The sequence below is a fragment of the Budorcas taxicolor genome, chromosome 7 (genome assembly GCF_023091745.1).
Source record: "Budorcas taxicolor isolate Tak-1 chromosome 7, Takin1.1, whole genome shotgun sequence".
NCBI lineage: Eukaryota > Metazoa > Chordata > Mammalia > Artiodactyla > Bovidae > Budorcas > Budorcas taxicolor.
Genome location: NC_068916.1, coordinates 42,834,767 through 42,894,677, shown reverse-complemented (window position 1 = coordinate 42,894,677; position 59,911 = coordinate 42,834,767). Strand labels below are relative to the sequence as shown.

The 59,911-nt window shown below is 57.9% G+C and overlaps 4 protein-coding genes across 5 annotated transcripts; 2 read left to right on the top strand and 2 right to left on the bottom strand.

Moving 5' to 3' along the window:
* Positions 1 to 2,955: 2,955 nt before the first annotated feature.
* Positions 2,956 to 11,081, top strand: RNF126 (ring finger protein 126). 2 transcript variants are annotated; one of them, XM_052643158.1, is made up of 9 exons: positions 2,956 to 3,093; positions 8,030 to 8,088; positions 8,234 to 8,300; positions 8,393 to 8,556; positions 9,340 to 9,408; positions 9,480 to 9,549; positions 9,997 to 10,090; positions 10,223 to 10,338; positions 10,426 to 11,081. In XM_052643158.1, the coding sequence occupies exons 1-9, from the start codon at positions 3,019 to 3,021 to the stop codon at positions 10,570 to 10,572; spliced, it is 861 nt and encodes a 286-aa protein (XP_052499118.1). In that variant the 5' UTR covers positions 2,956 to 3,018; the 3' UTR covers positions 10,573 to 11,081. The 2 variants fall into 2 exon arrangements, with proteins under 2 accessions (XP_052499118.1, XP_052499117.1); XM_052643157.1 differs by having other exon boundaries at positions 8,393 to 8,637.
* A 1,100-nt stretch (positions 11,082 to 12,181) lies between these two features.
* On the bottom strand, positions 12,182 to 14,808 carry FGF22 (fibroblast growth factor 22). The gene is made up of 3 exons (XM_052644342.1): positions 14,589 to 14,808; positions 12,470 to 12,573; positions 12,182 to 12,376 (listed from the first exon to the last, which is right to left on the bottom strand). The coding sequence occupies exons 1-3, from the start codon at positions 14,806 to 14,808 to the stop codon at positions 12,182 to 12,184; spliced, it is 519 nt and encodes a 172-aa protein (XP_052500302.1).
* Positions 14,809 to 24,780: 9,972 nt separating this feature from the next.
* POLRMT (RNA polymerase mitochondrial) lies at positions 24,781 to 38,168 on the top strand. Its single transcript, XM_052642580.1, has 21 exons — positions 24,781 to 24,889; positions 25,376 to 25,474; positions 27,739 to 28,334; positions 31,171 to 31,301; positions 31,385 to 31,577; positions 32,551 to 32,700; positions 32,881 to 33,045; positions 33,189 to 33,344; positions 33,588 to 33,812; positions 34,004 to 34,810; positions 35,167 to 35,289; positions 35,581 to 35,703; positions 35,906 to 36,085; positions 36,226 to 36,312; positions 36,389 to 36,502; positions 36,580 to 36,632; positions 36,740 to 36,838; positions 37,433 to 37,505; positions 37,643 to 37,734; positions 37,821 to 37,882; positions 37,967 to 38,168. The coding sequence occupies exons 1-21, from the start codon at positions 24,802 to 24,804 to the stop codon at positions 38,014 to 38,016; spliced, it is 3,666 nt and encodes a 1,221-aa protein (XP_052498540.1). The 5' UTR covers positions 24,781 to 24,801; the 3' UTR covers positions 38,017 to 38,168.
* HCN2 (hyperpolarization activated cyclic nucleotide gated potassium and sodium channel 2) lies at positions 38,148 to 58,387 on the bottom strand. The gene is made up of 8 exons (XM_052642581.1): positions 57,735 to 58,387; positions 48,072 to 48,495; positions 46,949 to 47,110; positions 45,514 to 45,732; positions 44,271 to 44,417; positions 40,921 to 41,161; positions 40,594 to 40,758; positions 38,148 to 39,454 (listed from the first exon to the last, which is right to left on the bottom strand). Exons 1-8 carry the CDS (start codon positions 58,385 to 58,387, stop codon positions 38,748 to 38,750), a joined length of 2,718 nt encoding a protein of 905 aa, XP_052498541.1. The 3' UTR covers positions 38,148 to 38,747.
* Positions 58,388 to 59,911: the final 1,524 nt, after the last annotated feature.

The window sequence follows — 59,911 nt, the reverse complement described above, 5'->3', positions numbered from 1 at the left end:
AGCAAGGCAGGAGCCCAGACCCAGAGGTCCAATGGTTGTGTCTGCTGTGTGACCGTGTTTGAGCCTCAGTCTGAGACTTGGGTTCGATCCGGGGTTGGGAAGATCCCCTGGAGAAGGGAAAGGCTAACCACTCCAGTATTCTGGCCTGGAGAATTCCATGGACCATATAGTTAATGGGCTTGCCAAAAGTCAAACAGGACTGAGTGACTTTCACTTTTACTTTCTCTTCTGTAAAACAGGAGTCTTCATTTCTCCCACATCCTGGGGCTTGTGTGAGGATTAAACATCTGGCTGGCACATCCTAAGAGCTTAGTTTTATGATACAAAACTCCATATTCTTGTTCCCATTGCATTCCCAGCACCCTACTCGGGCCTGGTACACAGCAGGCACTCACTAATTGTTCTTTTACTCAAGAATCTATTGAGCACCTACTATATTCTGGGTATTGGCTTCACATATTAGGAGATACCACTGATAACTCCTGGATCTGGGGGTGGCTGAGTTGGGGAGAGAGGGAAGAGGGCACTGGGCTCCCCCAGGACAGGATCAGAGCAGCCTTCTGAGAAGCAGCAAAAGAGAAAGGATGGTGGGAATGGGACTCCCAGCAGAGGGCATGACCAGGCAAAGGCCCTGAGGAGGGTTGCAGTTCGCCCACCCGTGGGGGCCAATGAGACTGCGCTGGGCTGGGGATAGGTGCCAGAAGGGTAGATGAACTCAGGGAGGCCGCATGGCCCACAGGTACCTCAAGCATAATCCAGTCTCAAACACCCAAGAGGAAGTTTCTGCCACCTGCCCAGAAGGGTTAAGTGAGTTGCCCAGGGCCACACATCCAGTGTGACTTGGTAGGATTTGAATGCTGTGAGCCCACTGACTCCAAGGCCTCTTGGGTGGTACTTCATAAACTTTTGCAGGATGGGGAATTCCCTGGCAGTTCAGTAGTTAGGACTAGGTGGTCTTACTGCTCTGGGCCCAGATTCAATCCCTGGTTGGGGAACTAAGATCCCCTAAGTCAAAAGGAAAAGAAAAACCAACCAAACAAACAAAAAAAAGAAACTTCTGTACAATGAATGAATCAATGAATGTATGTCTGGTGTGAAACAAGTCAGGAGCTAGGCAGTAAAGATCTGAAGCAAAGGGCCCCTCCCTGTACCCCTCAGGGGAGGGTGGGGTGGAGGCAGATTGCAGGGGGGAGGCAAGGGTGTCTTTTGCCCCAGCGACAGGGCTTGTTTCCCAGCAACAGGGCTGGGGCGCTCTCTAGTGGTCAGAGCAGGAATGCCTTGGAATCACCTCTGAGCTTTGAGGGGTGCAAGATGGTGGCTGGCAGACAAGTCCCTATTCCTTGCCTCTTGACATTCAAGATCCTTTATGCACAGGCTCCAATTTGTAATTCTTTGACACTCTGGCTCCAATACTTCCAACTCTCAGCAGGAATCCCACCTCCATCTAACTCCTATTCATTACTCGAAGTCCTGGCTCTAAGGTCCTCTCCCCTGGGAAGTTCTGTCCATCTCTCCAGGCAGAGCCAAGGATACCCTAGGGGCTCATCCCCTGGCTCAGTCTCGTGGGGCTGGAGGCGTCTGCAGCCTGTTCTGTGTCCTCCAGTCATGGAGTATTTCAGAAAACCACTTTCATTTCCTGTCCGTGGTTTCCTCTGCTGTGTCCTTGCACCCCAGCAGAGTCTGGCATGCAACAGGAGCTTCATGAATGTTTGTCTAGTGGGTAAGGAAATAAGTACATAATTGTCCTGGAACTAACTTCAGAAATGATCCTGGCCTGATTAATTTTGAGAGGAGGGGTAGGTTTTTTGCCCTCTCCTCACCCTGAGGCATCATGGAAACAAGGCCACACCTCACTCAGAGTCTCTTATGCCACGTGTCACACTGAAGCATGGGAGAGCAGGCCTCCTTGATCCAGGAATGGGTCTCCTGTCTGCATGCATTCAAAGACTGTTTATGTAAAGCTTGTGTGCCAGGCCCTGTTCTGAGTCCAGCTGGGAACAAGATACAAAAATCCCTTTTGTTGTGGAACTGACCCTACAGTTTATCATATGGACCTAAGCTCTGTTGCGGAACATGCCTCCGCATGTTGGACATTTGAGCAGACTTGAAAGGTGTGGGGGAAGAAAGCCATGCGGGTGTCTAGGCAACGGTGCACCAGGGCAAAGTTACAGCCCGTGCAAAGGCCGGGAGGTGAGAGCGCACCAGAGCATCCCAGGAGCAGTGAGGACAGAGAAGTGAGTAACAGGTCAGTCAGTCATTCGGTTCAGGCACTCAATCGTCCCTCAGTCGTGTCCGACTCTTTGCGACCCCACGGACTGCAGCACACCAGGCTTCCCTGTCCATCACCAACTCCCGAAGCCTGCTCAAACTCATGTCCATTGCGTCGTTGATGCCATCCAACCATCTCATCCTCTGTCATCCCCTTCTCCTCCAGCCTTCAATCTTTCCCAGCATCAAGGTCTTTTCCAATGAGTCAGCTCTTCGTATCAGGTGGCCAAAGTATTGGAGCTGCAGCTTCAGCATCAATCCTTCCAATGAATATTCAGGACTGATTTCCAAACAGGTGGGTCTTGGCAATAAGAGAAATAATGAGAAAACTAGGAGGATCGGGTGGGAGCTGGTAGCAGATTTGTAGAAGAGGAGGGGCTTGGCCCAGCCCCGCCCCAGCCCCGCCCTCGGCCTTCCCCTTAGCCTTCGAGCCTGGCCCGCCTCCAAACCCACCTCAGGCCCTGATCCAGGTTGCCAAGGCAGGCAACCGCCCAGCAAGGCCCCGCCCATGGCCCCGTCCCCGCCCAGCTCCGCCCCTAGTTTGCTCCTCGGCGGCCACCGTCACCCGAGCCACCGCCCGCCTCGCGCGCTGCCTGTCCCGTTTCCGCTGCCCTTCCCCTCCTCACGCCGTGCGTGCCGTGCGTGCCGTGCGTGAGCGTGCGCGGGCTCGTCGGCCGGCGAGGGAGCAGCAAACGGCCGGCGGCGGGCGCCGCGCGGGGGGCGGGCGGCGCGGAGGAGGCGGCGGTGGCCATGGCCGAAGCGTCGCCGCAGCCCGGACGGTACTTCTGCCACTGCTGCTCAGTCGAGATCGTGCCGCGCCTGCCGGTGAGGCCCAGGCCGGGCGGGCGGGGGCCACTGCCTTGGCCCGAGGCGAGTTGGCACGGACGGGGAAACTGAGGTCCCCGCGGAGGGCCCGGAAGCGGCGGCCCTGGTGGCGCAGCGAGGCCGATGACCGGGAGGGAGCGGAGTCGGCCCCGAGCGCGGTCAGCGCTAAGGACGCCTCGTGGGAGAGAGCCGTAGCTCTCCCGGGCCCGACGGCGGCCCGAGCCGGCGTTCTTGCGCCTTCCGGGGCCCGGGGTCTGGACCCAGGTGGGCCCTGTGCTCTCGTCCGGGTGGAGGCCGCGGGACAGCTGCTGGTGAAAGGCTCGGCTTCCAGGCCCCTCAGCCCGGAAGTTCCGAGTGGGTAGGTCCGGGATGGGGTCGGTGTCCCCCGCCTGGCCGACCCTCCCCCGCTGACTGGGACGAAGGCTAGAAGGCACGGCGCCCCTGGCCGGCCCCGCTCGTGGCATTTGCCGCTCGGCCAGCTCACGAGGAGCAGGAAGAGGGCGATGTGGGGGGCCAGGTAAAGGGGCTGTGGGTGGCGACGATTGATTGAGCACCAGCTCTCCTTGGTTATCTGGCTGATTTAAGAACCAGATTCCCATCCCCGCCTTTCTTGCTGTGGACTTCACTGGGGGAGCCAGCAGGAGTCGTGGGCATTATCCCAGCCACAGAGGAGAGTGAGCTAGAGTCAGGGTTTGGAATGGAGACGGGTGCCTGGACCCAGGAGGAGAGTGTAAGATAAGAGATGGGTGGTGTGGCTTCCAGAGGCAAGGGGATGGGGACCGGCAGATAAATGGAAACCTCGGTGTGCGAGCGGACTTGAGGGGCCGAGACTTGTCCGACTCCCCCCACCCTCCAGCCTCCAGGAAGACGTTCTGCTTCTGCCTCTTCCGGCTTCCTGTGCGCCCCAGCTCTGGGTCTGGTTTTCTCCACTGGCAGGAACGGTCGGGTTGGCGGGACAGCCCTCTAGCCTAGGTGAGCTGCAGGGAGCCCCTTGCAGCTGGTGTGAGCCCCGGACAGGCCCTGGGCCTTGGGCTTACCCCAGAGTGACCTATCCACAGCCATTGGCAGCCCGGGGCCAAGTAGTCTGTGTAGTTAGCTGTTCTGGCCTCCCTTCCCAGGGCCAGCACGCGGCCGGATCCTGGCCATGTAGTCTCGGACCGGAAGGATCCTGATCTCTGTGGACAGTCTGTGGACACTGAGCTGGCGAGGGCCTTTCTAGTCACAGGATCCAGTGGTGACAAGGTAGCCATGACCTTTGCTCTCAGAGTTTACAGGGAGCCAATGCTGAGCAAATGATTGGCAAATATTTGATTTGTTGGAATGTTGGTAAATTCTGTTAGGAGCAAATATTGGAGGCAAGGGGACTGATTTGTGGGTTTGGGAGGGGTTTGGCAGGGTCCTTTAGACAGGTGTCTGTCTATGAGTAGGGGTGCACTTGGTGTTGGTGAGGGTAGGGAGGTGGGCTCTTAACCTGGTGACAGTGGGAGGCTCCCGCCAGCAGCACCCCTCCCACCTCCCCCTGTGCCAGTGGGGCAGTTAGACTCGGGTGGCTTCAGGCCCTCTGCTCCCGGGGTTTCTCCCTGCAGCCATGAGACTCTGCCTCATTCTCCTCGCCCATCAGATGAGTTGGCAAGGGCACCCCTGGTCTCGAGAGTGCCGGCACAGGGGGGGCCAGGATACCCCGGAAGGGCGGGCGCCTGCCTGGAATGGGCGTGTGGGAGCAGGAACCGGGCAGGCCGGCCAGCTCAGAGGCCTCTGCTCGGGCGCACAGGCCCAGACTCGATCCCCCAGGAAACGGGAGCGCCAGGGATGAGGTGGATCTGGGACATCCACAGGCTAGGCTCCTGGTGGCCTGACTGGTAGCGGTCGTGGTTCTGTTTGCTGTCCTATGGACACCCCTGATTCCTCTCAGAAGTGTCCCTGAGCAGGGTCGGGGGGATGGGGACAAGCTCTGTTCCATTGAACAGGCCACCTCTGAGAGCCGTCAGGGTGAAGAGAGGTCCGTCCTCTGCACGGAGCCCCTGGGGCGTAGGCTGGTCCCCCTGCCTGCTCAGTGTTAAGGCCAGCATCTCTCTAGCTCCCACCTCAGTGTCCTCCGTTCCCTCATACTCACCTGACCAGGAACCTGGGGTCTGCATGTGGTATGAAGGGTGAAGCCTGTCTCCAAGGGCCTGCTGCAGGGAGCAAGTGCTGAATGAATGGAGTGCATGGTCTGTCCTATGGGCTGCTGTTGCCATGGTAATAATGAGGGAGTGTTCACCCTGGTCTCCTTAGGAGAGATGCTGTCAGCTGGGGATAGGTGCTCACAAGCTAGGGCCCTGCCAAGGTATATAGACTCTGCCCTGTGGGGGTGATCATTTCATCCCAGGGTGTCCCCCATTTCTGTCACGGTGAGGTAATTAAGTTTCTGGGACGTGCGGCCTCTGGAGGAGGGAGCATTGAAGACCCAGGTCTGGACCTTCTGCATGTGCAGCAGAGTCTGGGGCCTCCCTGAAACCAGGTCACTGTGGCTCAGGGGCCAATTCCAGATCCTGGGGTTGAGGCCACCCTCCATTTGCAGGTGGGGAAATGGAGGCTTGCAGCCGGGACCCAGCTTCCAAGAGGGGGCAAGCCAGGTAGATACCAGCTCAGGCTGCGGGGACCCAGGACGGGGAGAGGCCCAGGCCCTGAGATGGCTGGTCTGGGTTGTGCTGGGGCTCGGGGAACACAGGGACCCCTGAGGATGGCATGGCGATTGGCTCCCAGGCCCCAGGAGCAGCAGTGAGCCTCGGGGTGGAGGACAGGCACCCTATCTCCAGTGGGTGTGTTGCTCACCCCGCCCTGGCTCTCCCAGGCCTGCCCGGGGCAGGGTGTAGGCCTGGGGAAGGGTGCCCGGGAGAGAGAGTTTTCTCATGGGGGTTCCGCCAGGCTTCAGGGAGGTTCTGGGCCTTCCTGTTGACCCAGGCCAGAAGGTTCCCAGCTTCCTAACCTCAGTCAGCTCAGACTCAACTGCAGCCACGTTTGTCCCTGTCTATCGCCTCCCCCCTGCAGGCTCCTGGAGGGGGCAAGAACCTTGGCTACCAAGCACAGAGCCTCCAGTGACTGCGTTTCTTGGCCTATGAAATGTTGAAGTAAATGCCAGGCTGAGTGACAGCCCTGGAAACCCCATACCAGTGACAGCTATGGTGGGCACTCCCTGGGGGAGCCTCCCTGGGTGCCACGCCCCTGCTCAGGAGGGCAGAGGGCTGCTGTCCTGCTGTTCCTGGTTCACAGTTTCAGTGCCACATGTCCCATCCACTTAAAGCTCAGGTCTTGCAGCCGGCCATCACCGGTGTCCTCGTCCAGGACATTTGGTTACTCAAAAAGAAGCCCCGTCCCCATCAGCAGTCACCTTCATGGTCCCTGACAACCAGGATCCCACTCTGTGTCTGTGGATCTGCCTGTTCTGGATGTTTCCCATCAATGGAATCACACTCTGTGTGTCCTGTGTCTGCTTCTCTCAATGAGCATCGTGTTCTCAGGGTCCATCCACATGATAGCAAGTGTCAGGGCTCCCCTTTCCATGTCTGAGTGATGCTCCCGGGAGTGGAGGGACATGTGGTTGTGTTTGGCTGCTGTGCATGTGTGGGTTTCTGTGTGGACATATGTCTCCGTCACCTCTGGTGGGCGCCTGGTGGGGCGATTGCAGGGTCATGGGGTGACCATGACTGTTTTCTGAGGACACTGCCCCATTTCACAGTCCACCTGCCGTGCGGGGGTTCCAGTTTCTGCGCCACCTCCCACAGTGGTCCCTGTCAGCTCTGTGGGTCCAGCCATCTGGGTGGATGTGGAGTGTATCCTACTGGTTTTGGTTTGCGTTTCCCTGTTGGCAGACCATGTGTGCATCCCTTCTTGGCTCGTTGCCACCTATCTGTCTGTGGAGAAATGCTGTTCTGGTCCTCTGGCCGTTTTCTAACTGGGGCATTTGTCTTTTGTTGTTGAATTGTAAGAGTTCATTACACATCTGGACACAGGTTCCCAGGACATGTGCAGCTCTGGCCTACCCTCCCGCCTGGCTCAGGAGGTGTGTCCTTTGATTCCCTGGCCCCTTTGCTCTCTGCAGTGGAGCAGGTGGGGGTCCCACCTTCCAGACAGGTGCCTGGCCCCCAGCATCTGCAGGGCAGGCCACACCCCACACACCTCTATATTGTTCCCTACAGAGGGTGGCCCAGCCATCGGTGCCCCAGGCTCCTGGGAACTGGGACCGTGGGTGGCCTCAGTGGAAGCACCTCACGCTTGCAGCTTTAGAACACATGTGGACCTGGGCCAGTTCCAGGCCCAACTAGTGGATTTGGTGCTCGGGCTCCCTGTCCCTGAGGGGCAGGGCCACCTCTCTGCTGACTGGAGACATCACAGTCTGCCTGCTGGCTGTCCAGCCTAGGGTCACAGGCCATACCTCGGGCAGTCCAGAATGTTCTGCAGGCCGGTTGCTCTGCCTGGGTGTGCCTCCCACCCTCTGTGGCTGCCTTCCTGGGAGTTGGTCTCTGAGGCCCAGGTGGTCCTGGAGCCCCACTAGTCACTCTCCTAGCCCTCCTTTATATTTGTGTGGGTGTGGGGTTGTTAGGGAACATTCTCAGGTCCCCCGAGTGGGGAAGCTTCCCTGGACCCGCGTCAGCTGGCCCTTTGCTGCCGGCTTTGTCAGAGCCTTCATCAGGCCACGTGGCTGAGTGGAGGCCCCGAAACTGTGACTACTGTCACTGTGGGGAGCACAAGCTGATGGACTCAGGGACGTGGGAGGTTGGGGATGTAACTGCCAAGGTCACGGCCCACCATGTGGGCGAGGAAGTCAGTGCACCAGCCCTGCCTGGGGCCACCTGGTTGGAGCTGGCAGGTTCCCACCTGGGCCCTTGAGATGAGTCTCACACACACACACACGGCCTTGCCCTGAGATCATGCTTGCCTGCCCTCTCCTCCCCAGGATTACATCTGCCCAAGATGCGAGTCCGGGTTTATTGAGGAGCTTCCGGAAGAGACCAGGTAAGGCTGCCCCCATCATGGACCCTCAGCCCAAGGGTGCACTGCCTGGACCTGGGTCAGGGGTGGAGGGGGTCCGCCTTCGTCTGACCCTCTGGCCATCTGTCTGGGGTGGGGTGCTCCTGCTGCTAATGGTGCCTGTCCTCAGGAGTGCAGAGAATGGTTCAGCCCCCTCCACAGCCTCTGCGGACCAGAGCCGGCAGCAACCGTTTGAGGTGAGAGGCAGCCTCCCCGCTCCCTGTGAGGGCTGCCCACCTCCCGCCCAGCCCTGGCCCCTCTCCCATGATGATGGCCCTCCTCTCTGCAGAATGTGGACCAGCCCCTGTTCACGCTGCCGCAGGGCTATGGGCACTTTGCTTTCGGCATCTTTGACGACAGCTTCGAGATCCCCACGTTCCCCCCTGGGGCGCAGGCTGATGACAGCAGGGACCCCGAGAGCCGGCGGGAGCGAGAGCAGCACTCCCGGCACCGGTACGGCGCCCGGCAGCCCCGCGCCCGCCTCACCGCGCGGCGGGCCACCGGCCGGCATGAAGGCGTCCCCACGCTGGAAGGGTGAGGGGGCCTGGGGGCGGCCGCGGGCGGGGGGCTGGGGGCATCCAGCCCACCCCTCCCGCTCAGGCAGAGCAACCAGCTGTCCTTTCAGGAGGTGCTGTGGGCACAAGGCGTGGGTGCTGGCTCGGGCCGTCCTCCAGGCAGGGCGGGTCCCCTGTGGGTCCAGGTTGGCTGAGGGGCCGTGTGCCCACGGTATGCCCCTCAGCATCCTTCAGAGAGAGGCCTCCGCCCCGGGCACAGGTCCAGGAACGGCAGTATCCGGTGTCCTCGCCCCTCCTGTGTGCAGGGTCCTGAGGACAGAATGGGAAGACCTAGAAGGCCCGTCCCAGCCCCACGGGACACGGGGCTGAGCGCCCTGTGGGTCTTTGTAGATGGAGCTTGATTGCAGGCAGGCTGAGGCTGGTCCAGCTCAGGACATGGCCTGGCTCACGGTGACCTCGGCTGGCATGTTTCAGGGCCACTGTCAGGAACAGGGCTGACTGCAGGACTCCTGGGACCCCCCTAGGCCCCCCACGGTACTTCCTCTGGGTTGCAAAATGGGGTGGACGCAACTATGTCAACCGGCACTGTCCAGGCCTCGAGGAGACCTCTATCCCAGCACCCTTGTGTTTGGGCTTTTTCTCACCAGTTGAGAGTCCAGGCCCCCTATGCTGGCCCCTCCTCATAAAGGCACTAACCACGGGCCTGGCCACTCTGTTCCAGGATCATCCAGCAGCTGGTCAACGGCATCATCACCCCAGCCACCATCCCCAACCTGGGCCTGGGCCCCTGGTGAGTAGGGGAGGGGCCCCCTGAGCCCGGCCCACCCCTCTGCCACTTGAACCCCAGCCTTCTCTGCCCAGGGGCGTCCTGCATTCAAACCCGATGGACTACGCCTGGGGGGCCAATGGCCTGGACGCCATCATCACGCAGGTACAAGGGCCTTGCTCAGCTGGTGTGGGGACCACAACCCTACAGGCTGGGCCCAGGAGGACAGAGTGTCTCCCGTGTCTGTGTCTTGGGTGGCACTTATGAGGCGGGGCTGTAACCACCTTGGGGCTTTCTGCTGCATATTCTGTCACCGGTGCCTGCCCCCTGGTTGTAGCAACGTGAGGATTTGGGAGCCACCCTGGCCATAGGAGGGAGCCGTGGTGTCCCTGGGGTGGCTACCAGCCCTGGCTACAAGGTGGTGATGATCAGAAGAGTGGGCAGAAGCCCAGGGCTGGGCCTCCTGGGGCAGCTGACCTCTGACCTCTCAGGGTCAGGCCAGGACAAACGGGGCCTCGGTGCTTTTGCAGGTAACCCCACCTTGCATTTCATAGCCCCGTGGGGTGAGGGGCCCCACCAGCCCACCTGTTCTCTGGCCTCTTTATCTTTCAGCTCCTCAATCAGTTTGAAAACACGGGTCCCCCACCCGCAGACAAAGAGAAAATCCAGGCCCTCCCCACCGTGCCTGTGACTGAGGAGCACGTTGGTACGAGCCCCAGGGGCCAGTGGGGGAGTGGGGGGGCAGGGGGTGGGCTTGGGCCAGTGACCCCTCCTCCCTGGGACACCTTGGGCAGGGCTGCAGGGGAGCTACCCTGAGAGATGCACTCCTGCCCTGCAGGCTCGGGGCTGGAGTGCCCCGTGTGCAAGGATGACTATGGGTTGGGTGAGCATGTGAGGCAGCTGCCCTGCAACCACCTCTTCCACGACGGCTGCATCGTGCCCTGGCTGGAGCAGGTGAGCAGTGGGCCGGCCGGGACACTCCCCCTAACCCTTTGCCCCCGCTGCCTCTGAACTGTTCGCTTTCCTCTCTGTCCTGCAAAGCACGACAGTTGCCCCGTCTGCCGAAAAAGCCTCACAGGACAGAACACAGCCACCGACCCCCCGGGCCTCGCTGGGGTGAGCTTCTCCTCCTCGTCATCGTCGTCCTCCAGCTCACCTGGCAATGAGAACCCGGCCAGCAGCTCCTGAGCACACCTGCCGGCCAGCCCCCAGGGCAACAGCAGACAGCCCACGCGCCCACGGACTGCAGCGCCACAGGGCCCGCCGCGGAGGAGGCTCGGAGGACCCACCCTTCCAGGCTGCGGAGGGAGCTCGGCCTCCCCAGGGACAACCCGGCTGGGCCGGGCGCCCGCACACACTGCCCGGGCGTCCCACCTTCCCTCCCCTTTGTCTCTGACCTCACCCTCTACATGTTCAACGGCGGAAAGGTTTTTATAATTTTAAATTATTACTGCTTTGAAATAAATGGACGTTTGAGCTCACTTGCGGCCCTGCATGATCTGTGGAGAGACTGGGTGGAGCCACTCGGCTGGGGTCCTGGCTGCGTGGACAGGCCCTGCTCCCCACCCTGAGCACTGGGGCCTGGGACACCAGGATAACCAGCGAAACAAGGACAAGACTGCTCTGACAGACGTTTTTTAAAGGAGAAAATATGTGTATCTTGAAAGCTATTTAAAAATACACCTACTTAGAAAGAAGCCGGTGGTCGGTTTATTCCTTGTGTGCGTCGGTGCAGCCTGGGGCCCAGTCTGTCCACAGCAGGATCACTCTGCTCCCTCTGTGGGTGAGTGCCCAGTCTGTGCCCCATGGGAGTGCCCCCCAAATTGGTCTTTTAAGTGGAAATGGCCACTGGGAGGGGTGGGAGCCTCCCCCCACCTCCTGGCTCCACCCCTGCCCCCCCCAGGGGAGCTCAGCCCCCAGGAAGCTGACCTGGGATCCCCCTCGGCCTGCACACCCCAGGGGGCTGCACACCTTATAAGGGGCTCTGAGGCCAGTGTGTGTGGGTTTGCAAGGATGGCTGTGACAAATCACCAAACTTGATGGCTTCAAACAGCATGTTTATCAACTTCAGTCTTGGGGTCACAGTCTGGGTCTTAGAAGGCTAAATCCAGGCATGGGCAGGGCTAGTCCCTCCTGAGGCTCCAGGGGAGTACCGACTCCCCACTTTTCCAGTTTCTAGAGGTGCCACATCACTGGCTCACAGCCCCTCCCTCCATCCTCACAGCCAGCAGCGCAGCATCTCCTGTCTCTCTGCCTCTGACCCTCCCACTTCTCTCTTACAAGGACCCTGTGATGACACTCAGCCCCCCGAAGGATCCAGGGTTGTCCGCATCTCAGGGGCCTTAATCCCACCTGTAAAGTCCCCTATGCCCCATAAGGTGAAATGTCCATGGGCCCTGGGACCAGTTGCTGCCAGTCCATGGCATCAGTGTACCCCAGCCCCCAGCTTCCCCACCTCCTTGCTGCCTCAAACACCCCAGTAGGTTCCCACCCCGGCATGTTTGCCTCCCCATCTCCAGCCTGGCCGGTGCCTTTGTTGAAGCCTCCCTGGCCCCCAGCTTGTGGCTGAATTCCTTACGCCCCTGCTCAGCTCACTGTCTACCACCCCTCCAACTCAGTCTCTCTGAGCGCGGGGCCACATCTGTGGGGTCTGGTGGTGTCCCCAGTGCCCAGCAGAGCAGGTGCTCAATGCGGGTGAAACCAGTGAGTAACTGGACACGGGCTCGCCCCAAACCCCGCCTTCCCCAGCTTTAAGCGTCTCCCGGAATCTTGGACCAGGCGTCACTGACCCTGGGACTCAGGAGACCAGGACGGGCAGGAAGAGCGTGGACGGGTGGTGTCGCTGTGTGCGGCCCCCGAGCCTCGGGGCTCCCCGACCATCCAGAGCCAGGAACATAGGCCGGCCTTGGTGGCGCCAGCGGACTGACGCGTAGGTGTTGTAGCCATTCTCCTCGATGCGCTCCCGGAACCTGCAGTGCGCAGCGCAGAACCGCTGCGGGGTGGACGGTGAGCGGCCCTGGACACGCCCCAGGCACGCCCCCACACACTTCACGCACCCCCGACCGCCCTGTGCATTTTCACTCACCGACCCATAGAGTCTGCCAATGCGGTTCATGGCCACGTAGAAGCCACTGTGCACCGCCTTGAGCGCCACGACGCCCACACGGATGGATCGGATCTCCAGGACGCCTGCAGAGAGGGGCTCTGTCAGGGCCCGCCCACTCCCCACTCCCCTACTGCCCCCCGACCCGTTCTCTCTGTTCATTCATTCAGGCGGGAAACATTCCCCATTGGAAACATTTCCCAAGTACCTCCTGTGTGCCTGGCCCTGTGCTGGGTGTGGGGACGCACCAGGAGCCATGCAGGTCCTGAAGCTGTGGGACTGACCGGTGGGGGAAAGAGTACTCCAGGCCGGGGGGCGGGGCAGGGGGGGTGGTAGGAGTGGGAATCAGTGGGGAAGGAGTAAGGCCTTTCTCTGGAGGCCAGTGGAGATCATCCCCAAGCTTTGCAGTAGCGGGGAGCCTGTTAGTCAGGGGTGAGAAAACCAAGTCAGAGGAGGTGAGTGCCTCTGTGATAGATAGAGATCCCTGGCAGTGAGCACAGGCCCCACAGTGCTGTTACCATATCTGACGCTGACAGCTCGGCTAGCCAGGGCCGAGCTTTACACAGGAGACACCACCCAGCCAACAGCCTGGGCGTGGGGCACAAGGTGTTCAGATCAACACTACCTGCTAACACTGCTTGAGTGCCAACTGTATGCCAGGCATTGTATCCCACCAAACCCACACACAGCTCCAGGAGACAGGTGCTAACTGTGCCCACTTCTCAGGTGGGGAAACGGAGGCCTGAGAAGTGGCAGAGCCAGTTTCTCAGGCCCTGTTGCTGGATGGGTGACCCTAGGGCAGCCCTGCCCCATCTGAGCTGATGTTTCCTGTCCAGTGGAGCAGGGTTGGGGGACAAGCCCCAGCTCACACTCTGAGCCCCACCCAGTGACGGGGGCCTAATCTGGAATCAAAGCCCTGCCCTCTGGTGTTCAACCTGGACTTGGATGTCTTTGTTGATGGGGCACTCACCCCATGTCCCACAGGACATTTGCACCTACTGTTTTTTGGTGAGACATCCAGTTCCAGGTGGGGAAACCAAGGCTCAGAGAGAAGCAGTGATTGTCCTAAGCCATCCAGCAGAGCCAGACTTCACCCCCAGCCCAGGGCCACCCTGCCTGGCCATGCCCACCACTGAGCGACCGGCCCAGCCAGTGCCCCTGTCCTTGCCCTCGTCTGGTGAGACTAATGAGGGCCTTGAGAGCCCCAGATGAAAGCAGCTGGGAAGGGCAAGGTGATTATCTGCCCTAATGGTGGTGATTCAGGCAGTGGCCAGCACTGCCTCGGCTCCCCCCCTCCCACTCTGCAGGGAGGCTGAGACAGGCCTGGGGTCATTGACCGCCCTAGCCTCCCTTTTATTGCCAATCTCCTCCTTCTTTATTTGCCCCTTCATCTTCTCTTACCTTATATATTCCACAAACACTTATTGAGTGCCTACTGTTTCCTGGTCAGGGCAGCAGGGATGTGACACCAACTCATTGAGGTTCTGGGCACTGTAGAGCCCCAGCTCCATGCCCCCACCTCCCACCCCAGGTAGGTCATTTGCCCTCTCTGTGCCTTAGTTTCCTCATCTGCCAAGTGGGTGTCCAGGAAGACATACAGGGGACCCCAACTCAGATGGGTCCTGAGTTTGGTTTTGCAGGGTGGGGAGTTCAGAGTTCAGACTCAACTCTGCCCTCACCTCATTATGTGCTGGGCCCATGGAGGCTCTTCCCGCAGTCCCAGCTTCCCCTCCCCTTCCCCTCTGGAGCCCCCGTGGTCCCAACCTCAACTATCTCTCTGAGACCCTTTTGCTGCTGAGCCAGGCCTGGAGGTGGGAGCTTCCCCCATGACCTTGACCTCAACTGTTCAACCCTCCTTCCAAGTGGGTTGAGCCCATTTTATAGTTGAGGAAACTGAGGCCCCAGATGGGAAATGACTTGGCCGCCACCCCGCAGCCGGAGGAGCCTCCAGAACTTCCCTCAAGTGAGAGAAGGAACGAGAACAGTGCACAGAACCTGAGTTGGTGCAACATCCCTGCTGCCCTGCCCTGCCTTTGCTATTTGCCTTTGTCCGCCTATCTTACCTGTCCCCCGCCCCCGGGCAGCGGCCCCGGCCACTCACTGTCAGGGTTGTCGCGCCAGCGGGTGCCTTGCACGCGGCCGCTGGGGCCCACGAGCAGGAAGAAGTGGGTGGAAGAGAAGAGACGCCGCCAACGCACGTCGCCCTCCAGGTGCGGGTAGCTGCGTGGTCTCCGCGGAGTGTTTGGTGTCCCCGCGGCCCCGGGCGCCCGTGCCAGCAATAGCCACACCAGGCCCAGCCATAGGCGGCCACGCATGGCCATGCGCCCAACTCGCCGCGGGTTCTCGCCTCCCCGCGAGCATCCGCGGCTCTGCCATTGCGAGATCAGCGAGCAGAGCAACCGACCCGGCCGCCCCACGCAGGCCAATTGGAAGCCTCGGGGGCGGGGCCAGTGCCAAAGGGGCGGGGCCAGCGCCAGATGGGGCGGGTCAGGATGCGGGGCGGGGCTGTGGTCCGGGGGCCGACCAATGCGGCTCCTCAGGGGCGGGGCCAGAGCCGCAGACGGCGGAACAACTACGCCTCTGGAGCCGGGAGGGTGGGCGGCCCCAGAAGATTGAGGAGAACTCTGCGGTCACTGCGCGTGTTTGTCTTGGGGGCGGGGAAAGCGGTGCTTCTCCTTGAGTCACCAGATTGGTCTGAACGGACTGCGGGCGTGTGAGTGTTAAAGAGGTGGACTGCAGAGACCCACAGGGAGTCAGAGACAGAGAGACATAAAGACAAAGCCAAGGTGTAGGGAACTACGTTCATTATCTGGTACTAATAATAACCTACCCACTCCAGTATTCTTGGACTTCCCTGGTGGCTCAGACGGTGAAGAATCCGCCTGCAATGAGGGAGACCTGGGTTCGGAAGATGCCCTGGAGGAGGGCATGGCAACCCATCTAGTATTCTTGCCTGAAGAATCCCTATGAACAGAGGAGCCTGGAGGGCGCCATGTGTCCATGGGGTCGCAAAGAGTTGAACACAGCGACTAAGCAGGAGCAGCATAAAGGAAAACATGTGAAACTAACACAACGTTGTAAAAAAAATTATATATTTCTTTTTGGCTGTGCTGGGTCTTTGTTGCTGCACACAGACTTTCTCTAGCTGCAGCGAGTGAGGGCTGCTCTGGAGCTGCGGTGAGGTGCATGGGCTTAGTTGCCCCATGGCATGTGGATTCTTCCCCTACCAGGGATTGAACCGGTGTCCTCTCTTAACTAGGGAAGTCCACAACATTGTAAATTAACTACACTTCAATTTGTTTAAAAAAAAAAAGGTTAAAAAAGAGAGAGAGTGAGCCAGAAACAGAGAGAGACAGACAGAGAGACAGTCAGAGACAAGAGACTGAAAGGGAGAGACAGACAAGAGATAAAGCTACAAGGAGAGACAGAGTCAGTTGGGATAAAGATGGGCAAAACAGAAACAGACAGTATGAGAGAGACAGAGATATGGAAAAATTGGACAGAAAAACAGGAGACAGAGAGCTGCCTGGGGGCTGGAGGTTGGGATGGAAGTTCTGGCCCAAATGTCTGTCCATGTTACCCAGACCCCTGGACTGGGTGGGCATGCCCAGGAGTATAGGGGGGTCAGTCTACCCTTCCAACTGGAGCTTTCTGAGAGCCAGGCTGGTGGCTGCAGTTCCACTGAAGGGTTGGCCCAGGGAAATGTGGTAGAGGAGCAGGTGAACTATTTGAAGGATACTGTGAGCAGAGGTGTTTGGGCGGGAAGGTGGCTGACGGGAGGATGGAGAGGTAGGCATGTCTGAGGCCAGCCAATGGGAACAAGGATGCTGACCAAGGCCAGCACCCATCCCTAGCATCTGGCTTTGCCCGTCCAAGGGGGTAGGAATGGGGCTACCTCAATTACACCCACACCTGCTTGTCATGTACAGACACACCTGGAGCTCTGGGCCCCACGAGGTGAGTGCAGTAAAGCTTCACAGACTCAGCCAAGCAGCAACATTGCTAAGCAGGGAAACTGAGGCCCAAGCAGGGCAGAGCCTTCCCCCAAGCCCCACACAGGACACATGCCTGATCTCAGAGCCCTGCCTTTCAGCTTCCGGTGCCTCAGTCCTACGGCCACGGCTACAGAAGGCACATTTAAGTAGCACTGGGGTGAGGAAACAGTGACAAGCCTGCTCTAATGGACTTCTGCGGGGGGGTAACCAGTCCAGCCAGATGCATGGCCAACATGCCTCCCTGGTGGCTCTGGGGCTCCCCCACTCTTCTTCCTGCCTAGTAGGGTCATGCGGGGGTGTGACAGACACCCAGGACTGAGATGGGGGTCCCGCCCAGCCTGTGTCCTCACACTCAGAGGGATTTGCCCACAGGCATCACCCTCCCAAGTCTTGGCTCCTCCTCTGGAAGATAGGGCAGGAGAGGCAGGCCAGAAGGATGGATGAGATAGTCCATGACCTTGCTGGTCCTCAGAATGACACCTTCAGTCCCCACCCACCAGGAGCTTGGTCTTCCCTTCCTAGACTGTCCCAACCCCAGCTGCCAGAAGGACAAGATCCAGGACTCTGTGTGACCAGGGTTGGGGGGAGCATGCCTTGAAAGATAGCTGTGCTCCAGGTGTTTCTAACAACAGCATCACTGAGATAGAGTTCACACATCACACAGTTCACCCAGGAAACTGCAATTAGTGCTTTTAGCACAGAGTTGTCGATGCTTAGCTCTAATTCCAGAACATTCCATCTCCCAAAGAGAAGCCCTGTCCTCATCAGCAGCACTGCCACCCCCTCCCGCAGCCCCTGACAACCAAATTTCTTTGTCTGTGGATCTACCTGTTCCAGACGTTTCCCATCAGTGGAATCACACCTTTCGTGTCCTTCTGTGTCTGCTTCTCTCACTGGGCATCGTGTTCTCAAAGTCCATCCATGTGGTAGTGAGTGTCAGGGCTTCTCTTCTTTTCATGACCAAGTGATGCTCCCTGTGTGAAGGGACCATATTCTATCAATCATCTATGGATGGATTTGAGGTTGTTTCCACATTTTGGCTGTTGTGAATTGTGCTGCTGTGGACGTTCATATACAGCTTTATGTGTGAACGTAAGTCTCCATTTCTCTCGTGCAGGTACCCAGGAGTGGAGCTGCTGGGTCATATGGTGATTCTGTGGTTGGCTTCTTTTTATAAAATTAAATAATTAATTTATTTGCCTGCCTAGGGTCTTAGTTGTGGCAGGCAGGCTTCTCTAGTGGTGGCACACAGGCCTTAGTTGCCCTGCAGCATGTGGGGTCTTAGTTCCCTAAGCAGGGATCAAACCCATATCCCCTGCATTGGAAGGCAGATTCTCAACCACTGGACCACCAAGAAAGTCCCTGGTTGGCTTTCTGAGGGCCTTATTCCACAGCAGCTGCCCCATCTTACATTCCCACCAGCTGTGCACAAGGGCTCCAGTGTCCCCACCTCTTCACTGGCAGCTGTTATGGGCCATGGTTTTGACTGCAGCCATCCCAGCAGGGTACAGCGGTGTGTTGCTGTGGTTTTCTGGAAGATGTTAAGCCTATGAACAAGTTACGAGAGCAGCACAATGAACGCCCTGTTCTGGGAGTTCTCAATTCTTCATATTATTTATTTCCATCAGCTGGAGGATGGGTATATACACTGCAGCAAAATTACACTATGCAGCCATGAAAAAAGAGTAACGCTCTGAACACACAACAACATGGATGACTTTCAGAACAAGAAGCAGTTGGACACAGCAGAGATCTATGGGACAGTCTGGAAAACCAACCCACCCACCGTGAGAACTGTCCAAAGGGTGTCATCCTTGAGGGCAGTGATGGGGAGCGTGAGAGGGTTTCACAGGTTGGGTCTTCTCTGGAACACTCTGTGTTCTGGAAGATTAATTGAACTGTATTTTTGATGTGTGCAGTGTTCCATGTTCTACCAAATACACACCTGTGGTCTGTTTATGTACATGGCTATTTGAGAGGCAGCCTCTGACATTCAGCTGCTTCACCCTTAAGTCTGTTGGTTCAATTGTTTTGCTGTTTTTTTTTTTTCCTTTTGGTCAGGCTGCACAGCTTGTGAGATTTTAGTTCTCTGGGCCCTCTGCAATGAAAGAGCCAAGTCCTAACCACTAGACCACCAGGGAATTCCTAAACGAGCCTTGAACCCTGAGGTCCTCCACAGAAGCCAGGCTGCAACGTCATCCCTCATCCACACTCCAGTGTCCCCTCTTGTCACTGTGACATCCTCCAACACCCTTTTTTCTCATCCCAAATCCAGGTGGGGCACATGTAGGGCCCTCCCTTCCCCGTTGTCTCTGTGACTGAATGAATAAAGATCCACAAAGACGCATCTACATTCTAACCCCCGGAACCTGTGGATTTGACCTTATTTGGAAAGAGTCTTGGCAGCTGCCATTAAATTAAGGTTTTCAGACAAGGAGATCATCCTCAGGGGCCCTAAATGCAGCTGCAGGTATCCTTATGAGAGACACAGACTCAGAGCAGAGGCCACGTGACAATGAAGGCAGAGGCTGGAGGGGGGCTGCCACCAGCTCAGGATGCCTGGGGCCCCAGAAGCTGGAAGAAGCAGGAAGGACCTTCCCAGGGTGCCTCCGAACAAGTCACAGCTTTGCCCACACCCTCAATTCATCTCAGTGATGCTAGTTCTGAATGTCTTGTCTCCAGAAATATGAGAAAAGACATATCTGTTGTTTGAGATACCAAGTTTGTGGTCATTTGTTACAGTGGCCCAGAGAATCTGATGCCATGCCTTTCCATCTAGAGAGTTGCCCTTGCCCTTCTCAACATGTCTTCATTTTTTAATTAATTGTTTACTGAAGTGTAGTTGATTTACAATATTGTGTTAGTTTCTGCTGTACAGCAAAGTGAATTGGTTATACGTATACACACATCCACTCTTTCTTACATTCTTTTCCCATATAGGTCATTACAGAGTATTGAGTAGAGTTCCCTGAGCTATGCAGTAGGTCCTTATTAGTTATCTATTTTAGTTATTCATTACTTATTTTAAAATTATTTTTACTTTTTTGGCCACGCTGTGCAGCATGTGGGATCTTATTCCCCTATCAGAGATCGAATACATGCCTCCTGCAGTGGAAACTTGGAATGTTAACCTCTAAACCTCCAGAGAAGTCCCATAAGTTATCCCCCTGTTTTTTTTTCTAACTCTGCTGGCTCTTTGTTGCTGGAAGTGGGGCTACTCTGTGGTGGCATGCAGGCTTCTCATCATGGTAGCTTCTCTTGTTGCAGAGCACAGGCTACAGAGCAGAGGCTCAATAGCCCAAAGTGGCACATGGGCTTCATTGCTCCAAGGGATCTTCCCCAACCAGGAATCAAATCCATGTCCCCTACGCTGGCAGGAAGATTTCTGGGACCACCAGGGACCTCTCAGTTATCTATTTTATATATAGCAGTGTGTATATGTCAATCCTAATCTCCCAAGTTATCCCTCTCCTTCCTTTCAACACTTCTGAAGTCTCATAGAGAGTCCGACAGCCTAAACTCATCTGAGCGTCTTTGTTTGATCTGGGTGAGATGTTTTGGCATCTCTTTAGTATGTTTGCTGGCATACATGAACAGCTTCTGAAATGTAGTCTTGCCTAAGCCCCAACATCTTGACACCACATCCCTCTCTTAAGGGCATCTGTCTCCACCTGTCTCATGGGTTATTCATATTTTCTTGCTTCAGTTTTACAAGGAAACGTGATATCCCCATCAGGAGTGGAAAACCAGAGCTACACACTGACTCACTGACAGCTGAAGAAGAAATACAAAGAGAAGAGACCATGTGAAAAGGTCTCAGAGCAGCAGGACCCCAGCCTGGGAGCTGTGATGTGGTGACACACAGGTGGCACCAAGAGAGCCCACCCCCACTCAGAACCTGAGTGAGACTGAGAGGCAGAAACTGAGCAGAAACTGAGAGGAGAAGAGCTGGCTTGTGAGGAGACACTGCTTTAGGGCATGTGATGTCCCAGTGAACAGAAGAGAAAACTGAGGCAAAAGAATTCAGAAGTCTTGGCTTCCAGCCCAGGCTCCTTGCACTGCCAGCCTGTGGGGATGTAAGCGGCTGTCTTTAGGTCTCAGGGAGTGGGGGGGCCCAGCTGACTCAGCATACCCCGCTCAAGGCCAGGAAGGCAACCCCAGGTGTGAGTCACTTCTGAGGTCATGGCCCCCCAGGGCATATTGGGGTGGAATGGGTGGGTTCCAGAGGACGCTGCCATCTGTTGAAAACATTCCCAGCCGGTGGCATCACGGCGCGCAGGCCCGCGTGGGCAGCTGCGTCTGGAATGTGCTGTCAAGAGCTCCCAGACCTGGGAATCAGGCCCGTCAGAGTTCAGGTTCAGCCTCCACTCTCGACACTGACACTGGGGAGACTGAGGTCTGAGCATCTGGGGATAGGTGTCGGCTTGAGCTGAGGCCCCAAGGCCGGCTGTGGTGTGACCCCTGAACACCCTTCCAGCTTTGTCTCTGCTTCCTCTCTCCCACCGCTTCAAGGATCACAGCTTTGTCATGGCGAAGGGGCTTGCGCAACTCAGTGAAGCTGTGAGCCGTGCTGTGCCGTGCCACTCAAGATGGATGGGTCAGGATGGAGAGTTCTGACAAAATGCAGTCTACTGGAGGAGGAAATGGCAGCTCACTTGAGTATTCTTGAGAACCCCATCAACAAAAAAGGCAAAAAGATATGACACCAGAAGATGAGTCCCACCCCCCCAGGTTGGAAGGTGTCCAATATGCTACTGGGGAAGAGGGGAGGGCAATTACTAAGCTCCAGAAAGAATGAAGCAGCTGGGCCAAACTGGAAACGATGCTTAACTGTGGATGTGTCTGGTGATGAAAGTAAAGTCCAACGCTGTAAGGAACAATATTGCACAGGAACCTGGAATGTTAGTTCCCTCAATCAAGGTAAATGGTCAAGCCAGAGATGGCAAGAGTGAACATCGATGTTTCAGCAATCAGTGAACTAAAATGGATGGGAATGGGTGCATTTAACTCGGATGACCATGAAATCTACTACTGTGGGCAACAATCCCTTAGAAGAAATGGAGTAGTCCTCATAGTCAACAAAAACAGTTTGAAATGCAGTACTTGGGTGCAATCTCAAAAATGACAGAATGATTTCAGTTTGTTTCCAAGGCAAACCATTCAACATCATGGTAATCCAAGTCTATGACCCAGCTACTTATGCCACAGAAGAACTATACAAAAAAGGTCTTAATGATCTGGATAGCCATGATAGTCACTCACCTAGAGACAGACATCCTGGAGTGTGAGGTCAAGTGGACCTTAGGAAGCATTACTATGAACCAACTAGTGGAGGTGATGGAATTCAGCTAAGCTATTTAAAATCCTAAAAGATGATGCTGTTAAAGTGCTGCACTCAATACATCAGCACATTTGGAAAACTCAGCAGTGGCCACAGGACTGGAAAAGGTCAGTTTTCATTCTAATCCCAAAGAAGAGCAATGCTGAAGAATGTTCAAAGTGCTGTACAATTGCACACATTTCACATGCTAGTAAGGTAATGCTCAAAATCCTTCAAGCTAGGCTTCAGCAGTATGTGAACCAAGAACTTCCAGATATACAAGCTGCTGTACAAGCTAGGTTTAGAAAAGGCAGAGAAACCAGAAATCAAATCGTCAACATGTATGGCTCATAGAGAAAGCAAGGAAATTCCAGAAAAAACATCTACTTCTGCTTCATTGACTACACTAAAGCCTTTGACTGTGTGTGTGCTTAGTCACTCAATCATGTCCCATTCTTGCGACCCCATAGACTATAGCCTGCCAGGCTCCTCTGTCCATGGGATTCTCCAAGCAAGAATACTGGAGTGAGTTGCCATTTCCTCCTCCAGGGGAATCTTCCTGACCGAGGGATGGAACCGGGTCTCCTGCATTGCAGGCAGACTCTTCACTGACTGAGCTACGAGGGAAGCTTTGACTGTGTGGATTACAAAAACTGTGGAAAATTCTTAAAGAGACAGGAATACCAGACCATCTTACCTGTCTCCTGAGAAACCTATAGGTGGATCAAGAAGCAACAGTTAGAACCAGACATGGAACAATGGACTGGGAAAGGAGTACGTCAAGGTTATATATTGTCACCCTACTTATTTAACTTCTATGCAGAGTACATCATGCAAAATGCCAGGCTGGATGAATCACAAGCTGGAATCAAGATTGTCAGGAGAAATATAAATAACCTCAGGCATGCAGATGATACCCCTCTAACGGCAAAAAGCGAAGAGGAACTAAAGAACCTCTTGATGAGGGTGAAAGAGCAGAGTGAAAAAGCTGGCTTAAAATTCAACATTCAAAAAACTAAGATCATGACATCTGGTTGCATCTCTTCATGACAAACAGGGGAAAAACTAGAAGCAGTGACACATTTTCTTTTCTTGGGCTCCTAAATCACTGCAGACAGTGACTGACTGCAGCCATGAAATTAAAAGACACTTGCTCCTTGGAAGGAAAGCTATGACAAGCCTAGATTATTAAAAAAGCAGAGAAATCATTTTGCCAACAAAGGTCTGTCTAGTCAAACCTTTGGTTTTTCCAGTAGTCACGTATGGATATGAGAGTGGGACCATAAAGAAGGCTGAGTGCTGAAGAACTGATGCTTTTGAACTGTGGTGCTGTAGGAGACTCTACTGAGTCTCTTGGACTGCAAGGAGATCAAACCAGTCAATCCTAAAGGGAATCAGCCCTGAATATTCATTGGAAGGACTGATGCTGAAACTGAAGCTCCGCCACTTCAGATGCCTGATGCAAAGAGGCAACGTTGGAAAAGACCCTGATGCCGGGAAAGATTGGAGGCAGGAGGGAGCGACAGAGAATGAGATGGTTAGATAGCATCACAGGGGAGGCTGGTGTGATGCAGTCCATGTCAGAAAGAACATAGCAACATAGCATGGGACACAACATAGCAACTGAACAACAACCACTTCTCTCCCAAACACTGCTCCAACAGCTTATCCACAATTTTTCTCACCTCAAGGCTTTTGCATTAGATAGGATTGCAGCTTGAAGGAAAGTTACACCACTTATTCCTATTATCATCCTTCACATACCAGCTGATCCCAGAACAGACACTCCCTCCCCTGACCTCAGTTTCTCCACCTGAATGATAAGGTGGGGCATACCTTTCAGGTCTAATTCCAAAGCTCTGGCCTGCTCACCCCTGAGTGGGATCTGCCTGGAGACTAGGGTGGAGACGTTTCAGGCTCCAGGGAATATTTCATTCCAATTATCATTGCTCTCCCCACCCCCACTCCACTTCTGGCCCTGGAAACTAGTGGGTAAACAGAGGCCAGAAAGAGTGTATAAGGGTAAAGTTTAGGAAACACCGTGATGTGACTTACCCTTGGCTTTGGGGCTTGGAGTCAGAAGGACCTGGGCCTTCATTCCACTGTCTCTGATATTCGTGATGTGTCTTTGGGCAACTTTATTTACCTTCTGAACCTCAGTTTCCTCCCGATAAACTAGAGATAGTAATAGTTACGTCCCCAAAGCTATCATTGGATCAATGAAGATGGACGGGAATCTGTAATTTGCAGAATGGTGTCAAAATTACTTGGCATGCGTGAGTGCTCAGTCGTGCCTGACTTTTTGCGACTCCGTGGACTGTAAGGCCCCCAGACTCCTCTGTCCATGGAATTTTCCAGGTAACAATACTGGAGTGGGTGGCCATTTCCTCCTCCAGGGGAACGTCCCCACCCGGGGATGTAACCCGTGTCTCCTGTGTCTCCTGCATTGGCAGGTGGAGTCTTTACCACTTAGCCACCTAAGAAGCCCAATTATTCGAGGACTAGTCCTTAAACCAGGGATCCCCAACCCCCTGGGCCACTACTCAAGCCCTTTGTGGTCTGTTAGGAACCCAGCTGCACAGAAGGCGGTAAGTGGTGAGGAAAACCCAACCCATCTTCCTCCTCCCCCGCCCCAATGGAAAAAATGTCTTCGAAACCGGTCCCTAGTGCCAAAAACGTTGGAAACCACCGCTTTAAACAGAAATAACAACAAAACTCAGGTTCCGGGTCCTCCCAAAGATGGCTTACAGTGTTGCCCAAGCAACGGCTCTGTCCCGTCCCTCCTGGACAGGGAACAGCCAATCGGCGGGCACTACCGGCTCATGCCCCGCCCCCGCTCCGCTCCAGGGCCTGCTGCCTCCTGGGAGTTGTGGTTCTCCTGGTGCCTTCCCGGTTCGTGGTCTCTTCGCGGCCGCCGTAGGCCGCGGAACTACAACTCCCGGCGGGCGCAGGCGGCGCAGGCGCGTTGCGGTGGCGCGGTGGTCCCGCGTGCAGGCGGCATGTCGGCGCTGCGCTGTGGCCGCGGGGCGGCGGGGCTTCGGAGGGCCATGTGGCCGAAGGGCCACCCCTGCCTCCTGGCCGGAGAAGGTAACGCAGGGGAGGCCCGGGGATGACTCCAGGACCGCTGCTCTGCCCCCTCACCCGCCGCCGTGACCTTTGGCTTCTCGACCCCAGGGATCCAGCTAACTTGCTTTGGTGATTCTGCCGAACCGAGTGACTGTATTCCGCTTTCAATCACCCTTGGGCCACTCTACGGACCGGGGTCGTCGGTGCACTTTGACCTTTGATTCCTGGGTTCTTTTGGAGTCCCATGACCCACTATTTACGAATTAAGAGTTTTTAACCTTTGAACTGTCCGTGCTTTAGTTCGCGGAACCATTTATCTTCGAACTCAGGCCCCAGTTTCCTTTTTCCCTTACCCTGTGGTGTTTACTTTGAGACGGGTGACCACTGACAGTTGCACGGTCTTCAGGGTTCCTTTGCCCCGGATCCTGCGATTCCTGACCCTGCGACGGCCCTCCCTGCCCCAGCCCTGACACACGCCCGCCTCAGCCTCCCTGGTCTCTCCCGCAGGGACCCTCGGTGGCGTCTGGGGCCGGAAGAGAAGCTTGTCTGCCAGCGCTTGTGAGCAGGACCGCCGGAAGGGCTGCGGTCACGCGGAACTGCTGGAGGGTGAGCCTGATCCCAGGGCACTGGGCCTGATGCTCCTTTCTCACTGTCACCCCGCTGACTATACTGCTGGGAGCTACCTCCTTCGTTCCTCCAAGGTTCCTTGGTTCCACCCCATTGAGAAGGGTTGTCAGTCTGCTCTCTAGTGGTCCAAGGTCCCCCTTGGTGCCACTGTGAAGTGAATGCTGGGTGCAGTGAGCTCTTATAGTTCCCTTGTCTTCCCAAACCCACCAGGGGCTCCCACTTTCCAAATGAGAGAATGAAGTGAAAGTCGCTCAGTCGGGTTGGACTCTTTGAGACCCCATAGACTATACAGTCCATGGAATTCTCCAGGCCAGAATACTGGAGTGGGTAGCCTTTTCCTTCCCCAGGCATCTTCCTAACCCAGGGATCGAACCCAGGTCTCCCACATTGCAGGCGGATTCTTTACCAGCTGAGCCACAAGGGAAGCCCAGGAATACTGGAGTGGGTAACCTATCTCTTCTCTGAGGGATCTTCCTGACCCAGGAATCAAACCCCGGTCTCCTGCATTAAAGGCAGGTTCTTTACCAACTGAACTCTCAAGGAAGCCCTGATAGATGAGAGACTTGAAGCCTAAATTGTGGCTGGAGAGACTGGCGTGCTGTGTGCAGAGCTGGGCTTTGCCCTGTGACATGCCGGACTTTAGTGGTCCTGGCTCAACTTCCTGGACTTGGCGCCTGATAGGGTCTGCCGGTGGTCTTTGTCACTGGGGATGGACAGCCAGGTCCTGGCATCTCCAGAGCGAGCTGGGGGCATCACTGTCCCCTCCTTCTCAGGTGTCCAGTGCCTCCTGCTTCCCTCCTGCCCCATATCCGGTGAGTGGCCAGCAGCCAGGAGTGGGATGTGGGAGCCTTTAAAAAGAAAAGCCTGATTTCAGAAAATCGCAAACGTGCAGAAGTGAAACCACAGGTCCTACCAGCTTTAGAAGCAACCTTCTTTGATTTCTCACCCACCTTATTTTAAGGCAAAGTCCAGGGTCTGAAAATGTGATCACTTCATGTCACTCCCCAGTCTCGACCCTCCAGCTGGCTGTATCCTTTCTGGCAGAATTCCCTTTCCACCCCTGTTGAGGGCCTCAGAGCCCTGTGGCCTCTGCCAGCGTCCTTGGCTTCCACCAGCGTGATCAGTGTACCTACTTTTCCCTGGTCACCCCCCAGGGGATTCAGATGTGGCCACCTCGTGCCCTTTCTGGCACTTTGCCACTGACCATCTCCTGCATGTTCAGAAAGTGTCTGCTGACTTTCCTTCCACTGAGGTGGGGGCTGTGCCTTTCTTGTTGCTGTGTTTCTGCTCCAGACTGGCCCTCCTGTCTCTGGGCTGATGTTATGTGAGTGAGGCACAGGTAGGTCCTCACATTCGCGGATTCTGTGTTTGCACAATCTCCTACCAGCTGAACTTTACTTGAAACCCCAGTCAATGTACACCTTCTCAGCTGAGGTGGAGCTGGGTGACACTCTGTCAATAGGAGTCCTTTTCAGGGTATATCTAGTGCCCTGTGTTTGCATTTTGTGCTGTGTGTTGGTGGTTTAGCAGTTTAAAATGGACCCAGGCATGGTGCTGCAGGACCGTCTTGAGCCCCTCACCTCCAGGGGACTGTAATGTGCCTTTTGGAGAAAGTTTGTCTCATCGGCGAAGTTTGTTCAGGAGTGAGTTCTAGCAGTATTGGCCATTGTATATGTATATATCACGGATATGTGTACGAAATAAGGTGTATCAGATGGGAAAACTCACAACAGAGTGATGCATGGATCTGCTAGTGGAAGTGTGGCCTTGGGCACTCAGGAACCCTGTGTTCCCTGGGTGTGGTCGATCCCTGTTCACCAACTCAGTGGCCCCAGACTCCATATAGTCATGAGAGCTGGCTGTCTGTGAAGCAGCACAGAGCAGGGGTGGGCTGTGGCTGTGAACGCTTGTGCATGTGCAAAGGCCCTGAGGCCATTACAGCTGGAGTGGAGACAGCGAAGGGAGGCAGGGATTCAAGGAGCCAGGGGCTGTGGGTAGATTTTGAAGGCAGAGCCCCAAGGAGGCACTGACTGGCTGGACCTGGAGGGAGAGAGCCCTGGGAAGGACAGAGCTGCTGGGGTGGGAGGATGTTGAGGAGCAGGTGGTGGGCAACTCCAGGAGCTCCTTCGGGGCTGGGTTTGAGCAGCCCAGGCAGACCTGTGCGTTTGGTGGTGAGCAGACACACCCCCGGGACTGATCCCCCCTCCTGACAGCGGGGTCCCCTGACATCTCTCTCCCCACAGTGCTCGAGGCACGGGTGCGGCAACTGCAGGCGGAGGGCACAGCAGAGGAGGTGACGGTGAAGAGGGTGGCCGTGGCTCAGGCGCCGGAGGCTGGTGGCATCTGGCCCCCCAGGCAGGCCCCACTTGGGGCTGAAGGGGCTGTCCCCATGCTCAGCAGCCGCTGGGCACAGAAGCTGGACAAGGATCAGCAGCTGATAGAGAAGCGCTGGCAGCAGCTGGATGGGAAGCTGCCGAAGATGGTGGAGAAGCCGACCTGGGAGAAGTGTCTGCGCACGGAGCCGAGGCTGCTGAGCAGGAAGCTGGCGGGCCAGCTGCAGCAGTGGGAGCGCAAGAGGCCGCAGAGCCCCTGGGAGGAGCAGCTGGCCCGGCTGCTGCAGGAGGCCCCGCAGAGGCTGAGCCGGGAGGCAGATGAGGGCTCTGAATCCCGGCTGGAGGGCCAGCGCCAGAAGCTCCTGGCCTTCCTGGAATGCTGCCTGCTCACGGGCCACCTGCCCCTGGCCCACCACGTGCTGGTTGCACAGCACAGCCGGGCCCCACAGCAGCAGCTGCTCACACTCCCCATGTACAACACCGTCATGCTTGGCTGGGCTCGCCAGGTGAGGGGCTGGGGTCGGAGGCGGGAGCCAACCTGGGACACCTAGATCCCAACTCTGGTCTCTCAGCTCCAGGAGTCAGGCCTTCAGTTTTTATTATGCTGACAGCTTCTTTTTTAGATTTTTTATTGGAGTATAGTTGAGGTACAGTGTTGTTAGGTAGCACAGCAAATCAGTTATATCTACTCCTTTTGTTGTTGTTTAGTCGCTAAGTCCTATCTGATTCTTCGTGACCTCGTGGACTGTAGCCCATCGGACTCCTCTGTCCATGAGATTTTCCAGGCAAGAATACTGAAGTGGGTTGTCATTTCCTTCTCTATTGATTTATTTTTTAATTGGAGGAAAATTGCTTTATAATGCTGTCTTGGTTTCTTCTGTACAACAACGCAAATCAGCCATAATTATACAAATACCCTTCGCTTGTGAACCTCCCCCTCCCCCCACCCCTCTCGGTCATCACAGAGCGCTCGGTTGGGCTCCTTGTGTCACATAGCAACTTATTACCAGTGTCTGTTTCACACACGATCGTGTATATATGTCACTGCTGCTTTCTCCCTTCGTCCAGCCCTCACCTTCCCCTTACCCCGTGTCCGCAAGTCTGTTCTCTGTACCTGCGTCTTCATTCGTTCCCCACAGTTAGGTTCATGAGCACTATTTTTCTAGATTCCATATATATGCATTAATATCCAGTATTTGTTTTTCACTTTCTGACTCACTTCACTCTGTATAACAGGCTCTAGGTCCATCCACCTCATTTGGACTTCCTTTTCAAAATTTGTTCTTTTCTTATGACTGAGTAAAATTCCATTGTATATATGTACCACCTCTTGGGGGCTTCCCAGGTGGCACTAGTGGTAAAGAACCCGCCTGCCAGTGCAGGAGACATAAGAGACGTGGGTTCGATCACTGGGTCAGGAAGATTCCCTGGAGAAGGAAATGGTAACCCACTCCAGTATTCTTTCCTCCCATGGCGGGCTACAGTCCGTAGGGTCTCAAAGTGTCTGACACGACTGAAGTGACTTAGAATGCAACAAACATTGAGTTACATGTGTCTTTTAGAATTGTGGCTCCCTTGGGGTATATGGCCCGTAGTGGGATTGTTGGGTCATATGGTAGATTTATTCCTAGTTTTTAAAGGCATCTCCATACCATTCTCCGTAGTGGCTGTATCAATTTTCATTTTCACCAACAGGTTGAGAGGGTTCCCTTTTCTCCACATCCTCTACAGCATTTATTATTTGTAGAGAGTTTTTGATGATGGCATTCTGACTGGTGTGTGGTGATGCCTCATTGTAGTTTTGATTTGCGTTCTTTAATGGTGATGTTGAGCATCTTTTTTGTGTGGCTATTTAACAATTCTTTAGACTTGTTAATTATAAGTCACACGTGGCCCTCAATGGAAAATGTGAAAATGACTAAAGGGCCAGAAGACAGCATTCCTGTGTGGTTACTCAGCCAGGGCTCTGGTACATGGGGCGCTGTAGGCCCTTCTCAGGGCAGCCTCCTCGATGCTCCTGCCTGGGACGAGAACCTTATGGTGCAGCCATCCGCAGCTGTGAATTTCCCTCTGGATGCAGCTTTAGCTACTTCCCTCAAGGGAAGTGCTCTTTTCACTTGTGACTTCTCCTCTGACCTGTGACTGCTGAGGAGAGTTGCCTAAGCACCCTTGTGGAGACGACTTCCCCAGCACCCTCCCTGCTGTGCGTCTGCACCCTCATCTGAGGAGCATCGGAGAAAGTTAGCGCCGGTGAAGGAGGGATGCGAGTGTGGGTGCAGCTCCGGGAGGCAGGTTATCAACAGGGCCTCAGCTGTGCTGACTCACGCACAGAATGGGGCCCAGAGCAGCCTGGCAGCCCTGGGAGGTGCCAGGGTCACCACGGCAACAGTCACAGGGGGTTTCCTGCGTTGTCTTTGTGGGAGGCCTGCTCAGTTCCAGGCATTAGTCTCCTTTCCTGCGGTGCTGGCCCTCTGGCATCCGCCGGCGCAGAGTTCTGTCAGGGCGGCGGGTTTCTGATTAGACGAGCTTCCTGGGGCCCCAGAACAGCTGAACCATCCGGCAGGCTTCCAGCAGTAGACGCGCGTTTTCTGTTAGTCCCAGAGGCCTGACATCCAAGGTCAGGGCGAGGCAGGCCCCCTCCCTGCATCCCATCCTTCCTTCCTGACCTCTGCCTTGAGTGCCATACAGCATCCAGCGTGTATACAGCACCTGTAGAGACCCTACTTCCAGACAAGGTCCTCTGCTCAGGCTCCAGGTGCATGTGTCAGGCAGCCCTCCTGTTTCTGCCACGTGGTCCCCTCGAGCCACACCCTTCCCATCCCCTCTGGGCCTTGGCTTCCCTATCTGCAGAACGGGGAGCCCTGCTGGGTTTTGGAAGCCGTAAAGGGGGGATGCTGTGCAGGGTCTGTGCGTGTTTTCCTGGTGGTGGTGACAGTCCTATGAGTTTAGAAAGGCAGGAAAGATGATCTGGTTCTAGACTAGCCATGTCCAGTGGAGCTCTCTGTGACCTTGCCGATCTTCAGCTGCACCAGCCTCCTGCTGCTGCCAAACTGGGTATGAAACAGCTCTGGTCGGCGTGCCCGGTGACTACCGCACTGGGCAGCCCCCGGCCCATCTGGCCCGCGTGCAGACTCGCCTCTCAGACAGGACAGGGAGCAGGCCCCAGGGCAGGGCACAGACAGTGCTCATCTCTGTGGCACTTCTCCTTGATCCTCAGGGCCAAGGGGAAGGTGCTGACTGAGTTGGCTGGGAGGCCTGTGGTGGGGTAACTGGGGGAAGGAGCAGGCGCCCCCCCGCCCCTGTACCCTCCTTGCAAGCTCTCACCTGGCTTGGTCCCCCCAGGGCTCCTTCAAAGAGCTGATGTACGTGTTCTTCATGCTGAAAGATGCCGGCCTGGCCCCGGACCTGCTGTCCTATGCAGCCGCCCTGCAGTGCATGGGGCGCCTGGACCAGGATGCCGGCACCATCCAAAGGTGGGTGGGGGGTGGTGGTGGAGCTGGGGTGGGACCCCAGGGGCTCCCCGCTGGTGCTAACAGCTGGATGCGTGTGCCCTCAGGTGCCTGAAGCAGATGGAGCAGGACAGGCTGTCGCTGCAGGGGCTCTTCTCAGCTGTGCCCTTGAGCGCCGAGGAGCGGGAGGAGCTCCTGCGTGCTGTGCGCAAGGCCAGACCAGCATTCAGACCCCAGCCGCCACCCCCGCCCCCACCCCAGGTCAACACCTCGCCACTGCTCCAGGAGATCTATGCCAAGGTGAGCGGGCCTGCATCTGGGAACCTGAAGGGGGCGAGTGGTCACTGGATGCCTCGGCCCCTCCCCTCGTCTCTCCTGGCAGCACTGGCCCCCCCACCCCATGCTGGTGGATGGGAGGCTGCCCTTTCAAGGGGGGCCCACACCCTGCCATATTTGGTTTCCGCATAGAGATGCACCCTAGGCACAGCATGGGGGTATTGCAGGGCCAGTGTACCCACCTGAAACTGCACAGCTAATGCTGCAGGCGGCACAGGGCGCATGAGGTGAAGCCACCTCCCAGGGTGGAGGAGAGCATAACACCCAGATCCCTGGGGCGACGCAAGGAGTTTTCTTTTTTGACTGGGACAGACTTCCCCTAACCTGCAGTTCACCTTTTAAAGTATAATCCAGTGGGTTGTTTTTAGTACATTGATCTCTATTTCCAGAACATTCCATAACCCTGAAAGGAAGCCCATCCCCATCAGTGGTCACCCCCTACCCTCTCCCCAGCCCCTGACAACATGGAACCCACTCTCTGTGTGGATCGGCCTGTTCTGAATGTTTCCCATCAGTGGACTAATACCCTATGTGTCCTGCGTCTGTTTCTCTCACTGAGCATCATGTTCTCAGGGTCAGGTGGTAGCGAGTATCTGAGGTTTTTTCACAGCTGAGGGGTGCCCATGTGTGGAGGGATCACGTGGTGTTTATCCATCATCCCTTGGTGGACACTTGACCACCATAAACCAGGCTCCTGTGGCTGGCTGTGGACCAATCTTTGTGTGGATGTATATTTTGGGTTTGCTATCTTTAGCGTACCTATCTTTAGAAGGGTCACACAGTTGCAAGTTGGAAGAGAAAACAGCAGCATCCGGGCCTCGTGCTGTATCCAGCACCTCCCCCTGCCCCCGCACCCCAGGCCAGGGAGATGCTGCGCTACTCTGGTGGGTGGAGAGGTCAGCAGCGGGGCCTCACTGGCAGCCTGTTGCCCCAGCAGGACCCCTCTGTGTCCTACCCGAAGCTGCACTTGTCCCTGAAGGAGCTGCAGGGTCTCTTCCGACAGCAGCTTGGCGTGGAGATGGCCACCACTGTCACCGTGGAGTCCGTGGAGAAGGCCCCGCTCCTGACCGAGGAGGTCCTACAGGCGGTAAGGGGCTGGGGTGCTTCTGCCTGCTGAGCTGGGTATCCACTGGGCAGGGTTCATCCCAGCACCCGTCCCACCAGGTCCTCTCTCTGAGCCAGGACCTCTACCACTGGGCTGGGCCAGGTTGCCTGGGCACAGTGGTGACTCCTTGCGCAACCCCGCCCTGTCCCCCCCACTCGCCAGCGGAAGACCCTGGCGGCCTTGCGCGCGGAATGGGAGTCGGTGCTGTCCCTGGAGCTGCAGGAGATCAAGGAGAGTGAGGCCCGCGCTGCCGCAGAAGGCCGCCCATCCCTCTTCCCCTACCTGTGCCTGCTCAGTGAGAAGGAATTAGTGGGGCTGCTGCTGCAGGTGTGCACACCAGGAGGGGACAGGGCCACTGCTATAGGTTGGGGGGCTTTGGGAGGAGTGCTGCTGCGGGGGGTGGGGGGTAGGTCAGGTGGTCCCGATGGAGCATGGGGCTTATGGTGCTGTCCTCCCGGGCTGCCCCTCAGACCCTGCAGGCGCTGCCCCCGCATGGAGAGTCGCTCCTCTTCCTGGCGCACGAGCTGGGCGTGCGTGTGTTGAAGAGGAAGCGGCTCAGGAACCAGGTGGAAGAGCTGGAGCAGCGCTACTCCGAGTACCTGCACCTGCTGGCCTCGGACACCCAGGTGAGGCTGGGGAGCCTGAGCAGGGGGAACCTGGGCGAGGAGCTCTGGGGAGCCCAGGCCGGGTGCCCCAGGCCTCAAGCAGAGGTCCCCTCCCCTTCTCCCTCCTTGCCTGGGGTGGCTAGATTGGCCCCCAAACTCCACCTCAGTTTCCTCACCTAACCTTGTTCGTTGCCAGGGGCTGAGCCAGGGTCTTCAGCTCTGCACCTGGACTCTCAGCTCTCTGAACCACCCTCCCACCCACAGGTAGCAGAGCCCTGTCTGCCTCGCCAGCACTGGGAAGCGCTGGGCGTGCCTGAGGCCCCCCTGGAGCAGCCCTGGCCCGTGTCTGTGCTGGTGCAGCTGGGCAAGCAGCTGGCAGAGGTGCTGGTACGAGCCGTGCAGATGCCCAGCAGCCTGGCAGCGCCCCGGGGCCCCAGCACACTCATTCCTGTGCTCTACCACGTGTATTCCTTCCGCAGCTTCCGCCAGGTGCTTCTCCAGTGGTGCTTTTCCGCGCTGGAAGGGGGAGGGGGCGCCCCAGGGGCTGTGGGGCACTGGGATCCTGCTGTGGCTCCAGACCCTGAGGACCTGGACTCAGGGTCATGGCGTCTAAGGGGACCCTGGGGTTTTCCTCCGCTGCCTCCAGTACACCCTGACTTCTTGGCCTGTCCTGCCCCCAGATCGGGATCCTGAAGCCACACCCAGCCTTCACTCAGCTGCAGGAGACGGCGGCGGAGCGCACACTGATCTTCGAGTCCACGGAGGTGCCCATGCTGTGCCCACCCCTGCCCTGGACGTCACCACACTCGGGCGCCTTCCTGCTGAGCCCCACCAAGATGATGCGGTCCCTGGAGGGCACCCAGCAGCACCAGCTCCTGCTGGAGCGCTGCCCGCCCGCCGAGCTGCACGGCGCTCTGGATGCCCTCACTCAGCTGGGCAATTGCGCTTGGCGCGTCAATGGGCGTGTGCTCGACCTGGTGCTTGACCTCTTCAGGGACAAGGGCTGCCCTCGCCTGGGCGTGCCCGCCCCGCCCACCGAGGCCCCCCGGCCCCCCGAGGGCCGCCAGGCCCCCAAGGGCTGCCTGCTGCCCGAGGCCTCACCTGCCGACAAGGCAGAGATGCGGCGGGAGCTGGCACGGCGACTGAAGGTGGCACGGGAGATGCAGAGCCTGCGCGCAGACGCACTCTACCGCCTGTCGCTGGCCCAGCATCTGCGGAACCACGTCTTCTGGCTGCCGCACAACATGGACTTCCGAGGCCGTACCTACCCCTGTTCACCACACTTCAACCACCTTGGCAGTGACCTGGCCCGCGCGCTGCTGGAATTTGCCCAGGGTCGCCCACTTGGCCCCCATGGCCTCGACTGGCTCAAGATCCACCTGGTCAACCTCACAGGGCTCAAGAAGCGTGAGTCACTACAGACGCGCCGGGACTACGCAGACGCAGTGATGGAGGACATCCTGGACTCAGCTGAACGACCCATGACGGTGGGCTCTGACCCCTCACCATTGGGTGCGCCCAGCTGCCCCGGCACCCACCTCGGAACCCTGCAGGCAACCCGGCCCCCTGCTTCTTTCCTGGCACTCTCCTGCTGGCCTCTTGCTCTGTCTTGGGTCGTGGACAGCACTGCCACCTCTCATACCACAGTGGCCCTCTCTCCAGGCCCGTCCCCTCCCTGGTCCATCACTTTCCATGCCTCCAGGGCCTCCTTATGTCTTCCTACCACCTGGGCCCAACCAGCTGCTGCCTGTGCCCAGGAAGTACTCCCAGGCTGGCTCTAACCCCACTGGGTGGGGCCTGGAGACCCCAGGCCTGGCCTCACCCTGCCCACTACCTCCCACAGGGCCGTAAGTGGTGGATGGAGGCGGATGAGCCATGGCAAACCCTGGCCTGCTGCATGGAGATTGCCCAGGTGGTACACTCCCCTGACCCTACCACCTACATCTCCCACTTTCCGGTTCACCAGGTGAGCTGGGGGACCTTGCTGTGGAGCATACCCATCCCTCGTGGGCTTGGCCAAAGTTTCCTTAGGCTACAAAGCTGAGGGATGGCATGGTGTCCACTCTGCACTGGCTGGTGTTCCTGGGTAGGGCTTCTCTGTGCCTCAGTTCCCCGTTGCAGAGGTTCCTGGCTGCCTGTCAGTGTGCGGGTCCAGGGTGGTCTTGCCTAAGCAGAGCTGGGGAAACAGGAGCCCCAGCCCCCTACCGTGGACACTGGCCCACCTCACCCAGCCCGTCACTGTCTACCCCCTGCCCAGGACGGCTCCTGTAATGGCCTCCAGCACTATGCCGCCCTGGGCCGGGACAGCACGGGGGCCACCTCCGTCAACCTGTCACCCTCTGACCTGCCACAGGACGTGTACAGTGAGGTGGCTGCACAGGTAGGCACCATGACCTCCCCCTACCCCTGTGTGCCCTGATGCCCCAAACCCACCAGGGCCTGGATGCTGGACCCCATGGCCCACCAGCTTTCACCATACCAGGCCGTGAGCAGGGTTCCTGGGTAGTGTCAGAGGGGGTGACCCACAAGAGGAAAGGAAACTCCCACCTCTGGGTGGGTGGCCTCGCCCACTGCCTCTGCAGGTGGAGGTATTCCGCAAGCAGGATGCCAAGCAGGGCGTGCGGGTGGCCCAGGTGCTGGAGGGCTTCATTAGCCGCAAGGTGGTCAAGCAGACAGTGATGACCGTGGTGTATGGTGTCACCCGCTATGGCGGCCGCCTGCAGATCGAGAGGCGCCTCCGGGAGCTCGAGGACTTCCCCCAGGTGCGCATCCGGCAGTAGGTAGTTCTGATGGAGGGGCTTGGCTCTACCCCCTGCGGGGTCCCCAGAGCAAGCCCACCCCCTGAGTGTGGGGGGACTTCCTGCGAGGGACCCCAAACCCTATCCACCCTACTCTTCTCCAGGAGTTCGTATGGGAGGCATCTCACTACCTCGTGCGCCAGGTGTTCAACAGCCTCCAGGAGATGTTCTCTGGCACCCGGTCCATCCAGGTGAGGCCTCATCCTCCCCCTGCCCTGGGCTGTGGCCCCAGACCCAGCCCTTCTGACCCGGTGGCCGTCCCTGCAGCGCTGGCTGACTGAAAGTGCCCGGCTCATCTCACTCACGGGCTCGGCTGTGGAGTGGATCACGCCCCTGGGTGTCCCCATCATCCAGCCCTACCACCGAGACTCCAAGGTCATGGTACGTGCCGTCCCCGACCCCCACCCCCACTGAGCAGGGCAGGACTCACCCCTGTGTCCCCCATATCCACCCTGCAGATAAAAGGCGGGCTCCAGAGCCTCACTTTCAGCAGCAGTGTGGACACCAACCAGTGAGTGTGGGCACAGGCAGACATGCAGGAGGCCGTCTGGGTAGGGATGGGCGGGGGCCAGGCTGTGGCCAGGCTGAGTCCCGACTGTGTACCCCGCTCGCCGCCAGGAAGCCCAACACGTTGAAGCAGAAGAACGGCTTCCCACCCAACTTCATCCACTCACTGGACTCCACGCACATGATGCTCACGGCCCTGCACTGTTACAGGTGTGCCGGTCAGGGTCCTCGTGTGGGGGTGTAGGGGAGGGGCTCTGAGTGTGAAGCTGGCCCTCTGAGGGTCCCCCAACATGCATGGACATTCTAGGGGCGGGCAGAGGTGTCTGGTTTATCCTGAGCTCCTCTGACCTGGTGGGAAGTGTTAATGGTTATTAGGAACAGCTGCTCACGTGGTGGGGGGTGGTGTGTGTGGCTGTTGTGAGCCTGGTGTCCGCTGGAGTTTTTGTGTTCCTGACCCCTCCTCCCCTTGGGTGGCTACCCTGGGATGGAGCCCTGTGGTGGACCAGGGCCCAGCATCAGCAGCCCCCTACAGGGAGCTGAGAATCAGGCAGCAGCTGGGGTTGGGTGGCAAAGAGGCATTTTCTGAGAAGAGAACTTGTCACCTACCCACTGAATGGGGCGTGCATACAGACAGCCGCTGGAGTGCGCAGGGGTATGGGCAGGAGGAGGGTGGGCATCACTGAGTGGTGGGGAGGGGCTTGAGGTGAGAACTGGGTCAACGGAGGGGGTTGGGGGAGGTGAGGATTGTGGGGAGGGGACCTTGAGGTGCAGCGCCTCCACAGGAGCCCCTCATTCTGGCTGCAGGAAGGGCCTGACCTTTGTCTCGGTGCACGACTGCTTCTGGACGCATGCGGCTGATGTCGGGGTCATGAACCAGGTGTGGCCCTGCTCCCACTAGTGACTTCGCATCTCCAGCCTCCTCCCCACCCTGCCTGACCAGGGAGCCCACTCTCCACGCCGCTTGGGCCTGGTTTCTGGCTGCTGATGCCCTCCACCCCTGCTTCCGGTCCCCAGGTCTGCCGGGAGCAGTTTGTCCGACTGCACAGCCAGCCCATCCTCCAGGACCTGTCCAGGTTCCTCCTCAAGCGATTCTGCCCTGATTCTAGGTAAGGGCCCCCCCCTCCCGCCAGTGCTGCTACTGTCCTCTCCCCAGGCTGCCCTGGCCTCACCCCCACCCTGTCTTTGCCTTCAGAACCTCCAAGAGCATGTGGGTCTCCAGGCTAAAGGACACGCTGCTGTCTGTGCCTCCGACAGGTGGGACCCCTGGCGGGGTGGCCACCCCTGTGGGCTGGGGGTGGGGCCTCCAGATCGCGTCCACAGTTTCCCTCCGCTCTGCAGGGACCTTTGACCTGGAGCAGGTGAAGCATTCAACGTTCTTCTTCAGCTGACTGCCCAGCCACCCTGTACTCTAGTGTGAATAAAGGTCTGTCGCCACATGGGGGTTGCTGCCTGGGGAGGGGTGGCTACATGCTGTGTCCTCACAGAGCAATCAGACTCGGCAGGCTGGGCGCCAATGCTGTCGTTTATTGCGCGGAATGGGGGTGTGGGGGTTAGTGGGGCGTGGGGGGTGCGGTGGGTGCTGCTGCCTCAGCTCGTCATTACATTCACGACGGCGGGGACCCCCGGCCTCACCCCCACGCCGGGGCGCTGGAGGGAGAAGGGTGTGCCCGCTCCGGGGAGGTCACCGCGGATGCGCCTGGACAGGGACTGGTCTGGTTATTGCATGAGCGCAACGGAGGCAGCGGGAAGCCGGCAGGCCAAGTATTGCACTTAAAAACCGATCCTCGTCAGAGGGCGGGCGCGGGCAGCCTCCCTGGCCCTCTCCCCTCGGCCGCGGCCAGCCCGTCCCCCCTTCACAGTTGGGGGAACTGAGGCACCGAGGTGAAGGGAGCCCCCTCGCCCGTGCACGGCTGCCGGGGGCAGGGGCGATGTGGGTGGGCGCAGGGCGATGGGGGGGTGGGGCACGGCGAGGGGCTGTTCCCACCTACCCGGGCCGCCCGTCCGACTACAACTACCTACATCTCCTCTATGGCTTCTGGGGCAGGCGGCCCGGGCTGCGCAATGGCATGGCTTTGGTCTGGGTGACGGCCCCGCCCCATTTCGGGGCGGCGCGCGAGGGTCACAAGTTGGACGAAAGGCGTGAGCGCGCGGAGTCCAGCGGGTCGGGTCCGCCGGCGGTGCCCGGTGAGGGCGAGGCTGAGTCCCTACGGTCCGGGCTGGGTGCCGCGACCCGGGCGGCGGGCGCGGGCCCCAGGCGCGGCGTAGAGCTGCTGGCCGGTCGCGCCGTGGCCGCGGGGCCGGGTGCGCCATGGGGCAGCGAGGGCTGTGAGGCAGACAGCGGGCGCGAGGCGCGGCTTAGGCGGCGCGCAGGTAGCGCAGGCCCAGCGCGAGGCGCGGCAGGGGAGCCGGGTGTGCCACCGAAAGGCGAGGTCCGCGGTGCCCTGGGGCTGGCAGGCGCGCCAGGGGGACTGGCTGCAGGGGCGGGTCCGGGCGAGGCGGCAGCAGTGGCGACAGTGGGCGCGGGCCCCGGGGGCAGGCGGCGCACGAGGCGCGGCGAGCCAAGTGCCAGGGGCCCGACAAGCGGGCGTGTGACTTGTGGGCAGAAGCTCATGGCCACGGCCTGCTGCAGCGTGGCGATGGCTGAGGTGCCCTGTGGAGGTGGCGGTGGTGGCGGGAAGAGGCCGACACGCTGGCCCAGCTCAGCCTGCTGCACCATCTCGCGGTCATACTTGACAATCTCCTGGATGATGGCGTTCTCCTGGTTGTTAAACACGCCAGAGTTGAGGTCGTGCTGCACCTTGTGTAGCAGGATCGAGTTCTTCTTGCCTGGGGGCGGGGTGGGGGTTGGTATCAGAGGTGCCAGCCTCTGCACAGCAGGCATGCCTGGGCGCCTCCTCCAACCAGCAGGCCAGTGTCCCAGTGCCTGGTGTGCACAGCAAGCACGTATTGGACCCTGACTGTACAGCCAGAGTGAACAGATGTCCAGTATCTGCTGCGTATAAGAAGCTGAAATTGTGCACCTACTGTATACAGGAAGCAGGCACCTTTCTGTGTAGCTAGCATGTGGAATTCCTGCCTGATAGAGCTACATTGTATGTGCTTGTTGTCTATAAACATACTGAGTGTTTTTTCTGTATCCTGGGAAGTCCTCTTTCTATTGGCTCCCCTCCCCCTTCCACCCTCTCTCAGTCCTGCAGCCATTCATTGTATCTGTTCCCACACATGGTACCAAGGGCCTCCCTGACTCCTGCATCTAGTCTTCAGCTAGTGCTCAGCCATTTCCAAGATTACCCCCTGCCCTGCCTCTCCCCAGTTCCCCAGGACACCCCCCAACACATAGACAGGCCAGGCTCCAAGAGTCTTCCTGTATATACACAGCCTCATAGGATACACATCTGATCAGGTCCTCCCCTGCCTAGAATCATCCATAGCTCCCTACTGCTTCTGATCTACAGTCCAAATGCCTTCCTCTACCACCCACTAGGGCTCTTGTGCCTGCCCACGCCTCTCAAGCCTCCCTTCTCCCAGCTTCCCTGACTCCCGGTAATCCAGGCCCCTTTCCCACCTCAGGGCCTTGGCACATGCTGTGTCCACTCCCAGGTCATGCTCTCTGTCTTTCTACTGGTAACACCTACACATCTGGGTCTCTGCTTGGAATCACAAGGAAGCTCCCTGCCCCCACACCTCTCCTCCATGACAAGCTTGAGGGTGGCTGCCCCATCCTTCTCAGGGGCCACATTGTCACCTCCTAGCACACAGCAGGTTCTCAAATACTTGCCTGCTGAGCAGAAATTTCCTCTTCCTTGGGAAACTCAGGCTGTATTTGGTCAAGGGAGAAAATGGGTTGGGGAATCTGGTCCCAGGACCGGAGAAGGGGCCCTGAGGGTCAGCTAGGCCACAGCACCACCACCCCCCAGACTGTCCCTGCTGGGCAGCCACTGAGGCTGATTGCTGTGTCCACTCACCAATGCGATCCAGGCGGTCAATGGCGACTGTCTCAAAGGCCCGCCTCATCATGGGGTACTCCTCCAGCACCTCATTGAAGTTGTCCACACTCAGCGAGTAGAGGCGGCAATAGGTGTCGGCCCGCACGCTCGCCGTGCGCCGGCCCCGCGTCAGCAGGCAGATCTCTGCGTGTGGCCAGGGGCGGCAGCCTCACTGCTGGGCCATCCCCCAGGGCCCTTCCAGCCAGCACAGCGCCCCAGCTCCCCTCACCCAATCTGGGGTCCTTCCTGCTGCACCTGTGCCCCTAAGCTCGCCACCCTGGCCTCCGGCTCCCCACCAACACTCACCCCCGAAGTAGGAGCCATCAGACAACTTCATCTCCTTGTTGCCCTTGGTAAGCACACTGACCACACCGTGTTGGATGAAGTACATCTTCTTGCCGATGGTGCCCTCACGGATGATGTAGTCGCCTGGCTGGAAGACCTCAAACTTGAGCTTGGTCAGCATGGCTGTGACGAAGTTAGGGTCAGCATTGGCGAACAGTGGCATGGAGGCCACCAGCTTCCGGCAGTTGAAGTTGACGATCTCCTGTGGGGGCAGGAGGGGGACAGTGTCAGGCTTCCCCATCTTACCCTCCCTTTGGAGGTTGTACCTCTCAAACTCTCCGTCTGTGAAAGCAGTTGAACACTTTAGCCCAAAGACCAGCATCTTAATAGGCAGTCACTGGAGGTTTTGCCAAGGACAGGATCAAGGAAAGATTCCCTACTGTTTAACTCTGTGTTGGCAACACTGGTCGATGCTGTTAGACATGGGAAAGCATTCCAGCATTATAAGAACTGGAAAGGAAAAAGTAAAATTATCTCTTTACTCTTTCTATTAATAGGACTGCCTGAAAAAACCAAGAGAGTCCATGGAAAACTATAACAAGGGAAGTTAGTCAGAATAGCAAGTGATTTTTAAAAAACAACATGAAAACCAAGAGCCTTAAAGTGAACGCATGGTGTAGAAGACAGGGTACCATTTATCTTTGGTGGAGAAGCTTCGGGGGATGGGAAGATTCCATGTTTGATCTGGGTAGGGGTTACGTGTGGATTTTACTTGATAGAATGTCCATCAGGTGAGCCCTGATGACAGGAGAGGCACTTTTCTCTAAGGTACATTTCAATAAGAAGGAATGCTTACCATAAAGAGAAAACCCAGCTTTTTGTACAAACAAAGCCACTCCAAAGAAGATGCAATGCGTGAGAAGACCCCGTATCCACCCAGATAAAGAGCTACATGAAGTGGCGCAGCATGAGTTTAACAAGACACATCCAATCCTACATGAAGACGCACTGTAACCCCCCCAAAGGCACAGAAGAGCCATGAACATGCGCTGCTCACCATCTTTAACACGGGAGACACCCATTCTCCCTGGGTAGGGCCACAGTGCACAGCCTGTGAAAATGCTGCCTGGCTCGCTTCTTAACCAGGGCTGTTCACTCAGAATACACGAGCAGAAACATAAGGAAACCCATGACAAAGAAGAGCAGGGGGGTTCCCTGGTGACTCGGTTGGTAAAGAATCTGCCTGCCAATGCAGGAGCCACAGCTTGGATCCCTGGTTGGGGAAGATCCCGCATGCCACAGGGCAGCTAAGCCAGTGCACCACAACTGCTGAGCCTGTGCTCTAGAGCCCGGGAACCACAGCTACTGAGCCTGTGTGCCGCAACTTCTGAAGCCCGCACACTCTAGAGCCTGTGTCCAGGAAACAAGCCACTGCAATGATGAGCCTACACACCCTAGAGCCTGTGCTCCGAAACAAGAGAAGTCTGCATACCGCAACTAGAGAAAAGCCTGTGTAGCAACAAAGACCCAGCTTAGCCCCAAATAAAAAAGAGCAGAGGACTCAGCCTCCAAAGCACCAAAACACACTGAAAACTTGCGACGCAAACAGTGTGGGTTTGGTGCACACAAAGCAGACAGGCCTGTGGGCCAGATGAAAAGTCCAGAAACATTAAAAAAAAAAAACCAGTCCAGAAACAGACCAAGCACAAGGGCGGTTCACCCAGAGCCTGAGGGTGCAGCCCCACAGCAGGAGAGCCTGGACCCTTCCTCACACCAGGTTCCAGGACAGATTCCAAAGGCATCAGGGGTCCACGTGCAAAACAGGAGACTACACATACCGGAAGAAGACACAGAATTTCTCTAAAACCTAGGTGTGTAGCAGGCAGGTGTAGGTACCTGCTTTGTAGAGCGAGCATGTACTGCATGCCTGCTATACGCAGAGAGGAGATATTGAAAACTTGTGTGCAGCAGTCAGGTTTGAGTACCTGCTGTATATAGCAAGCATACATGGAATACCTGCTGTACACAGCAAGCATACACAGAGCACCTGATGTATACAGCATAAAAATTCCACATGGGGGAGAAACCACAATCAGCAAGGTTTAAAGACAAATGGGTGGGACTTCCCTGGCAGTCCAGTGGTTAAGATTTCACCTTCTGATGCAGGGAGTGCAGCAGATTCAATCCCTGGTCAGGGAGCCAAGATCCCACACACCTTGTGGCCAGAAAACCAAAACGTAAAACAGAAGCAATAGTGTAATAAATTCAAGGATGACTAAAAATGGTCCACATCAGAAAAAAATCTTTAAAAAGACAAATGGTTACGGGGTGGAAATTTACATCACCAAGAGGTAAAGTCCTTCAGGTTTTTAGGGAATTCCCTGGCAGGTCCAGTGGCTAGGACTCGATGCTGTCACTGCCAAGGGCCCAGATTTGGGTTGTTCCTTAGTTGAGGAACCATCTGGCAGCCTCGTGGTTTGGCCAAAAACAAAATAGTTACCAGAGGGGAAAGGCGTAAGTAATTGAAGAGTTTGGGATTAGCAGATACTATATGTGAAATAGATAAGGTCCTACTATGTAGCACAGAAAGCTCTTTAACATGTAATAAACCATAATGGAAAACACTCTATAAAAGTGTATATAGATAGATGAGTCACTTTGCTGTACACCAGAAACTGACACAGCATTATAAATCAACTATGTGCTGTGCTAAGTTGCTTCAGTTGTGTCTGACTCTTTGCGGCCCCATGGACTGTAGCCCACCAGGCTCCTCTGTCCATGGGATTCTCTAGGCAAGTATACTGGAGTCAGTTGCTGTGGCCTCCTCCATGGGATCTTCCCAGAGGATCAACTATACTTCAATTAAATATAAAATTTTCTAAAAAAGGCCAAAAGTTCCGAAGGAAAGCAAACAAAAGTTATGGATAATTCACAGACAGAGAAACACAAATAAACAAGCCCTTGATCACAGGGACACTCTCCCAAAAGAAGAGAAAGCACCTGAGTGTAGTTCCTTGGGGCACACCTCTCACTGAGCATTTGGGAACCATCTCCCAGGGCGTCCCTCATGACACCTCAGAGGGATTGAAGGGTGTGCCCCTCCCTCGCCTTTCTGGGCACTGCGAGCTCCTCCCTCAATGCGGAGCAGGGGCTCAGAGAGGGGGCGCTGGGGCTGCGGACACCTGGAGGCCCACAGATGTCCATGGTTTTGTAAGAAGACGGATGGAGAGCCGGAGGAACCCAGTGGAGGGACAGGACAGAAGATGGGTATTTTCTGCCTATATCCAGTTTTGCCAGTTTAACTTAATGTAAATGACTAAGTAAAGATCAAATACAGATCGCCAGGAGCTCACTTCTCTCGGAAGCCCTACCTCCCTCAGGGGCCCGTTGAGCTCGCCCAGGATGCTGTCCTCATCGAACATCTTGCCCTGGTAGCGGTGCTCGTAGTAGTCGTGGATCTTCTGGCGGAAGTCGGCTGGCAGCTTGTGGAAGGACATGTACTGCTCCACCTGCTTGTACTGTAGCGGGACAGGGGGCCCGGGTCAGCAGTGGCCGCTCCAGAGCCCCAGCCTGAGCGGGCCTCGGCTTATGACCACGACAATATGGGACACTCAGGGAATCTGAATTTCAGATGAACAACTAAAATGCCCCTGGTAAGTTTAACCCTAGCAGTAAAAGTTAACTCCTGTGTCCTGAATATCTTCTGGCGACCCCTGCCACCGCCCCCGACCCTTTGGTGGCCCCCTCCTCAATGATCTTTTTAGAAATTGCCAGCCCAGCCCCTCCTGAACAGGGCTGGGGGCAAGGGCACCAGTTAGGGGTGCCAGGCCCTACTGTCCCCAGGGTGGCACCCCCAGGGGAGCTCTGGCCCTGCTTCCGCCCTAGCCCCGCCCAGCCACAGCTGTCCTGAGCTCAGCGGAACCCGTGACGGCAGGCGGGTGGCGGCACCAGCTCGTGTTTGGGTGGGAGGCTGGTGGCTTCCGGACAGCCGGGGCGCCTGGCACCAGGCCCAGCTGACCCGGCCGACCTGACTGCTGGGCATTGCTGGGGGTGAGGGAGCTACTGGGCCAAGGCTAGCGCTGGGGTAGTAGTACAGGGACAGTGGGGCAGGGTTTGGGGAACTGGGCCACCCTTGGCCTGAGGGAGGGGAAACTGAGGCAGAAGACTGAAGCTGACGTCCAGGAAGGGCTGGCCTATGGGGCCACATTGGACTGGCCCCAGGGAGGCCAAGTCCCAGGACATCCTTGCTTCCTAGAGGCCTCCCTTGTGTCCTTGAGCAACCCCAGCACCCCCACCTTTCCTGGGACAGCCCAGAGACACCCCTCACCAAGGGGTCTCCTGGCCCTATCCTTTTTAGACCTCTTCTCCCGCCTTTTCCCTTCATCAGCCCCTGTGTCCCCTCTAGACTTCTTCCTCAGAGTTCTGAGCTTTCTCACTGTCCTGTGAGCTGCTCCCCCCACTGAGGGGGGGGGGGTCCAGTCCTGATCACAGTCACAGGCCCTTCTGAGGTCCCCATCCCCTCTACCCCTCTGGCCTCCATCCTGAGCACAACACATGGAGCTGGAGGGATGTGGGGTGGACCCCAGACCCTCGGGGGTTCCTCCCCCCTCAGACCTTCTCCTGGTACTGGCGCCTCGAGGAGTCCAGCGACTGGATGAGGGCGGTGGCGTGGCCAATGAACATGGCGTAGCAGGTGGCACCCACGATCATGCTCAGCATGGTCAGCCAGATGTCCGTCATGCTCTCTGGCGCCTGCCGCCCGTACCCGATGCACAGCATGTGGCTCATGGCCTTGAACAGCGCGAAGGAGTAGAGCTCGCTCCATGAGTGGTTCTGCAAGTCCAAGGGTGGGTGGTGGGCAGGGGCTCGCCGTCCCCAGGGAGCCCCTTGACCGCCCCGCCCCAGGACCCTGCCTGCCCACCCTTCCCCAGGCATCCGGCTCCCTGTGTCCAGAGTCAACCAAGAGAAACTAGATTTAGGCAGCCGATGTGATGTGCACACATGTTACAGCAACTCAGCAGAGGGCCGCATGAAGCCACCTCCCCACTTCATTCCTGGGGAAACAGGCTCCAAGCAGCTAGAGTCCAGCCCTGGGTATTCAAGAGCCCTCACTACTTCACAACCTCTGATGAGTGTCTTTGAGGCCAAAGAATGGGAAAGTCCTGGGGACAGCGAGCTGGGGACACTGAAATCCTGATCAGAGGGGCGGGGTGGAAGAAGCATCAGACAGGACCAGGAAGAAACCCACCACCCCCAACCAGTCCTCAGTTGAACCAGCTAGGGGAGGGGCAGTGGGCCCTGTTCAGGAAACAGGACCACATGCCTGGGTGTCCGGCCAGACAATGAGCTGCCTCAGCCAGGCAGCTGTGCCAGGCGCTGGGCCGGGCGCCCAAGGGTTTTCCCTCCAGTGCTCCCGCCCATCAATGCCCACCTGCCCTGTGCCCCAAATGCACCCCAGCAGGAGAAAGGCTTGTTAACAGTCTCAGCCAGAGAGCAATAGGTGCTCCTGAATCTCCCAATTTATTACTTCTCAAGACCGTTGATACTACTTTCCCATCTGAGGACTATGATAAAATTGTCATTTAAACACATGGGTGCAAATAAAATGGGCTTCCCAGGTGGTTCAGTGGGAAAGAGTCCGCCTGCCAATGCAGGAGATGCGGGTTCGATGCTTGGGTTTGGAAAATGCCCTTGAGGAAATGGCAACCCATTCCAGTATTCTTGCCTGGAGAATCCCATGGACCGAGGAGCCTGGTGGGCTGCACTCCAGGGGGTCGAAAAGAGACATGACTAAGCAATAGCATGCACATACATGCGTGCAAATAAAAGAGTGGAATGGATCACAGAATAGTAAGCAGATGACGTGATTTCTAAAGGGGAGAGGGGGACAAAAGCAGCTCTACTGCCCTCAAACGGCAACGGATCTCCATAGTTCTGGATCTGCAAGGCTCCAACTGGGACAGCAGCCCAGAGGAGTGCTCAGCACCAGAGGGGTTTTCAGGCGCCCTGTGCTCCAGGCACGCAAGAGGGACACGGGCGCGGGGCTCACCACCATGCCGTTGATGGAGACCCAGCAGTTGCGTGGGAAGTCCTGAAGCATGGGCACCAGGAACTGCAGGCAGCCATCCCAGTGGCAGAGGAGCAGCATCATGCTGATGAGGTTGCAGATGCGCATGACCGCACTCGCCAGGTCGTAGGTCATGTGGAAGATCTGTGGGCAGGGCAGGGCAGCTCACGTGAGCGTCCGGCAGACCCATGGTTACTCGTGCCCCAGCAGTGGGAAGACGCAGTCCCCCGTGAGGGGCAGCCCTTACTTCCTCGTAGCCCCCACTCCCCGTAGGCCTTTCAAGGTAGTGAAGTGCCCTAGACTAGAGAACATGGCCCCTTACCAGCCTGCCGCCCAGGCACCAAATCTCTGCCTGGCCGGCCATCCACTGTCCTCTCTGAGGACCACTGCCTCTTCCAGTGACCCAGTCCCCACCCACTCCCCTGATGGCAGCCTGTCACCATCCTGGAAAGTGCTGGTGACTGAGCCTGTGTGGTGGCCATGGGCTGCAGAAGTCAGGTCACACTGAGTCCAGAAGTGGGTCTGAACTTGGGGGAGAGGGTCATGATTTCACTCCTTGGGGCCTCAGTTTCCCCATTGCCAACAGGGCTGTGGACTCTGCCTCTCACAGGGCAGAACGAAGGAAGGGCTGCAGATGTGTCAAGGATTCATGCAATGCTTCCTGTGACCCCACTCCCCAGCAGGTAGGGGCTCCTGTGACCACGCCCCTAGCTCACCCAGGTTCCACCCCTAAGTTTCCAAGGACCCTCTATGCAGCTCCTGTAACTCCGCGCAGTGTACTCAGTGACACCGTTACTCTTGTGTGTCTAATCCCGCCTGTCTTCTCATTGTAGTACGCCCCTGGACCCTGCAGCACCCCCTGCCAAGGGTCTCCCATCATGGCCCGGCCTTTTTGTTCCCGGTGCCACCTGTAGCCATCGCCTGGTCCCATCACCATAACAGCATCCTCACCCATCAGCACACCCTCGCCCATCACGACCCTGCCCCTACATCCCAGCCCAGTTCCAGCCCATTACGACCCCACTGACCCCACCCTTGCCTCTGTGCCCCAGCCCCACAACCCCCGCCCGTGGCCGCGCCCCTGCGCCCATGCGCAGCCGCTCACCTCCTCCCACTGATGGATGTAGCGGATGAGGCGCGACAAGCGGAGCAGGCGCAACAGGCTGAGGATCTTGGTGAAGCGCACGATGCGCAAGGCGCGGGCCGTCTTGTAGACCTCAGAGTCGATGCCTTTCTCCACGATGAGGAAGATGTAGTCCACGGGGATGGAGGATACGAAGTCCACCACGAACCACGTCCGCAGGTACTTCTTCTTGATCTTCTCGGGGTCCAGGATGATCTCCGTGTTGTCCTCGATCACGATGCCCGTGCGGAAGTTCAGCACCAGGTCCATGAGGAAGAATGTGTCCGAGACAACGTTGAACACAATCCACGGGGCCGTGGTCTCGTCCTTGAAGAAGGTGATGCCCACAGGGATGATGATGAGGTTTCCCACCATGAAGAGCAGCATGGTAAAGTCCCAGTAGAACCTGGGGGCGAGGCGCAGTGGGTCACGACTCCACCTTTGTGTGGGGCCCTCCTCTGAGTGCTTCTGCCTGGCCCACTGTGCATGCAGGTACCATTGAGGACCAGCCCATAACTCGCCTACTCGGGCAAAGCTGACAATCTGCCCCCACCCCGGGTCATAGTTGGTGAGGGTTTCCCAGATGGCGCCAGTGGTAAAGAACCTTCCTGCCAATGCAGGGGATGTAAGAGACACAGGTTAGATCCCTGGACTGGGAAGATCCCCTGGAGGAGGGCAGTATTCTTGCCTGGAGAATCCCATGGATCGAGGAGCCTGGAGGGTTATAGTCCATGGGGTCGCAAAGAGTCGGAAAAACGACTGGAGTGACTCAGCACGCAGGGCTAGTGTGGACCTTGCCTCCAGGAAGCCCTCCCACGTCCCAGATTGCACTCTACTGCTGCCTGGACTCCTCCAGCCCGGTTCCTCGCACAGGCCCAGCCTGACCGTCTTTCTTTGAAGAAGTCAGAGACCTAGAATAGCCACTCAAAGATTGACTAAATGTTCCCCGGGACCAAAAAGGGCCAATGTGCCTGGCATAAGGTTGGCATGCCAAAGGAAGTAAGGCTGAGCAGGGAGAGAGGAGACAAGGAAGAAACTGGAGGGGTGGGGTGGGGATTGGCTCCAGGAGTGTTGGGTGGTTGGGCCGTGGCTGCAGGCATGGGATGGGTGCCAGACAGAGTGCGGGCCCCCCACCCCCACTGAGTTTTCCTGTAGGGCACTGGAAGGTTGAGCAGGGGTCACTGGCTATCCCTCCATTTCTGAAAGCACCGAGGGTGCAGGGGATAGGGGGGCGCTGGAGACAGGGAAGAGGCTGGGGTGCCCCAGGGGCAGGGAGAAAGGAAGAGGAAGCCCTGGCAGGCAGAGCATAGGGATAGGCGACAGAGGAACCTAAGTGAACCGACTTGGCCAGGCTTGGATGTTTCATGTGATAAATACGCCTGAAAATGGGATGACTAGTTGCTTCCACTGCCAGACACACACACCCAGGACTGATAACGTGTGCCTGAGAATTCCACAATTCCAGAATTCCACCTGGGAATGCTATGCTCTCGTGAAACAGCCTGTCATTTGAGGAATAAATCTATCAACAGCCGGGCACCATGTCCTGAGTTCAACATTTACCTGTGAGGACAGATGGACACAGCAAAGGCCACATGGAAAGATGCCCAGCCCTGCAACAAACAGGAATTAAAACTACACGAGGCAAAACTGTCTGGTGCTGCAGAAAGTTAAAGTTACCATGTGACCTGGCAATTCCACATGGGTCCTGGACCTACACCCAAGGATGGAAAACAGGTATTCAAACAGACTCTTGTACACCACTGTCCACCATGGCACGACTTACATTGGCCAGAATTGGAAACAATCCATGCATCCATCAGTGGATGAACATATAAACATAATGTGTTCCCTCCACACATGGGAGCATCACTCAGCCACAAAAAGGGAAGAAGCCCTGATACTCGCTACCACGTGGATGGACCCTGAGAACACAGTGCTCAGTGAGAGAAGCAGACACAGGAGGACACGTGGGGTGTGACTCCACTGATGGGAAAAGTCCAGAACAGGCAGATACACAGACACAGAGAGTGGGTTCCTGGTTGTCAGAGGCTGGGGAGTTTCTGTTTGGGAAGATGAAAACGTTCTGGCAAGGATGAAAGGTGGTGCTTGCACAACATTGTGAATGTACATAATGTCACTTGACTGTACGCTTTTAAATGGTTAAAGGCCAAATGCTATGTTGTATTTATGTTAGCACATGTATACAAAGAGAACACCGAGGACCAGGGTCTTAGCGATGAAAGGATGCCCCAGATCGGGGTCTGAGGCCACACTCCCTGTTAAGATTCAGACAAAGGATGGTCTAAAATTCAGAATGAGTCCTTTGTTTGATTTTGCCTCTCACAGTGCAGGAAGAGACGCCCACACTGAGGTAGGTATCCTGGGCCATCTGGTAGGCCAGGCGCCCTCCTCTTCATGGCCAGAGTCCCCACGTCCTCTTGGAGAAGGTTCTAGTGTATGCAGGCAGGACAGGGCTGGGGGACCCTCAAAGCCTGCCACTTCCTGGGCCTCCCCCAGATGGACAGAAGAAGAGACTGAGGTTCCTAGGGGCTGGAGGGACTCTCCCAAATTAGCACAAACTAACAGAAAGCTGGAAACAGCAGTGCTGACGTGACTACAGTGAGCACCCTGATTTGGGAGATGCTGTGGGTCAGCTCTCTTGGGAGCAGCCCTGTTAGGGAAGAGCTATAGCACCTCACCTGCCCAGTAACCCAGGCCTTCCACTTCGGGGAACTGATCCCAAGGAAGTCATCCAAGAGGAAGAGAAAAAAATTAAAAAGTGATTTGTAACAAGATGTTCACAGCAGCCTGGTCTGCAAGAGCCAAGCCTGGAAAGGACCCAAAGTCCAAGACGGTGGTGACAACAGCCAGGTCTGGGCTCCTCCCCACTGGCAAGTGTGACCTTGGCAAGTCCCTCCAGCCCCTGGGAACCTCAGTCTCTTCTTCTATCTGTCTGGGAGGAGCCCAGGGAAAGGCAGGCTTTGAGGGTCACCTGGCCCTGTCCACCCACACATGCTGAGGGCTTCTCCCAGTGGCCATGGGGACTCCAGCTGGGAAACCCACCTTGGGGTGGGGATGGATGGAGACCTTTAGAGATGAAAGTGTCGACATGATCTGGGGTGAGTGATAAGGGCAGAACAAAGGACTGCTCCCAGTTCAAGGCATTCTTTACATGAATCTAGACCATATGTAGGGCTCAGACCTCTGATCTGCACCATCTACTCAGCCTTGAGACCCCCAGGACCCCAGCCCCAACCTGACTGAGGGGCCTCACCTGCCTGCTCCCCACCTCCACCCCCAGCATATCCACAGCAAAGCTCCTAAAACCCTGCTTTTTGGATAGAGACCTTCTCCCCGAGCCCCAGTTTTGGGGTTGAAGGGCTTATGCCTGAGGACAAAGCAAGCAGGAAAGAGTAACTGAAGGCCAGTGGAGAAGAAACCTCCAGAGAGCCCAGAAACCTATGAGAGGGGGTTAGAAACAGTCTAAATTGGGGGGCCTGGAAATCACCAGGGTGGGGCAGAAAGTCTAAATGGCCAGAAGCAGAAGTGCTTCCCCTCCCTAGGTGACACATCACAGACATTCTCTCCTTTTGTTCTGTGGTCAGGGTGTGGGTAGGGGGGCAGGTGTGGGCAGACACCACACTTTCCACTGACAGACCAGAGAGGTGGCCCAGCCTTGGGATGCGGGGCCAGAGACCTGAGAGCCAGCCTGCCACCCCTGGGCCTGTCCTGTCCACTGCCCGCACTGCCAGGAACTCCACCTGCAGGCCCGAGCCCTGGCCAATGCCCCTTGGTCACTGGGAACTATCCCTGGCTGCCCAGGGTCTCAGCCTCGTCCCCTCCAGCCAACGTGGTCCTCCTGGAGGTGGGCAGGAGGAGAGGACTGAGGCCTGGGGTAAAGGTTCCAGGCCCCCCTCCCCTGCACCCCCACCTCTCCTGGGCCTGCCTGCCCCCTTGGGCTGTGCAGCCCCAGAGCTGATCACTCTCCTCCAAGCCTCCATGCCTTATCTGCCCAATCCTGGCAGCCCCTCCAACAGTAGGCCATCTCAGAGACCTCCAAAGACCCAGAGATGCCCTCCCATGACCCAGAGATGTCCCCCCTAGAACTCATGGACCCCCTGGGACCCAGAGACTCCCCAAGACTCAGAGACCTCCCCTAGGACCCAGATACCTCCCAGTATCCCCAGGACTCAGAGACCCCTGAGACTCAGAGACATGCCCCAGGACCCAGAGATTCCCCGGGATCCAGGGACCCTTGGGACCCAGAGACCCCTCTCACCCAGAGACCCCTCTCACCAGGACCCAGGGAATCCCCCCCCCCCAACCCCAAGAACTCCCAGGACAAAGTCAGGGCTTCAGGGTCCGGGGTCACAGCTACCTCAATTACCCAGGGTCTTTGGGGACAGTAATTAAACCCTGTGTTGAGAAGTCCTCCCGAACAAACAGACCCCATGAGAAAACACTCAGACCCTGGTTCCCCACCTGTGCCCAGATAGGAACTGGGCCCTGAAAGACAGCGAGGCCAGGGCTCCCGGGCAGGAAGTGGGGGGCTCAGCACAATGACCCCAGCACTCTGTGAACAGGAACACTCAGAACCCTCTCCCAGGTGCCACAGCCACATGGTTCTGATGTCAGTGGGGCCCACTGGGAGCCCAGCACCTGCTCCAGCAGCTGCCTGGCCTTTCTCTGTGCAGATGGAGAAACCGAGGCTGGAAACGGTTAAGTGACAGAAGCCAGGCAGTCAGACCTCAGAACCAGAGCTGGGGACCACGTGATGACCCTATCTCCAGTGCTCCAGGCCCCTCCCTTCAACTCCGGAAACTGGACAAGCAGCCTGTGCTTCCAGTACCAGGCAGGCAGGACCAGGCGAGGGGCCGGCAGGGGTGTCCCAGGAGCCTGAAGCTGCTGGCCAGGGACACGGTGAACAAGGGCAGCAGCTCCCTCCATTCCAGGTTGGAGAACCAAGAACTGGGCAGGAGGCAGTCTAGGAATTATGGATCAGATCAGGCAAATCCCAGGAGATTAGGGGCTGGAGGTCTGCAACTAAGGATGAGCCTGAGGGTGGGGGTGGGGGGTGGAGGATTAGAGCCTGAGCCCTTGGACATGAGTTACAGATCCCAGGCGGGTGTCAGTGATCTGGAAAGGGAGACTCCCTGGGGGAGGATTCCTGGGTGATCCCAAGACAGGGCATACTGTGGGGTCAACTGGGTGCCAGGCCAGGGGGACACGTGGTGACCAGACAAACCTGGCACTCCCTCAGGGCCCCAGCCCGGGTGGGGAGCTGGACGTTCCACACAGAAAAATGACTGAGATGCTTCAGAGGGGCTGCTTTAGCTAGGATGAATCAGGAGGGCTTCTTGGAGGAAGTGGCATGTGGGCAGAAGATGGAGGAGGACCGCTAGGCAAAGTACAGGGCACTGCACCCTGGGCCCAGGGAACAGCCAGCATGGAGTTTGCCTTTTGGGCAGCTGGAAGGCCTGGGGCTGGAGCAGGGGCATAAAGGGAGGTGAAAAGGGATGAGAGGTGTGGGAGCCGGGCTCTGTGGGGCTGTGGGTCAGCCATAGCCATGGCTGAGTGAGTTTAAAGTGAGAAAGACAAACATCCCTGCCAGGAAGGGGTGGAGGGTGGTGTTCAGGCAGGAGGTGGGGTGGCCTGTGCTCGCTGCGTTTGGGGGGAAGTGAAGCAGGGTCTTTCCTGAGCAAGTGAGTAGCTGAGGAAGCTACCTTATATAAAGTGAACTCTCCCAACATTCCCCCTGAGCCCCCAGGTCATGCCCAGGTGAAGCAGGGTCTTTTCTGAGCAAGTGAGTAGCTGAGGAAGCTACCTTATATAAAGCAAACTCTCCCAGCATTCCCCCTGAGCCCCCAGGTCATGCCCAGGCCCTGGATGTGGACACAGAGCATAGGTGTGTGACAATCTAAAGCAGGGAATTCAAGGACCAGAAGCTCCAACTTCAGGCAGAAACGCCGTAGAGTGACGAGGGGCCCCTGACCCCTCACAGGGACAATGGAGCTCCCTTCCTCCCTGCTGGGTGGGCCTGGGCCACAACTCTTCCACCTGGGAAATGGGTATGTCCACTGCCCCCAACTCTGAGCACTGGATTCACAACCAGGGAAGCTCTGGGCCCCGTTCCTGTCTTGCCTCCCCTCCCCACCCCACCCCCACCACCCCGGGATAATTCAAGGCTTATTCTCATGAGCTGACGCATCCTCATCTCCTGCTGATCCATAGGGCCATCTGGGGCAGGAGAAGCCCTCTAGTCCTGTTGAATTTTCAGGCCAGCCCTCTACCACCCCAGGCTCTTGGGGTCCCCTAGGGTGTCACACAGATACAGGCCAGCATCCACAGGACCTGGCTTTGTCTGAACTCTGCTGAGGGCCAGGAAAGGGACCCACTTCTCTTTTCCCTGCAAAACCAGGCCTTCTGCTGGCACAAAATTTGGGAACATTGAGCAGCAGGAGAGACTCAGGTCAGAACTCAGAGGAGCTTACAGACTTGGAAACAGGATGAAAGGCCCTGGGAAGCCACCGCCCATACTCTTTGCGGGGAGATAAGGCCACCGGCCCCCCATCCCAGACATGCCCAGGCCCCCACTCAACCACAGCTGCCTTGATCCCCAAGTGACCACCATCCAAGGAGGTGAAGAAAGTGGCAGAAGGAGTGGATGGTCCAGAATGGGAGAGCTTCCTGTTGTCCCTGGAACATGCTTCTCCCCTCCCCCACCCCACGGACGCTCATAGAACATCTGTATCCAGGCGCCAGCTCTAGTGTTACCCACAACCCCATGAAAAAGTGAAGACACGCCCAGAAAGGGTTGGGGCTGGTCCTAAGCTGCCAGGAAATGGGGCTCATGACCTGACTCACGGCCTCACCTGGCACCCACATGGGCCCCTCAGCGGGCTCCCCAAATCATCCTGGCCCCCCCTGCATGCCAGGCCCCAGGAAACCATGGTGCGGGAGTGTGTGAGAGAGGCAGGTAAGCGTATCAAGGGGGGAAAGGCTGCTTCCAAGTGCACAGGTGGTGCAGACACAAATTGGATCAAGAGAAGTGGGGTACACCTTGAATTTGGGGAAACTGAGGCAAGGAAGCCTGGGAAGGGCTCCAGGCTATACACAGGGGCTGTGGGCCTCACTGCAGACTTCCCCAGCCCCTCCACAGCCTGTTCCAGACTTTGTACTCCTCTCTCCCAGCCTCAGTCTGGTCACCTTCCTCAAGAGCCCTCCTCCCTGAGGCCTCTGCAGACACTCCCTCTCCCTGGAAGCCCTCGTGGTCCTTGGAGTGAGGCATGGCTGCAGCTGTTTCAGCTCATCAAACATGAATTGTCCTGTTGTCCACACCAGACAGGTGCCTGGTCAACCTGAACAAAGTTGTTGCTCAAGGAAGTGGTCCTGGGGCTGGTATGGGAGCCTTGGCCTCTTGGCCTCATTTCCCTTCTCAGTCGTGTCCAGGGCTCACCTGGGTGCCAGCGGGGACAGTGTCTGCACCATCAGGTCATCAGCACAGACAGAGCCAAATGTGGACAAGCAGACCCAAGGACCCTCCCTGCTGCTCCATGAATGGTTCTTAAAACTAACACACACCCATGAACACAGGATGCCTTTTTTCCTCTTGTTTCTTCTTGGCCTGGACAGGACATGGCCAGAGACCAGCTTGCCTGACAATTCAAAGTGCGGATTCAGAGGCCAGCCTCCCCAGGCACGAATCCCCACTCTGCCTGGCTTGGGACTAGCTGTGTGGCTTTGGGCAAGTGAATTTACCTCTTTGTGCCCCTCTCCTGGTGTGTAAACTTGGGGTAGCTGCACTCCAACTTGGCAGGATCTTAGGGTTTTTACCTTGACTGGCTTACCTTGTCCCAGCTACAGGCCACACATGCCCCCTCCCTCGCCCTCACCCCATTGATCACCCCCAGTTTACAAGGTATCTGCCCAGGGACACACGAATGACTGAGCGGGACAGGCAGAAGGATGGGGCATCCAGCTCCTTCTCCCAGCACCACCACCGCTTCTGCAGCTGAGAGGAAGCTCGGGCCACCCACTGCCCTGGGGAAGCTGCAAACAGACGTGCTGGAGGGGACAGGGGAATGACTACTTTCTGCAGCTACCTCCCGCTGCCCACATGTCCCCCATATCCCTTTCCAGCCAGCTGGTGTTAGCCCCCAGTTCACAGGGGGACCAGGTGGGCCAGAGAGCCCTGGAAGTCAAGTCCATCCCCATTTCACAGACCAGAACCATCTACAGAAGGATGCAAAGGCCCCAGGTAGGTCGGGACCATCCAGAGCCCCCCCACCCGACCCCTACTACCCCATCAGGACGTGACCCTGGGACCTCTGCCCCTGGCCTCTTCCCGAACCCAAACCTCTAGTCAAGGCTGCACTCACATCCCAGGAGGGTCTGAAGGGTGAGGAGCTGGAATCATGGACTTTCCTCCAGCCTCTGCCCCTGACTTGTGTCCCTGGGCCTCCGTTTCCCCAGCCGTCCAGAGAAAGGGAGAGTCCCGCAGCCCCCTTTCCCAGCTCTGGGGATCCAGGAGCAAAAGACCTCTGACTTCAGAGGAGGGGGAAACCCGAGACCCGCGGAGGGAGAGGATCCGCAGGCCTCTGGACTGCTGTCCGTGGTGCTGAAACCGCGTCCGCCCTGGGAGCTACAGCCAGTAGGCGAGCGGAGGGGGGCACACAGACCGTGTGCACCCTAGCTCACACACTCGTCATGGACACATCACCTCGCACACTCACACACACACACGCATATAACACCATCTCTCCCCAACATACAGCCGCGATCTGCCGGGCAGACACACCCCCCAGAGCGCTCAGCCCGCGCCCCCAGGACCCCCGTCCCCTGCAGTCACATGCTCTTGATCACACACACAGACTGCAGTACAGGCATCGTTCTCACTCGCAGGCCACACAGCGCACGCCCAGGAACGGAACTGCAAACAAACGCGGCATGACCCTGCTCCGGCCTCGCTCTGAGTCTTTCCACGCACCAGCCGGCTGAATCCACATTGACAAACCAACCACCGACACCTGGGCACGCCACCCGGCCGCCTGAGCTGATGAGGCTGAGAAGACACAGCCGCGGGATATCAGCACGCTCAGCACCCACTCCTCGCGGAACACCCAGGCCCAGGGACCCGGGACGCGCCTCTCTGCGGCGTGGGGCGCAGGTGGAGACCGTGGGATCCGGCGTGTCCGCTTAACCCTTTCTCCGCCAGCCTCTACCGGGCGCGTCCTTCCCGGGCGCCCTTCCTTCCTCCTTCCTTCCGCTCCTCCGCCTCCCCGGCACCCACGTTCCCCTCTATTCGTCCTCTCCGCCCCTCTGCGCTCAGACCCTGGTCCTGCGGCCCGTGACGTGCGCCCACTCGAAGGGCGGGGAATGTCAGGTTGCGTGGGAGGGGGCGCGCCAGGGTCACGGCACGAGCCTGCGTGCATCTCCCAGCGGCCCTCCAAGGGCGGCGCCTTGGGCGCCCAGGTCCTTCTGGGGCGGGTCCCGGACTCGCCCGAGGTCACTGAGGGGGGGCCCCGAGGTCACCCGTGGGGCGCACCGCCCGGCCCTTCCCAAAGCGCTCCCAGGACGGCCTCCGCGCGCGTCCGCTCGCCGTGCCCCTCCGCGCGGGCCGGCTGGCCCTCCGAGCGACAGTACCTGAAGTCGCTGTAAGGGTGGATGATCCAGGCCCCCGCTGACTTGACGCGCTCCTGCTCGCGCTCCACGGCCTTCTGACTGCCGAACATCCGCAACGAGAACTTGTTGACACCCGGCTGCAGGAGCGCGCCGAACTGGCGCTGCATGAAGCTGGCCTGGCTGCCGCGCGACTCCCCCGCCGGGCCCGCCTCCTCGCTGCCCGCCTCGTCCGCCGGCCCGGGCCCGGCTCCAGAGCCCGGCCCGGGCCCCGGGGCTGCCCCGCGGCATGAGAACGACACCTTGGGACCCCGCGCCGGGCCTTCGGACCCCGCGGGGCTGCACTGCGGCTCGCCGCGCCCGCACTCGCCGTTCGGGCTGCCCTTGGCCGTGCTCGCGGCGCCCGGGGTGCCGGGGCGGCCGCAAGAGCTGTCTCGGCTGCGGAGCCGGGCCCGCGGGCCGCCCTCGTCTGCTGCCTCCGGGGGCGCCGCCTCGGTCTGGGGCGCCTGCTGAGGGGGCGCCGGTACGGGGCCCGGAGGGGGCGCGGGTGGCGGCGGCGGCGGTTGCTGCTGCTGGGGGCCCGCGGGCGGCGGCGGCGGCGGCGGCGGCGACGGCCCCGGCGCGGGGGTCGCGCCCGGGCTCTCCCCGGGCCGCCCGCCGCCCCCGCGCGCGTCCATGGCGAGGCGGCGCCGGGCAGTGCGGAGCGGAGCCGCCGCCGCCGCCGCCGGCCGGAGCCCGAGGGAGGGGGGGAAGGCGGGGGTAGGGCGGGGCGGAGCCGCGGGGGGCGGAGCCGCGGTCGCGGGGGAGGGGCGGGGGTGGGAGCCCCTCCTCTGCCCGCGCCCACTCCCGGCGCGCCCCGCCCCGGTCCTGCGCCCGGGAAACTGAGGCCGCTGGGTCGCGGGCAGCCCAAGGTCACGCGGCTCAAGATCTCGGAGACCCGACCAAGCTGAGTCCCAGAAGGGGAAACTGAGGCCCGCGAAACGGAAGGACGCACCCAAGGTCACCGAGCCCAGCCGCGGAGCTGGGGCCTCCGCGCGCGACCTTGGCGAGGGGCCTTCTCCTGGCACTTCGGTTCTCCTCTCTCCAGAGGGCAGAGCGGGGCGGGAACCACTGACGCTGGGGCTCGGAGAAGTGGGGCCGCCCCCCCACCCGCCCCCGCGACAGCCTCCCTCCTTTCTGTAGGTTTGAGACTTTCCACAATAAAAGGCCACAAGAGCCCTTCCTTGCCTTGTCACTTGAGCCCCTCCACAAGGACCCTTAGGAATCTGTGGAGGGGGAGGGGCAAAGAGCGGTCAGGCCAGGAGTCTCCGGGTTCCACGGTGGCCTCCCTGCCTCCCCACCACCTCCTGCATATGAGGAAACTGAGGCCAAACTGGGCAGGATGAGGCCAAGAGGAAGAGCCACCCAAGGATGCTGTGGATCCCACTTTCAAACAGTGAGAAGTGGGATCTCTCAAAAGGCAGGTGGACTTTAAAGTGGGGAGTTACCCAGAGTCACAGGGGAACCCAGGGTCTGTCACCCTTTCTCACCAGATGGTCGCATGTGATCCCCATTAGGCTGCCTCCTCTCTCTGCCTCTTGGGCTCAGGCCCCAGCCGGCCCCTCACCCCTGGGTCCCCGCATCTGGGAAAACACCTGAGGCTCTGCTTTTGGGGCTGTAGCCAGGCTGAGGGTAGGGGTGACTCCTGGCGTTAGGTAACATAGGCCACAAGCCTGGGACTCCTCCTAGCCTCCAGTCCCCACCCCAGCTCAACCAGAGCTCTCTGATGGACAAAGAGCAGAGATTAGGAAGGGCCTGGAGAAGTGGGGGAGGGTGAGGGGACCCTGGCCTCCAAGGACCATCGGGCCTTCTGAATGGTTTCAGACCTGATATATTGGGAGCCTCCATCCACGTGGATGTCAGGACCAGGATGGTGAGGTTGGAGAGGGCCCTGACGCTGCACACAGTAGGTGTTACTCAACATTGATTGATGGATGGGCCCATGTGGACCGTGGGTGGGCTGAACTGGGCCATCTCATGCCCCCTTTAGACTGTTCTGAGCCCCCAGGGGCCTCCCAGGGGGCCATCTCTGCTGTGCCCTCAGCCAGACCTGAAGCCAGATGGGCGGACAGGCTGGGCCACCGTCTGTCCTGAGTCCGTGAGAGAGAGGCTGGACAGCCATGGAGTTGCAGTGCCAGGCTGTCGCCCGCCCCGGGCAGATG

Excerpts from the sequence above, each read along its gene's own strand:
- RNF126 (XM_052643157.1), top strand. The coding sequence starts at position 3,019 with ATGGCCGAAGCGTCGCCGCAGCCCGGACGGTACTTCTGCCACTGCTGC. Across the intron at positions 8,638-9,339 it reads GGCGTCCCCACGCTGGAAGG|GATCATCCAGCAGCTGGTCA; the intron begins GTGAGGGGGCCT and ends ACTCTGTTCCAG. Across the intron at positions 10,091-10,222 it reads TGTGACTGAGGAGCACGTTG|GCTCGGGGCTGGAGTGCCCC; the intron begins GTACGAGCCCCA and ends CCTGCCCTGCAG.
- POLRMT (XM_052642580.1), top strand. The coding sequence starts at position 24,802 with ATGTCGGCGCTGCGCTGTGGCCGCGGGGCGGCGGGGCTTCGGAGGGCC. Across the intron at positions 24,890-25,375 it reads CTGCCTCCTGGCCGGAGAAG|GGACCCTCGGTGGCGTCTGG; the intron begins GTAACGCAGGGG and ends TCTCTCCCGCAG. Across the intron at positions 32,701-32,880 it reads CCGAGGAGGTCCTACAGGCG|CGGAAGACCCTGGCGGCCTT; the intron begins GTAAGGGGCTGG and ends CCCACTCGCCAG.
- FGF22 (XM_052644342.1), bottom strand. The coding sequence starts at position 14,808 with ATGGCCATGCGTGGCCGCCTATGGCTGGGCCTGGTGTGGCTATTGCTG. Across the intron at positions 12,574-14,588 it reads CTGGCGCGACAACCCTGACA|GCGTCCTGGAGATCCGATCC; the intron begins GTGAGTGGCCGG and ends CCCTCTCTGCAG. Across the intron at positions 12,377-12,469 it reads TTGGCAGACTCTATGGGTCG|CGGTTCTGCGCTGCGCACTG; the intron begins GTGAGTGAAAAT and ends TCCACCCCGCAG.
- HCN2 (XM_052642581.1), bottom strand. The coding sequence starts at position 58,387 with ATGGACGCGCGCGGGGGCGGCGGGCGGCCCGGGGAGAGCCCGGGCGCG. Across the intron at positions 44,418-45,513 it reads GGCGCCAGTACCAGGAGAAG|TACAAGCAGGTGGAGCAGTA; the intron begins GTCTGAGGGGGG and ends GTCCCGCTACAG. Across the intron at positions 41,162-44,270 it reads TCAACGGGCCCCTGAGGGAG|GAGATCGTCAACTTCAACTG; the intron begins GTAGGGCTTCCG and ends CTGCCCCCACAG.